Below are 60948 nucleotides of genomic sequence, written 5' to 3' on the forward strand. Positions count from 1 at the left end.
CCACGTGGTACAAACCGCAATGGCCAGCGTCAGACTCCCAGTCTGCACGCCCGCCCTTCTCCAGGTCAGAACACAGAAGAGGCAAGACAAAAATGTAAGTGGCTTGACAATACCATACATGGTTAGGAAAGGGGCTGAGAAGGGCAAAAGATGCTGGGAATGGTATGGACCTCCTCAGTAACTGCTGCTAGGGGTTCAACTGGTAGGATTAGCAATACCATGTGGGGAATTAGGAAGGAGACCTTTGTAATTTGTAAGACAAAGCAGAAGATTGGTATGTAGACAATAAAAGGAATGCAGTATGGAGCAGGCTTAATATTTTAAGGAATGCTGGCTCTTGGAGGCAGGGAAATGCAGGATGTTTTGTGAGGCTCCTCACAATTTCCCGGCATCTCCCCCTTTCTTTTTATCTAATGGCCATAGTATCAGGAATGCAGGGTGCTTTGTGAGGCAGGGAGTCTGATAAGACAGGGTAAACCTTTGGGGTTACTCCTGTCCCTCCTTGTTCAACCTCTTGGGAGAGAGAGAGAGACTGAAAGGATAGATGCATTCCTCAGGTCAAACCCTGCCAGGCTCTACCACATCCCCACAACCTCCCTACATCTCCCCCTTTCTTCCTATCCATTTGTCATATTTAAGTGGGTCAATGTCTGCAAAAGACTCCATTTCTGACAGAGGAATAGCAGTGTAGGGATGAACAGAAACCTACTGGCCATTAGATAAGAAGAAAGGGGAAGATGTCGGGAAATTGTGCAGATGTGGTTGAGTTTGGCAGGGCTCACAAAGCACCCTGCATTCCTGATACTATGGCCTATCTACATAATCATTGTTTTGCCTGAAAGATCCCCACCCATTCCATTCCTTTGATCTATCTTCTTTCTACCCTCAAGACACTCCCTGCCTCCAGGGTATTATTATTAATCCTACCAGTTGAACCCCTAGCAACAGTTACTGGGGAGGTCCATACCATTCCCGGCCCCTTTTGCCTTTCTCCACCCCTTTCCTAACCATGTATGGTATTGTCGAGCCACTTCTGTTTCTGTTTTGTCTCTTGCATGTCTCGACCTGGAGGAGGGCAGGCATGCAGACTGAGAGGCTGATGCTGGCCATTGCAGTTGGCGACACATGGCTTAACCAGCCCGGCATCAGACAACATAATAAAAGAAAAAGGTATACATGTCTATAAAAGGGAGACCCAGAATGGCTGAGTAACTCACCCATATGACAACAGAGATCATTTTAAATAATTTTTATGGGAGTCGGGCGGTAGCGCAGTGAGTTAAGCGCATGTGGTGCTAAGCGCAAGAACCGGCATAAGGATCCTGGTTCAAGCCCCCGGCTCCCCACCTGCAGGGGAGTCACTTCACAAGTGGTGAAGCAGGTCTATAGGTGTCTGTCTTTCTCTTCCCCCTCTGTCTTCCTTTCCTCTCTCCATTTCTCTCTGTCCCATCCAACAACAACAACATCAATAATAACTACAACAATAAGACAACAAGGTCAACAAAAGGAAATAAATAAATAAATAAGAAAAAATACAAAAAATAATTTTTATATAATTTTTATTTATAAAAAGGAAACACTGACAAAAATCATAGGATAAGAGGGGTACAACTCCACATAATTCCCACCACCAGAATTCTGCATCCCATCCCATCCCATCCCCTGATAACTTTCCTATTTTTTATCCCTCTGGGAGCATGGACCAAGGGACATTATGGAGTGCAGAATGTGGAAGGTCTGGCTTCTGTAATTGCTTCCCGGCTGAACATGGGTGTTGACAGGTCAATCCATATTCCCAGCCAGTCTTTCTCTTTCCCTTGTGGGGCGGGCTCTGGGGAAGCAGGGCTCCAGGACACATTGGTGGGGTCATCTCTCCAGGAAAGTCCAGTTGGCATTACGGTAGCATCTGGAACCTGGTGGCTGAAAGAAGAGTTAACATATAAAGCCAAACAAATTGTTGACTAATCATGAACCTAAAGGCTGGAATAGTGCAGATGTAGATTTGGGGATATCTGTTTTGTAGATACTTAGTAGGCCTATTTTAGTTATATTCCAAAGGGCCCATGATTATATTAATTTTTTTTTCTGAGCCTGACATCTGATATGCAGCTGGACCCAAGTTATTGTCTGGGAAGATAATGTCATGGCTGGAAAAAGAACCAGAAAGCTGGATCAGGGAAGAGAGTAGCTCCCAAATATGGGAAAGGTATATAAATATTGTTGACTGTAAACCCCATCGATTTGATCTGATCTGGGACCTATATTCAACTTAGGAACCTATGTGACTTCTGCATCCCTGTAGATCTGAGCTCACATTCTGTGGTCATAAGTAGGAACGTTCCAAGCTGCCCCAATTTCAGGATCCATCTTCCTTAGGTGGAAGATAAAGTATGTTGTCCAGCCTTCCTTCAAAGGATGGAACATTCTCTACCATTGTTGATCCATGCTAAGGGCAAGGTCATATGGGGGGCCCACAAAGGGGTCTATTGTGTTGTTCCTGATATTGATGAACAGTAACAGTGGAGAGAGGAATTTATTTGAGGTCTAGGCCCATCATGTCTGTTTGTGGTTCACTTCTTAACAATGTTCCAAAACCTAGATATGGACCAGGTCCCATGAGATAGGGCATATGTTCACATGTATTCATAAATTAGGGCAAAATATATACCTGAAAGCAAAAGTGCACAATAGTCTGCAGTGAATCAGTATATGCAGCAAGCAAGTAAAAAGACATCATAAAATTTATAATGAAATAGTGTTTACTTAGACTTAGACACCCTCCTCACCTACTTCCTATTACACTTCCCTCAGTCACTCCAAAGCTAACCTTATCAAAGTAAGTACTACAAAAGCTAAATAAGGGGAAGAAACTGGCATACTTTAACGATGACTCTTTAGTCACTCTCAGGTCACCCTATCAGCTGGGTCCCTAGCCGGGGAGTCATTTAAAATAGTTTACCTACAACAGAAATAACATTGCAGTGGAGAAAGGGAAGAAAACTTAAGGAGATTATCAAGGAAGGTACAGTAAACAAAGACATGAAGATATCAGCACTGCCTTCTTCCTTGAAAAGATAAGATTAGAAATTCCAAGAAGACACTGTTAAGGGAGAGGTTTTAAGGTAAATAAATGTGGGTTTTTGTTGGTGTTGTTTACAATTTTTTAATTTTTAATATTTATTTATACCCTTTTGTTGCCCTTGTTTTATTGTTGTAGTATTGTTGTTGTTGTTGATATCATTGTTGTTGGACAGGACACAAAGAAATGGAGACAGGAGGGGAAGACAGAAATGGGGAGAGAAAGATATACACCTGTAGACCTGCTTCACCACCTGTGAAGCAACTCCCTGGCAGGTGGGGAACCGGGGGGCTCAAACCGGTTTCCTTACACTGGTCCTTGTGCTTTGTTCCACTTCCGCTTAACCTGCTGCACTATCGCCCAATTCCCAATAAATGTTTTTTATTGCCAACCATTTTTAGATCCTTCCTATGAGATTAACTTTCTGCCAGACATTCTGGGGTGGCAGATTTTTGCTCCCTTATAATGAACTGTCACCTCTATCTAGAATACTGAATATACTATAGTGCTGTCACCTGACAGGTGCAAAGAATGCAGGTGTCAACTCAACAAGACAAACACAGACTTAAAGTGAAAGGATGGAAAACTATCATACAAGCCAATGGCCCACAAAAAAGGGCAGGAACAGCTATTCTCATATCTGACACGATATTTCCATTTCTCTCTGTCCTATCCAACAACGAATTGCGTCAACAACGGCAATAATAATAACCACAACGAAGCTACAACAAGGGCAACAAAAGGGGGGTAAAAATGGCCTCCAGGAGCGGTGGATTCATGGTGCAGGCACCGGACCCAGCAATAAGCCTGGAGGAGGAAAAAAAATTAAAAAAGCAAAAAAGAAAATGAAGACACAAGCTATCAAAATATTTGGGACACAGCTAAAGCAGTCCTAAGAGGGAAGTTCATAGCTATACAAGCACACATTCGGAAACAAGAAAAGGCACAAATAAACAGCCTGATTGCACATCTTAAAGACCTAGAAGAAGAACAACAAAGGAATCCTAAAGCAACCAGAAGGACAGAAATCACTAAAGTTAGGGCAGAAATAAATAACATTGAGAATAGGCAAACCATACAAAAGATCAACGAAAGTAAATGTTGGTTCTTCGAAAGAGTAAACAAAATCGACAAACCTTTAGCTAGACTCACAAAACAAAAAAGGGAGAAGACCCAAATAAATCGGATACTAAATGAAAGAGGAGATATCACAACAGACACCGCAGAAATTCAACATATCATGCGAGGCTTCTATGAACAACTATATGCCAACAAGCTAGAGAACCTGGAAGAAATGGACGATTTCCTAGATAACTAAGAACTTCCAAAACTAAGTAAAGAGGAAGTGGATAACATGAACAGGCCCATCACAGCTAATGAAATTGAAACAGTTATCAAAAATCTCCCCAAAAATAAAAGTCCTGGACCAGATGGTTTTACAAATGAATTCTACAAAACTTTCCAGGAAGAACTAATACCTCTACTTTTAAAAGTCTTCCAGAAGATTGAAGACACTGGAATACTCCCTGCCAGCTTCTATGAAGCCAACATCACCCTGATACCAAAAGCAGACAGGGACACAACCAAAAAAGAAAACTACAGACCAATATCTCTGATTAACATAGATGCGAAAATATTGAACAAAATTCTAGCCAACTGGATACAGCAGTATATCAAAAAGATTGTTCATCATGACCAAGTGGGGTTTATCCCAGACATGCAAGGTTGGTTTAATATACGTAAATCAATCAATGTGATCCACCACATCAACAAAAGCAAGACCAAAAACCACATGGTCATATCAATAGATGCAGAGAAAGCCTTTGACAAAATACAACATCCCTTTATGATCAAAACACTACAAAAATGGGAATAGATGGAAAATTCCTGAAGATAGTGGAGTCTATATATAGCAAACCTACAGCCAACATCATACCCAATGGTGAAAAACTGGAAGCATTTCCCCTCAGATCAGGTACTAGACAGGGCTGCCCACTATCACCATTACTATTCAGCATAGTGTTGGAAGTTCTTGCCATAGCAATTAGGCAGGAGCAAGGAATTAAAGGGATACAGATTGGAAGAGAAGTCAAACTCTCCTTATTTGCAGATTACATGATAGTATACGTGGAAAAACCTAAGGAATCCAGCAAGAAGCTTTTGGAAATCATCAGGCAATACAGTAAGGTGTCAGGCTAAAAAATTAACATTCAAAAGTCAGTGGCATTCCTCTATGCAAACACTAAGTTAGAAGAAATTGAAATCCAGAAATCAATTCCTTTTACTATAGCAACAAAAACAATAAAATATCTAGGAGTAAACCTAACCAAGGAAGTGAAAGATTTGTAAACTGAAAATTATGAGTCACTACTCAAAGAAATTGAAAAAGACACAAAGAAGTGGAAAGATATTCCATGTTCATGGGTTGGAAGAATTAACATCATCAAAATGAATATACTACCCAGAGCCATCTACAAATTTAATGCTATCCCCATCAAGATCCCAAGCACATTTTTTAGGAGAATAGAAAAAAATGCTACAAATGTTTATCTGGAACCAGAAAAGACCTAGAATTGCCAAAACAATCTTGAGAAAGAAGAACAGAACCGGAGGCATCACACTGCCAGATCTCAAACTGTATTATAGGGCCATTGTCATCAAAACTGCTTGGTACTGGAACATGAATAGACACACTGACCAGTGGAATAGAATTGAGAGCCCAGAAATGAGGCCCCACACCTATGGACATCTAATCTTTGACAAAGGTGCCCAGACTATTACATGGGGAAAGCAGAGTCTCTTCAACAAATGGTGTTGGAAACAATGGGTTGAAACATGCAGAAGAATGAAACTGAATCACTGTATTTCACCGAATACAAAAGTAAATTCCAAGTGGATCAAGGACTTGGATGTTAGACCACAAACTATCAAATACTTAGAGGAAAATATTGGCAGAACTCTTTTCTGCATAAATTTTAAAGACATTTTCAATGAAACGGATCCAATTACAAAGAAGACTGAGGCAAGTATAAACCTATGGGACTACATCAAATTAAAAAGCTTCTTCACAGCAAAAGAAACCACTACCCAAACCAAGAGACCCCTCACAGAATGGGAGAAGATCTTTACATGTCATACATCAGATAAGAGTTTAATAACCAACATATATAAAGAGCTTGCCAGACTCAACAACAAGACAACAAATAACCCCATCCAAAAATGGGGGGAGGACTTGGACAGAATATTCACCACAGAAGAGATCCAAAAGGCCGAGAAACACATGAAAAAATGCTCCAAGTCTCTGATTGTCAGAGAAATGCAAATCAAGACAACAATGAGATATCACTTCACTCCTGTGAGAATGTCACACATCAGAAAAGGTAACAGCAGCAAATGCTGGAGAGGGTGTGGGGTCAAAGGAACCCTCCTGCACTGCTGGTGGGAATGTCAATTGGTCCAACCTCTGTGGAGAACAGTCTGGAGAACTCTCAGAAGGCTAGAAATGGACCTACCCTGTGATCCTGCAATTCTTCTCCTGGGGATATATCCTAAGGAACTCAACACATCCATCCAAAAAGATCTGTGTACACATATGTTCTTGGCAGCACAATTTGTAATAGCCAAAACCTGGAAGCAACCCAGGTGTCCAACAACAGATGAGTGGCTGAGCAAGTTGTGGTATATATACATCATGGAATACTACTCAGCTGTAAAAAATGGTGACTTCACCGTTTTCAGCCGATCTTGGATGGACCTTGAAAAAATCGTGTTGAGTGAAATAAGTCAGAAACAGAAGGATGAATATGGGATGATCTCACTCTCAGGCAGAAGTTGAAAAACAAGATCAGAAAAGAAAACACAAGTGGAACCTGAAATGCAATTGGCATATTGCACCCAAGTAAAAGACTCTGGGGTGGGTGGGTGGGGAGAATACAGGTCCATGAAGGATGATAAATGACATAGTGGGGTTTGTATTGTTAAATGGGAAACTGGGGAATGTTATGCATGTACAAACTATTGTATTTACTGTTGAATGTAAAACATTAATTCCCCAATAAAGAAATAAATAAAAAAAAAAAGAATGCAGGTGTCCTGGTTGCCACAACAGAAGTTATTAGCTCTGTTCATGGGTCACTAAGTCGTAGGCTCCCTCTGGCATCATTGAGATCATCACAAGCTCCTGGAGCATAGAAAATAGTTCTACCTATTTAAAAACTAAAACAAGGGCTGGGGAGATAGTACAATAGTTCTGCAAAAAGACTTTCATGCCTGAGATACCAAAGTTCAATCTCCAGCACCATTCTAAACCAGAGTTGAACAGTGCTTTGGTTACATAAATAAAAATTCTTTATGCATAGTGTTGATATCCAGCAGAAAAAAATAGTGTTTTTCATTTTATGAAATAGATCATAGAGTGGAGAAAAGAGAAATGCAAAACTGTTTTTTAAATTGTTGATTCTAAGTTTAACTGAGGAATCAGAGGAGGAGAAAAACTCTCTAGGGCCCTGAATCAAAATTTTTGGCCACATCTGCCCCAGACTCATTCTAATCCAGCAATCTCATTCTACAGATCAGTGAATTTTTGAGACCCAGGATGAAGAAATGTTTTTCCTGAGGTAATACAGTTAGTGGGACAATGGAAATCAGTTCCTAATTTTGCAAAAGGTACTCTCGGCAATTAAAACTCCTCAGCTACAAAATCCCTGTCATTATTCCTGTTATTTCATTTCTTCCAAGATGAGCTATGGGAAGAATCAACAGAGGACCAGCTCTGTTTCTAAAATGTAATAACCATATCAGAAGAGTCTAGAATTAAAGGTTTGACCTTTGGTTCTGGGCAGTGGTGCATCTGGTAGATAGTGCATGCTACCAGGTGTGAGAACCCAGGTTCAAACCCCTAGCCTCTATCCACAGGGGGGATGTTTCATGAGTGATGGAGCAAGGTTACAGGTATCTCTTTATCTCTCTCCCCTTACTCTCTCCCTTTTATTATTCTCTGTAAAAAAATGTAAATAAAACAAGATCTCCATTAAGGAAATAAAATTAATAAAGTTTTGGCTTTCAGTGTCTTTGGCTGTCTGGACTTTCCCAGGGTGGGTTTTTGCCAGTGGAAAAGAATACAGGTGAAGCCTTAAGTAGTATTTAATTCCATTTTAAGCAAGTCTTTCAGTCTCAACCCTTACCTCAAGACGATGGGTAATAGCCTCAAGGTTATTTCCCACTACTCTCAGAAAGCCCTTCTCAAACTTTAAGGAGAAAGTAACATGCCTATAGAAAGGATGTGAGCAATAGACTCTCACTGAGTTTTTTATTTTATTTTTTCATTATGTATTTACTGCTAAAGCACTACTCAACTCTGACTTTTGCTGGTGCTGGAGATTGAACCTGGGAGCTCCAGGCATGAAAATGTGTGTGGGTGTGTGTGTGGGGGGGTGTAGTGTGGTGTGGTGTGTGTGTGTGTGTATGTGCACGTGTATATGGTGTGTGTGTGGTGTGTGTATGGTGTGTGTATATCTATTATGCTTTTTCCTTAGCCATCTTGCTGAGCATTAATTCCAAGATTGCCAGTTCCAGTGCCTACCAGGCTGTCTTTCCTGGTGTAGTTAATATAGGCTTTACCAAAATAGAGACCTGTTCATTTGCACTTCAGCAGAAGAGTGCTACCTCTAAATGGCGACAGGCCAAGATACAGGAGTACAGAGTCCTACTGTGGTTTCTCAGTGAGCTCTCTGTCAACTAGGTGAGGCAGTCAGTGAAAGAGGTACAGGGCTACTTAACATGGTGGCCTGGGATTGAGGAATTCATTTTAACAAAAGATAATAACTCTTTAAAATTTATTTATTTATTTATTTATTTGTTTATGATAGAGACAGAGAGGCAGAAAGAGAATGAAAGAGACCACAACCCTGATACTTCCTTCAATGTGGTGGGGACTAGGACTGAACCTGGGTCGCATGCATACTTGGCAAAGCAGTATAACTATCCAAGTGAGCTATTTCGACAGCCCCATAATACCTCTTTTGCACTCTGATTTGCAGAAGTTAAAGAAAACCCAGGATGATCCAGACCAGATGACTTGATGACCTAAAAAACTCACGCTCACCCTTGTGCTTGTCTTTGCCTTGGGGCAGAGCTTAATACCCAAATCCTCAGAAGGAAAGCCCATCAATGATCCAGAGGCCTTAACTTGATGGTCTGGTTCTTTCTACACCCAAACCTATTTCCTTCCTAGCTATCAAGATGTGTACAAGATGCATGTTCACAAAACCTTATATGAATATATTTTTTAAAATTGTATTTATTAGATAGAGCCAGATTGAAATCTAGAGGAAAGGAAGAGAGAGAGAGACAGAGAGAGAGAGAGACCTGTAGCACTACTTCACCACTCATGAAGCTTCTCCACTGCAGGTGAGGACCAGGGGCTTGAACTCGGATCCTTGTGCACTGTAATGTATGCAGTCAACCAAGTGTGCCACTACCTAGCCCCTAAATCCCTAAATATTCTTTTTTTAAAAAAGATTTATTTTATTGATTGCATATGACAAGAGTTTCAGGGGGCCAGGCGGTGGCACATCTGGTTAAGTGCACATATCACCAAGTACAAGGACCCGGTTTGTGCCCCAGTTTCCCACCTGCAGGGGATCAGCTTCACAAGCAGTGAAGCAGGCCTGCAGGTGTTTGTCTTTCTCTCTCCCTCGTTATCTTCCCACTCATCACAATTTATCTCTGTTCTGTCAAATAAAAATAGAAATAGAAGGGGGGATGGCTGTTGGCAGTGGTGGATTTATCCTGCAGGCACAGAATCCCAGCGGTAACCCAGGAGGAGAGAGAGAGATAGAGAGAGAGAGAGGGAAAGGGAGGGAGAGGGAAAGAGAGAGAGAGAGGATTCACATGAGACAGAGAGAGGAGAGAAAGAAGCCAGAGCACACACTGGTACATGCAATGTTAGGGATTGAACTAGGATCCTCAGGCATACATGCCCAACAACACTGAAGTAGTTGAGTCATTTCACCTGTAAGAATATTTGGTAAAGTAAAGAGAAGAAAGGTGGATTTGAGTAATAACTCCTGCCTTCAGGCGGGGTTTGGATGACAATCAACCTTTCCTCCTTTTTGCAAGAGCTGTTGTGTTGGTATTTGACTTCCTGTGGCACTAGGTAGGGAAGCTTTTGTTTGGCCTCACCAGTAAACAGATAATTTCACAGTTCAGTTCAAAATACAACAGGCATGATGCCACACTGTGGGTGTGGGACAGTGGATGAACCCAGCCCAAACCTCAGCAGTTCAGAGACAAACAGGAAAACAGTGGCAACACAGTGTCTAACTGCTGGGAAAGAGGTCTGTCCAGGGGGCTGGAGGGACTCTGAAGAGAGTCAGCTGAAGGCGCTGAGAAAATCCTAGGGAATCATTATTTGGTGGGATGCACTTTGCTTCCAGCTGACAAGTAAGATCAAGAGCAAGTCACCCATCTTAGCCTGAATCCAGGTTTGGTGAGATTGAGGCAAGGACACTGACAGGTTCTGTAGTCAGTAAGCAATAGCAAGACAGTATTTTAAAAAAATGCATCATTGGGCCAGTGAGATAGTTCACTTGGATAGTGCGCTGCTTTACCTTGTGCACGAGCCAGGTTCCAACCTAGCCTCCACTGCACTGAAGGAAGCTTTTACTTCCTCTTTCAATAAAATGTCAAAATAAAAGTACTTTATTAGGTGATTCTGTTGTAGCACAGTGTACAAACATCAGAGTGTACTTCCAAAGCCCAATGAGGTGTCACAGTCAAACTCTGTCACAACAGCTTTGGCATGAAGGAACAAAGCTCTGTTGTCATTCAAACTAGCAACTGGGGGTCAGAGTATCTTTCTTAAATCAACCTCTCTGTCCTCTAAAAGAATCAATATTTGTACAGGCAGAAATGGAGGCGGATAGAAAATCAGGAGCTGGATTTTAGTGCAAATGGGGAAGGGTCAAAGGCCTTCAGATCTTCTAGTCTCTTGGATTGTGGTTCCTTAAACTCCGCCCCCCAGAACTAAGCCTGTAGTTGGTCTTAACTATTCTTTATTATTTCAAAAGGGCAAGGCCAACAGGAACAGGGTGGCGATGTGAGTCCTTAAGGCTGTCTTTTTATTTGCCAAATTTAGTTTTAGTATATTAAATGCTAACAAAATACAGATAGTTAAGCTTAATCAGATTTAACAAGTTCAGATTACCTGGTCCCCTCAACACCCAAGACCTTATCAGTCTAACCCTTTTTTTTTTAAATTTTTTTTTATTAAAGAAAGGATTAATTAACAAAACCATAGGGTAGGAGGGGTACAACTCCACACAATTCCCACCGCCCAATCTCCATATCCCACCCCCTCCCCCGATAGCTTTCCCATTCTCTATCCCTCTGGGAGCATGGACCCAGGGTCATTGAGAGTTGCAGAAGGTAGAAGGTCTGGCTTCTGTAATTGCTTCCTCGCTGAACATGGGCGTTGACTGGTCGGTCCATACTCCCAGTCTGCCTCTCTCTTTCCCTAGTAGGATGGGTCTCTGGGGAAGCTGAGCTCCAGGACACATTGGTGGTGTCTTCAATCCAGGGAAGTCTGGCCGGCATCCTGATGACACCTGGAACCTGGTGATGCAAACTCTAGTGTACTTCTGCTTTCTTACTTTGGTGCCATACTCCAAACTCAGTCAATTTCTGCTTTGCGTTTCTACTTCTTTTTTTTTTTTTTTTACATGCATAACATTCCCCAGATTCCCATTTAGCAATACCACCCCACTATTTCATTCATCATTTTTCATGGACCTGTATTCTCCCCACCCACCCACCCACCCCAGAGTCTTTTACTTTGGTGTAATACTCCAATTCCATTTCAGGTTTGACTTGTGTTTTCTGTTCTAATCTTGTTTTTCAACTTCAGCCTGAGGGTGAGATCATCCCATATTCATCCTTCTGTTTCTGACTTATTTCACTCAACATGATTTTTTCAAGGTCCATCCAAGATCGGCTGAAAACGGTGAAGTCACCATTTTTTACAGCTGAGTAGTATTCCATTGTGTATATATACCACAACTTGCTCAGCCACTCATCTGTTGTTGGACACCTGGGTTGTTTCCAGGTTTTGGCTATTACAAATTGTGCTGCCAAGAACATATGTGTACACAGATCTTTTTGGATGGATGTGTTGGGTTCCTTAGGATATATCCCCAGGAGGGGAATTGCAGGGTCATAGGGTAGGTCCATTTCTAGCCTTCTGAGAGTTCTCCAGACTGTTCTCCACAGAGGTTGGACCAATTGACATTCCCACCAGCAGTGCAGGAGGGTTCCTTTGACCCCACACCCTCTCCAGCATTTGCTGCTGTTACCTTTTCTGATGTGTGACATTCTCACAGGAGTGAAGTGATATCTCATTGTTGTCTTGATTTGCATTTCTCTGACAATCAGAGACTTGGAGCATTTTTTCATGTGTTTCTCGGCCTTTTGGATCTCTTCTGTGGTGAATATTCTGTCCAAGTCCTCCCCCCATTTTTGGATGGGGTTATTTGTTGTCTTGTTGTTGAGTCTGGTAAGCTCTTTATATATGTTGGTTATTAAACTCTTATCTGATGTATGGCATGTAAAGATCTTCTCCCATTCTGTGAGGGGTCTCTTGATTTGGGTAGTGGTTTCTTTTGCTGTGAAGAAGCTTTTTAATTTGATGTAGTCCCATAGGTTTATACTTGCCTTAGTCTTCCTTGTAATTGGATTCGTTTCATTGAAAATGTCTTTAAAATTTATGCGGAAAAAAGTTCTTCCAATATTTTCATCTAAGTATCTGATAGTTTCTGGTCTAACATCCAAGTCCTTGATCCACTTGGAATTTACTTTTGTATTTGGTGAAATACAGTGATTCAGCTTCATTCTTCTGCATGTTTCAACCCATTGTTTCCAACACCATTTGTTGAAGAGACTCTGCTTCCCCCATATAATAGTCTGGGCCCCTTTGTCAAAGATTAGGTGTCCATAGGTGTGGGGCCTCATTTCTGGGCTCTCAATTCTATTCCACTGGTCAGTGTGTCTGTTCATGTTCCAGTACCAACCAGTTTTGATGACAATGGCCCTATAATATAGTTTGAGATCTGGCAGTGTGATGCCTCCGGTTCTGTTCTTTTTTCTCAAGATTATTTTGGCAATTCTAGGTCTTTTCTGGTTCCAGATAAACATTTGTAGCATTTTTTCTATTCTCCTAAAAAATGTGCTTGGGATCTTGATGGGGATAGCATTAAATTTGTAGATGGCTGTGGGTAATATATTCATTTTGATGATGTTAATTCTTCCAACCCATGAGCATGGAATATCTTTCCACTTCTTTGTGTCTTTTTCAATTTCTTTGAGTAGTGACTCATAATTTTCAGTATACAAGTCTTTCACTTCTTTGGTTAGGTTTATTCCTAGATATTTTATTGTTTTTGTTGCTATAGAAAAAGGAACTGATTTCTGGATTTCAATTTCTTCTAACTTAGTGTTTGCATAGAGGAATGCCACTGACTTTTGAATGTTAATTTTATAGCCTGACACATTACTGTATTGCCTGATGATTTCCAAAAGCTTCTTGCTAGATTCCTTAGGTTTTTACATGTATACTATCATGTCATCTGCAAATAAGGAGAGTTTGACTTCTTCTCTTCCAATCTGTATTCCTTTAATTCCTTACTCCTGCCTGATTGCTATGGCAAGAACTTCCAACACTATGTTGAATAATAATGGTGATAGTGGGCAGCCCTGTCTAGTACCTGATCTGAGGGGAAATGCTTCCAGTTTTTCACCATTGAGTATGATGTTGGCTGTAGGTTTGCTATATATAGACTCCACTATCTTCAGGAATTTTCCAATATTCCTATTTTTTGTAGTGTTTTGATCATAAAGGGATGTTGTATTTTGTCAAAGGCTTTCTCTGCATCTATTGATATGACCATGTGGTTTTTGGTCTTGCTTTTGTTGATGTGGTGGATCACATTGATTGATTTACGTATATTAAACCAACCTTGCATGCCTGGGATAAACCCCACTTGGTCATGATGAACAATCTTTTTGATATACTGCTGTATCCAGTTGGCTAGAATTTTGTTCAATATTTTCGCATCTATGTTCATTAGAGATATTGGTCTGTAGTTTTCTTTTTTGGTTGTGTCCCTGTCTGCTTTTGGTATCAGGGTGATGTTGGCTTCATAGAAGCTGGCAGGGAGTATTCCAGTGTCTTCAATCTTCTGGAAGACTTTTAAAAGTAGAGGTATTAGTTCTTCTTTGAAAGTTTTGTAGAATTCATTTGTAAAACCATCTGGTCCAGGACTTTTATTTTTGGGAAGATTTTTGATAACTGTTTCAATTTCATTAGCTGTGATGGGCCTGTTCATGTTATCCACTTCCTCTTTACTTAGTTTTGGAAGTTGGTAGGTATCTAGGAAATCATTCATTTCTTCCAGGTTCTCTAGCTTGGTGGCATATAGTTGTTCATAGAAGCCTCGCATGATATGTTGAATTTCTGCAGTGTCTGTTGTGATATCTCCTCTTTCATTTACTATCCGATTTATTTGGGTCTTCTCCCTTTTTTGTTTTGTGAGTCTGGTTAAAGGTTTGTCGATTTTGTTTACTCTTTCGAAGAACCAACATTTACTTTCATTGATCTTTTGTATGGTTTTCCTATTCTCAATGTTATTTATTTCTGCCCTAACTTTAGTAATTTCTGTCCTTCTGGTTGCTTTAGGGTTCCTTTGTTGTTCTTCTTCTAGGTCTTTAAGATGTGCAATCAGGCTGTTTATTTGTGCCTTTTCTTGTTTCCTAATGTGTGCTTGTATAGCTATGAACTTCCCTCTTAGGACTGCTTTAGCTGTGTCCCAAATATTTTGATAGCTTGTGTCTTCATTTTCATTGAACTCTCGAAACATTTTGATTTCTTCCTCGATTTCCTCTTTGACCCAGAAGTTGTTAAGAAGTGTACTGTTGAGCTTCCACATTTTGGGACTGTTACTAATCTTTTGTTGATTGTTAAGTGTTAGTTTAATTCCACTGTGGTCTGAGAAGATGCTTGGGATGATTTCAGTGCTCTTGAATAGGCTGATGCTGTCTTTGTGGCCTAACATATGGTCTATCCTTGAGAATGATCCATGTGGATTTGAGTAAAATGTGTATTCCAGTTTCTTGGGATGAATGACTCTGAAAATGTCCAATAGTTCTAGTTTATCTATCTCTTCATTTAGCTCCCTTATGTCTTTACTGATTTTCTTCCTGGATGATCTGTCAAGTTGAGAGAGTGGGGTGTTGAAGTCCCCTACTATGATTGTGTTACTGTTAATATATTGCTGTAGCTCTTTCAGTAGAAGTTTGATGTATTTAGATGGCTTCTCATTGGGTGCATAGATATTAATAATTGTTAAGTCCTCTTGATTGACTGATCCTCTGAGCATTAAGTAGTGTCCATTCCTATCTTTTTTAATCTTATCTATTTTAAAGTCTATCATGTCAGATATGAGAATAGCTGTTCCTGCCCTTTTTTGTGAGCCATTGGCTTGAATGATAGTTTTCCATCCTTTCACTTTAAGTCTGTGTTTGTCTTGTTGCGTTAGGTGAGTTTCCTGTAGACAACATATTGTTGGGTTGTGTTTTCTGATCCATCTTCCTACTCTGTGTCTTTTAATAGGTGAATTCAGGCCATTCACATTTATTGATATCAAAGATTGAAGATATTTTAACGCCATTCTTGTAGAGTTTTAGAGTGTTTTGATATATGTTCTATTTGTGGTGGTCTGGTTGTTTATAGGAAACCTTTCAGAACTTCTTTCAAGGCAGGCTTGGTGATGGTTGCTTCCTTCAACTGTTGCTTGTCTGAGAAGGTTTTGATGCTTCCATCTAGTCTGAATGTCAATCTAGCAGGATATAGTATTCTTGGCTGAAAGCCTTTCTCATTGAGCACTCGATAGATATCTTGCCATTCTCTTCTGGCCTGTAGTGTTTGTATGGAGAAGTCTGCTGCTAATCTTATGGGTTTTCCTTTGTAGGTGACTCTTTGTTTTTCTCTTGCAGCCTTGAGGATCCTTTCTTTATCCTTATTCCTTTCCAATCTAAGTATGACATGTCTTGGTGTCTTTAGGTCTGTGTTAATTCTGTTTGGGACCCTCTGGGCTTCTTGAATCTTTATGTCTTTGGTGTTGTCTAGACTAGAGAAATTTTCAGCTATTATGGCCTGGAGAACGCTTTCTTCCTCCCCTTCTCTTTCTTCCTCTGGTAAGCCAATAATGCATATATTGTTTCTTTTGAAGTCATCCCATAGGACTCTGTTGTTGTTTTCAGCATCTCTTAATCTCTTTTTGAGATCTCTTACTTTTTTTTTAGTTGTCTCTAATTCATCCTCAATCTTGCTAATTCTGTCTTCAGCCTCATTGATTCTATTCTCTCTGCCCTCTACTGCTTTCTGGAGTTCATCTATTTTGTTGCCCTTCTCTGATACTGTTTTAGCTTGTTCAGCTAGTTGCCTTCTTAGCTCAGCAATTTCAGCTTTCAGCTCTCTAATAACCATGAGATTATTAGAATTTTCTTCCATATTCTCATTTGTTGTTCCTGCAGTTCTGATTACAATTTTTTCAAATTCTTTACTCACTCCTGTTATTATTTCCTTAGCTAATGTTTGCATGTTGAACTCGTTGTTTTGTGCTTCGCCCTCTAGAGGACTTTTAGCTGGACTCTTGTCCTGGTTCGAGTCTCCATTATTTTTTCTTGTTGTTTTAACCATTTTATATAAGTTAACAGTTTTTTCAATCCTTGAGTTGGAGTTCAGTGGTGTAAAAGCCTTTTTTTTTTCCCCCTGTAGGCTATGGTAGCCTGAGGGATTTTAAACTATCAATAGGCTTCTTGGCTTAATCAATGACTCCTGACCAAGAGATAAAGCAGGGTGTGGCAGAGCTAATCCAGTGGTTATGCAAAGAGACTTTCACAGCCCTTCAACTATGCCACCGAGTTATAGGTCTTCTGAGTTTCCCGGTTAGATCTCTGTACCCTGGTGTCCCTCCCTGTTGCTGCTCCAGATTCTGAGGGTAGTAGCAATGGAGACTCAGAGTTGCACTTGGTGAGTCTCTGGGGAGTCCTTTCCTCCCTTCAGCTGTCCCCTTGTTGGTGGAGCAGACTGAAGGTGGTGTCTCCACTGACAAACTGTCGAACTGTTAGCAGTCACTTAATCTCTCCTTAGGCCCCTCTCTCCTCTCTGTCACCAGCCATGCGTGTTTGTACTCACGGGTGATTTACTGGGTTTCTGTGGTCATTCTAGTCCTGTCTTGTTTCGGTCCGGGTGGTCTCCTTTGGTATTCCTAGTTGATCCAGGAGAGGAGAGGAGAGGAGAGAAAGCGATCTGCTGCTCGTAGCTCCGCCTCCGGAAGTCGAATCAGTCTAACCCTTTTTTAAAAAATATTTATTTATTCTCTTTTGTTGCCCTTGTTTTATTGTTGTAGTTATTATTTATGTTGTTGGATAGGACAGAGAGAAATGGAGGAGTGGAAGACAGAGAGGGAGAGAGAAAGACAGATACCTGCAGACCCGCTTTCATCGCTTGTGAAGCGACCTGCCTCTTGCAGGTGGGGAGCCAGGGGCTCAAACTGAGATCCTTATGTCAGTCCTTGCATTTTGTGCCACCTGTGCTTAACCCACTGCGCTACCGCCCGACTCCCAGTCTAACCCTTCTGATGTCACAGCACAAGAAGGTACAAGGGTGGGTGTGAGGCTGTCCCAACTCATTATCAGGGACCAGAGAAATAGCACAGTTATTTATACAACAAACTATTTTCTTTTCTTTCTTTTTGCTCATCACTGGGTCTTCACTGCTCCAGGCCAACTTTCTCACATAGAAAAATAAGAAAACCAAAGTCTGAGAGAAGAATATCATATCACTGAAGCAATAGAGGTACTGGGCTGGAACCTGAGTCATGCCCATGACAAAGTAAGTGTAGTATTCAAGTGAGCTATGTTACCAACCCTGCAATAGACTTTCATCCCTAGGGCTTGCAGGTCCTGGGTTCAATCCCTGGCACCATCATAAATTAGAACTGAACAGTGCTCTTGTGAAAAAGAAAATAAAAACAATTCAATATCAAGTCACCAAGTGAGGTAGTCCTGTTCTTCAGAGGATATTGGGATGCAATTTCTTTCTTATGGTCGGGTAGGGGATTGAACCTGGGACCTCAGAGCCTCAGGCACAAGAATCTCATTGCATAACCATCATGTAATCTCCCTCCCAGCCCAGGGGGTACAATTTCAATTACAGAAACTTAGGTAGTATAGCTTGCTACACACTCTGGCTATATAATACAGTTTATTGTGACTACCTTATAACTGTATATCTGTGGCCATCTTAAGGGCCTAATCGCAGGCGTCTGTTTTAAGTATGACATTTCCTTTATTTTATTTTATTTTGATTACAAGTAATAGTAGATTATTAGATTTTGGGGCTAAAGAATATCATTGTACACCACACCAGCCACCAAAGATTGTTGCCCCCTACCTTCCCAACCATACCAAAGAGACAGTTTAATAAGGATGGCATTTTTTAAAAAAAATTATTTTAATGAGAGAGAGAGAGACAGAAAGAGACCAGAGCACTTTTCAGCTCTGGTTCAAAATGGTGCAGGATCAATGTTATAAAAGAATTTGTTTATTTATGAAAGGGAGAACAAGAGTGCCACTCTGGCATATACAGTGCTAAGAATTGAACTTGAGACCTCATGCATGCAAGTCCTTTGCTCTACCTGCTATGCCATCTTCCGAGTCACCATTGTGATAGAGATTTGTTAGACCTGCAGGGGTTGGGCAGTAACAGGGCGGGTTAAGCACACATGGCTCAAAGCAAAAGGACTGGAACAGGGATACCGGTTTGAGCTCCCAGCTCCCCACCTGTGGGGGAGGGGGGTCACTTTACAAGTAGTGAAGCAAGTCTACAAGTGTCTATCTTTCTTTCCCCCTCTCTGTCTTCCCCTACTCTCTCCATCTCTCTCTGTCCTATTCAACAACAGCGAAATCAATAACAACAATAATAATAACCACAAAACAATAAAACAACAAGGGCAACAAAAGGGGGAAAAGCACCCAGGAGCAGTGAATTCATGGTGCAGACACCAAGCCCCAGCAATAAACCTGGAAGCAAGAGAGAGAGAGAGAGAGATTGAGATTTGTTCGACTTGCTAGTGCTTCCTTTGATTTCACTTTCTCTTTTCTTTCTTTTTTTCTCCAGTTTTGATTTCTCCTTATCTAAAAGCCTTTCCCAGGAAGAATTCTGAACCCATTCATTCTGATAGTGAATAACTGGTAATAGCAGTGTCTCCTAGACTTGCCTGAGGACAAGAATGCCCTGATGTCATTATTAATTGTCCTGTTGGACATGTTTTTCTGTTGGTGTGAGATTGTGATTCAGAACTATAGTTATATGGTATTCCTTCCAGCTTATGGAAGAGAGCCCCCCCCAAACCCTTGAAGTTTTCTTTTCTATTTTTAATTGCCACTGGGGTTATTGCTGTGTCTCAGTGCCTGTGATATTTTTTTTTCTTTTCTATTTTTATTAGATAAGACAGAAAGAGATTGAGATGGGTGGGGACAGAGAGAAAGATACATGCAGACCTGCTTCACTGCTTCTGAAGCTTCACCCTTGCAGGTGGGAAGTGGGAGTCTTGAATCAGTGCCCTAGCACATGGTAACAGGTGTGTTCAACCCCATGTGCCATCAGCCCCTCACCCTTGGAATTTTCTTAAGTGAAATAGGGCATCCTGGTAGCCACAGCAAGCCCTAGAATTACATTTGAGTTTATGTTAATGTAGTTACTATAGGAAAGTCCCTAGATATGGCAACTGGGTGCCAGGGGAATCAAACACTTGATTGGATAGTTTAGTCTTACCACCACCACCACCACCACCACCACCACCACCACCACCACCTTCTCTCATCTCTGGAGAGGAACGAGGAGCTGGAGACTAAGTCAGTAGGAGGCAAGTTAGATAAGCCAGAAGGTAGTGTCCATCTCCATCCACTGCCATATCAATTCAAGACCAGAAGAATTTATTGAACACAAAAATGAGCACTCCTTTTTCTTAATATATATATATATATATATATATATATATATATATATATATATAGAGAGAGAGAGAGAGAGAGAGAGAGAGAGAGAGAGATGGAAAGAGAGAGAAAGATAGAAATTTGAGAGGGGAGGGGAAGATAGAGAGAGGAAAAGAGACAGAGAGACACCTGTAGCCCTGTTTTATCACCCAAGAAGCTTTCTCCCTGCAGATGGGGCTTGAACTCGGGTCCTAGAACACTGTAATGTGTGTGCTTAACCAGATGCCTGCTCCCCCCTAGAACTTCTTTAAGGTACAAATAGCAAGTGAGAACTGAAAGGAACCAACTGGAACCAAGATGGCTACTTAAATGCTCACTGCATGATCTTGAGCCTCATTGTACCATCTTTATAAAATTTCTATACTGGGGAGTTGGGCGGTAGCGCAGCGGCTTAAGCGCATGTGGCGTAAAACGCAAGGGCTGGTGGAAGGATCCCTGTTGGAGCCCCGGCTCCCCACCTGAAGGAGAGTTGCTTCACAGGAGGTGAAGCAGGTCTGCTGGTGTCTGTATTTCTCTCCTCCTCTCTGTCTTCCCCTCCTCTCTCCAGTTCTCTCTGTCCTATCCAACAACGATGACATCAGTAACAGCAACAGTAATGAGTACAACAAGAATGAAAAAAAAACAAGGGCAACAAAAAAGAAAAATAAATATAAAAAAATTTCTATACTGATTGGGATGGATTCCATTAAACACTTAAAGCCATGCCAGTTCTGATTTATCTCTATATAATTTATTAGATAGATACAGAGAGAATTGAGAGGTAAGGGAGAGACAGAGATGGAGACAGAGAGGCATTTGGCTAACTTAAGAGAGTTATAGTAACTCCTACAGTTTAATTGTGCTTCATTGAATTTCTTCACTTTGACATTCAGAGCACTGGGCAAAAATCACATCGCATCAACACCTGCCATTGGCCTTCACAATGCTTAAAAAAAAAAAAGAGAGAGAGAGAGAGAGAGAAGGAGAGAAAAGGAGACACCTGCAGCACTGCTTCACTCCTTGTGAAGCTTCCTCTCCCATGCAGGTGAGGACTGAGGGCTTTAACCCTGGTCCTTGCACATTGGTAACATGTGTGCTCTACCACCTGGTCCTTTTATGCCAGTATTAAAATAGACAAATATGGTCAGAAAAGAAGAGAGCCCCAGGCTGACTAAATAGCTTACCTGGATAGTACGATGATAGTGTGCTGCCTTGCCATAAATGTGAACCAGGTTCGAACCCAGTCCCCACCACAGTGGAAGAAGTTTTGGTACTGTGGGCTGTGGTTTCTCTCCAACTCCATCCCTCTCTGTTTCCCTCCCTATCTCTCATCCTTCTCCTCCGTGTCTTTTTAAATTATTTTTATTTATTTATATTATTAGATAGAGACAAAGAAAAATTGAGAGGGAAGGGGGAGATAGAGAGGGAAAGAGACAGAGAGACACCTGCAGTCCTCCTTTACTACTCATGATTTCCCCCTTCAGGTGGGAACCAGGGGCTTGAACCCTGGTCCTTGCCACTATAATGTGGGTGCTGAATCAGGTGCACCACCACTTGGTCCCTCTCCGTCTCTGTCTCTAGCTGAAAATGTCATACCAGCAAATATATATATATATATATATATATATATATATATATATATATATATATATATTGCTGGAGATGATTTTTTTTAAGAATAAGGAGGAGAAGGAGGAGGTGGAGGAGGAGGAGGAGAAAGGAACTGGCAGTCTATTGAGTGCACTGATTTCCCGAGTTCTGTGAGTTGCTCCAGCAAATTGTGAGGAGGGGGAGGGGTAGAGTCATGCGGAAAGGTAACAATCTGGATATAACCAGAGATAACCCTGGAGGGCAATTAAAAGAAAAGAAAGAAAGAAAAACAGGAAGAAAGAAAAGGAAAGAAAATTCCAAGGGTTTGGGGGCTCTATGCCATAAAATGGGAGGAATTATTGTTAATCACAGTCTCAAGCCAACAGAAAAGCCTGTCCAATTAGTAGGGGCACCAGGGCATTCAAGTCTGGAAGACACTGCTATTACCAGTTATTCACATATCAAAATGAATGAATTCAAAATCCTTCCTGAGAGGGTAGTTTGCAGCACTAAATCCTTAACATATGGGGCCTGATGTTCTCTTCAGGAAGTAGAGCTCAACGGGTAGGACATTGGGTTTTCATGCCTAAGTTTCCTGGTTTGATCCCTGGATCCACATAGACCAGCTTTAGTCTCCAGCACCACCATAAGCCAGAGGTAAGCAGTGCTCTGGTAATATATATATATATATATATATATATATATATATATATATATAACATATAATATAAAAAGTGTGTAGTAGTTAGGGAAAGAGAGAGGCAGGCTGGGAGTATGAATCGACCAGTCAACGCCCATGTTCAGCTAGGAAGCAATTACAGAAGCCAGACCTTCCACCTTCCAAACCCTATAATGACCCTGGGTCCATACTCCCAGAGGGATAAAGAATAGGAAAGCTCTCAGGGGAGTAGAGGGGATACGGACTTCTGGTGGTGGGAACTGTGTGGCACTGTACCCCTCTTATCTTATGGTTTAGTCAATGTTTCCTTTTTATAAAAAAAATGTCTAATAGTACCTGATGCTCTGATTTGCCTCTTTCTTTTTCTCTGCCTCATGTAAAGACCCCCCTTTCTCTCTCTCCCTCTATTTCTTTTTCTCTCCACGCCAGAGTAAAAATATTTATGAGAAAGAAGAGGAAAGAGAAAGAGAAAGAGAGAACCAGGGCACGACCCTGACACATGTGATGTAGACAATTAAACTCCAGATCTCATGCTTGGAACTCTAATGCATTACTCACTGTGCCAACTCCCTGGATGTAATATCAGGATTGAGTTGGATTTTTGGACACCCACTGTTGTAAGAGGCTTGATCAGTGGTGTTTAAAAGTCTGCACATGTGACTGGGGGTGGGGGTGGTAGTGGCACATTGGCTAAAGTGTTTAACTCTTGAGCTTGAGATCCTGAGTTCAGCCCCTGGCATCACATGTGCAAGAACGATGTTATGTTTGCATCTCTCTCTCTCTCTCTCTTTCTAGTAAGTAAATGAAAAATTTAAGGTACTTATTTATTTAGTTTAAATGAAATAAAGATACAGAGAGAGAGAGAGAGAGAGAGAGAGAGAGAGATAGGCCGAGAGAGACCAGAGCACCAATCAGCTCAGGTTTATGGTGCTAGTGAGGGTTGAACTTGGGAGCTCAGAGACTCAGTCCTGAAATTCATTTCCATAGCCATTATGCTGTCTCCCCAACCCAATAAATGTATCTTTTTAAAAATAAATAAAATTCCACGTTAGAATTATTGTAGAAAGATCTTAACTAAAACATTTTTTCCAAATATTTATTATCTTTATTTATTTATTAGACTGAGACAGTCATAAATGGAGAGGGAAGGGGGGATAGAAAGGGAGAGAAATAGAGAAACCTGCAGACCTGCTTCACCACTCTTGAAGCTTTCCCCCTGCAGGTGAGGACTGGGTGCTTGTACCTGAGTCCTTGTGTGTTGTAATATGTGTGCTTTGCCAGATGTGACACCACCTTGCCCCCTGAAACAAAATTTTAATAAAGGAACATTCTCTACTTATTTCATTTATTTTCTTGAGAGCTTGTTTGGAGGTTCTAGCAGGGGAGCGCAGCTACTCGTATACCCTCGACCGAAGACCGGTCCGTCTCTATTCGGGGAAGGCCGTCCTCTTCGACCGAGCGCGCAGCTTCGGGAGGGACGCACATGGAGCGGTGAGGGAGGAAGGGGACACCTGCCTAGCCAGCCAGATCAGCCGAATCAACCCTGGCGATCAATGGGGTGACAGATGTCGCAGCCAGATCGCCCTCACATCCTCATTTATTTTCTTAATGAACAAGAGAGAGCCAGGCACTACTACACATCTTTGATATATTGTGTGTGTGTGTGTGTGTGTGTGTGTGTGTGTGTGTATATTTTTTTTTTACCAGAGCACTGCTCAGCTCTGTCTTATGATGGTGGTGGGGATTAAAGCTGGGACCTGAGAGCCTCAGGCATGAAAGTCTTCGGCATAGCCATTATGCTATCTTCCCCCCCCCCCACACACACACTATTTATTTTGTCTTCCTTGATTTTATGCAGTGCTCGGGATTGAACTCCTGGCACCTTTTCCCCCCCTATTTGATAGGACAGATAGCAATTGACAGGGGGAAAGGAAGACAAAGAGGGAGAGAGAACAACACTTACAGACCTGCTTTGTCCTTTCCGATGGGGAGCAGAGGCTTGAACCTCAGCTGGACCTTGTCCATCCATGATAATGTGTGTGTCTAACTGGGTATGCCACTGAAACAAACAGGAGTCCAGAGGTAGGAAAGTATGTTTGCCTTTGGAAACTCAGGTGTTTTCCATGACACCATGGACTCGTTCTCCACTGGATTCCCATGTGAACTGTACCAGTTATACTTTTTCCAACCACTGCTACTACAAACCAGTCTGACCTGCATGGGAAGTACAACCTTTGGTCCTTTTGCAATGCTCTGCTGCCTAACCAGTTTTTGTTTGCAAAATTACCCATGGCAGAATCAAGAAAGGGATGTCCTAATGAAGGGAAGAAGAACACTACCCACAAGGGATGGTGGTCTGCGGAATGATGCCTTACTCAGGATCTTTGCAGGGCCTACATAGGGCTTCAGACACAGGGGAGCTGGGACACTTCATTGCATCTCATCCCACTGGTGGTATTGATGGCTGCTCTGCATCAGACAGGAAAGACCATGCTCTATGGGTCAGTTTTGGGGAATTCTTAGGTAGGAGAGAAAGATATATATATATATATATATATATATATATATATATATATATATATATATATATATATATATATCGTGATTACCTAAGCCAGGAAGAATTGCAAAACAAAATCACCAAAATTCTATGATGGTGGAGCAGGAATTAATATCTCTCATGGAAGACTCTATAAGATGTGCTTTTCTTTATTTGTTGGTTTTATTTTATTTGTGGTTGTGGGGTTAATGGTTTAAAGTATAGTCTTTAAGACAAAGGCACAGCCTCTCATCTCTCCTTGATTGGTGTCTAGGAGATACAGCAGGACAGCAATGTCTCTTTCTTTTTTTTTTTTTTTTGGAATGGGGGTAGGTATAGGGGAGGTTAATGAGTTCACCACTTTCGGTGGCCTTTTATTCTTCCTGATAGAGAAACAGAGACTAGATAAGGGTAAAAAGAGACACCTGCAGCACTGCTCCACCACTTGCGAAGCTTCTCCCCACTACAGGTAGGACCCCATCATTTGAACCTGGGTCCTCACCCACACTTGTTAATGTGTTCAGTTTATTGGATGTGCCACCACCTAGCTTCAGTTCTGGAAGTTAACTGGAGAAACTGACATTCCCACTGTGCCTTGAAAAATAGGTAGGTATTCCAAAGAGAGAAGGACATCTTCAACTGAGGGAATCTGTGAGGCCTCAGAAACTAGGGAGATCTACTTGCAGTTTATTTCTTGGGTAGCAGAGAGGAGGAAGAGAATCCACTGGCCCCCCTACAGTGGACAGGACACCTGTTGCTGCTGCACTTCACTCTTTCTTACTCAACATCATTAAGCTGTAATCTGGGGAGTCAGGCGGTAGCACAGCCATTAAGCGCAGGTGGCGCAAAGCACAAGGACTGGCCTGAGGATCCTGGTTTGAGACCCCGGCTCTCCACCTACAGGGGGGTTGCTTCACAGACGGTGAAGCAGGTCTGCAGGTGTCTGTCTTTCCCCCCCACCATCTTCCCCTCCTCTCTCCATTTCTCTCTGTCTTATCCAACAACAATGGCATCAACAACAATAATAACTACAATAATAAAACAACAAGGGCAACAAAAGGGAATAAATAAATAAATATAATTAAAAATTTAAAAAAGATGTAATCTTTTTTCATTCAGTAGTCAATGACCTTTTAAAATTGAGTGCCTATGTTACACACACACACACACACACACACACACACACACACGCACACACACATTACTCAGCAATCAAAAAGGATGAGGCTGTATCTATCATTTGCAACAAAATGAATGGCATTGGAGAATATGATGTAGAGTTAAATATATAAAGAGGTGAAAGACAACTAAACTGGTTTAAAATATAATTATTAAAATGTAGCCTGGGCTGGGAGTATGGATTGACCTGGCAATGCCCATGTTCAGCAGGGAAGCAATTACAGAAGCCAGACCTTCCACCTTCTGTACCCCACAATGACCTTGGTTCCATACTCCCAGAGGGATAAAGAATAGGAAAGCTATCAGGGTATGGGATGGGATACGGAGTTCTGGTGGTGGGAATTGTGTGGAGTTGTACCCCTCTTATCCTATGGTTCTTATCAGTGTTTCGTATTTATTTATTTATTTATTTATTTTCCCTTTTGTTGCCCTTGTTGTTTAACATTGTTGTGGTTATTGATGTCCTTGTTGTTGGATAGGACAGAGAGAGAAATGGAAAGAGGAAGGGAAGACAGAGAGGGAGAGAGAAAGACAGACACCTGAAGGTCTGCTTCACCAATTGTGAAGCGACTCTCCTGCAGGTGGGGAGCCAGGGGCTCGAACTGGGATCCTTACTCAGTCCTTGCGATTTGTGCCACATGCGCTTAACCCGCTGCGCCACCGCCTGACTCCCCAGTGTTTCCTTTTTATAAATAAAAATTATTTAGAAAATTTAAAAATGTAGCCTGGGAGGTGAGCTCGGTAGTGAGTGCAGAACTTGCCAGCCCAAAGTCTTGAGTGCAATCCCTGGCACAGCATATGTCAGATAAATGCTCTGGTTCACGTTCTCTATGTATTGGATAAATATTTTTGATAAATAATCTGAAGAAAACAAAACTTAAGGAGCTAAGCAGTGGCACAACTGAGTGCACATGTTGGTGTGTGCAAGGATCAGGGTTCAAGCCCTCGGACCTCACCTGCAAGGGGGAAGCTTCAGAAACAGTGAAGCAGTGAAGCCGTGCTGCAGGTCTCTCCCCATGTATTTTTCCCCTCCCCCTCAATTTCTGTTGGTTTCTATCTAACAAACAAACAAAACATCAAAAATAATATTTAATCTTTAACATTCTTTCTTAAAAGATACTCCAAGGAACTGACAGTGTGATTTTCTTTTCAACAGGAATCTTTTGGACAGCAAGAACTGGTTGAGTGGTCCCAGGGCTCAGTGTCTTCCAGGCATGAGCAGACTGTGGGATTCATGGATTGGACGCCCCAGAAAAGGAACACACAGGAGTTCCAAGAAGAGGGGCTAGGTACTGCTGAAACAGTGAATCATTTCAAGCAGAATCTTCTCACAGTTCTGCATGCATCTCAGGCCTGTCAATGGCTACACTTTGGGTCACTGCTTAAACAAAGGCAAAAATGGAGAGAATCCGAGCAGGAGGTTCCTGGAATGCAAAACATCACAGTGCCTCTTTAGTTCTGTAGACTGTACAGTCAACTAGCAAAGGACACTCACTGGGTGTGTATGGGATGGAGGAGAGTGAACAGGATGGAGTTGGGGTGACTGCTAAACAAGTGCAGAGATGGCCCTTTGTAACACCCTCCAGTCCCCTCAAGATGGGGGGTGGGGTAGGAGAAGAGGAGCGGATCAGTGTCTAGAAAGACCAAGACCAAGTTTAGAGCCCAGAGAAAGAAGCCACCCCATAGACCAGGTGGCAGTGTATAAGCCCCGCCCGACGACTGGAGGTCCCGCCCTCGACCCCGCCTCTCCGCCCGCGCCCCCCTCCCGCAGCTCATCCTCGAGGGCGGAGAGAGGTGGCATTTGAGTCCTCCGGTATCCCAGCAGGCAGTGCAGCTTGGAGCCGCTGACAAAGGACCCGAGGAGCAGTTGCGGCTGCTTTCCGCGGAGCTGGTGTTGCCGAGGTGAGAGTCCCCCACCGTCCCGTCACCCACTTCCTCTGACTTCGAGGGACCGTGGAAGTTCCGCGGCCGAGAGTCCCCGGTGGAGAGGACGCGCCGTCCCCTGCCCCAAGCCCGGCTGCGGGACTGACAGCCAGGGCTCCGCCGTGCCGGGCTGCTGGGGGGAGGCGAGAGCAGGCGGCTGGAGCCCGGTCCGCCCCAACCCGGGCTGTCAGTTGCCTCGCCAGCCCCCGAGCGCGTCCCCGGGCTCCGGCCGGCCCAGCTGGCGCGCGTTGGTGCTGGGGCGGAGGCAGCCGAGTCGGGGGATCCTCCGGGCTCCCGCCCAGCAGAGTTGAATTGCCTCGGGGATGCGACTCCTGGGATAACTCTTCAGCGGATGTTGCCGAGGGCTGGGGGAGGGAGATGGACTTGGCGTTCGAGGTGACAGCGTCCTCGCCCTTCCTCCAGCACAGCCCCCCCCCCCCCGCCCCCAACCCCGCAAGTGAACAACTGGAAGGAAGTAAGCAAGGCGGGAGCTAGGCGTCCCGGGAAAGCTGGAGGTAGATGAAAGCTGGGTGGAGAGGCGAGGAGGGAGGGAGGGAGAGGGAGAGGGAGAGGGAGAAGAGAGAGAGAGAAGAGAGAGAGAGGAGAGAGAGAGAGGAGAGGAAGAGAAGAGAAGAGAAGAGAAGAGAAGAGAAGAGAAGAGAAGAGAAGAGAAACCTCCTGGCTGGAATCACGCTGGAGGAGTAGGGACGTGGCCTGTGGCCTTCCCCCTTCCCGGACCTCCACCGACCCTAATGGTTGAACCAGCTGCTTGGCTGTAAACAGGCTCACATGACCGGTTTCGCACGGAGCCGGCCGGTGTTGGGAACCCGGGCATGGAGGCTGGGGACCCAATCAGGTGGAAGTTCCAGTCTTGGGACGAGCTGTTCCTGTTCCCTCCCTTGCCCTCCAGCCCTAATCAATGTACCTTGGCTTCCCCTTCGGGGTAAAGGGACTGACATTTGTCCTCTGGAAACCGCTGACAATTTCCCCCTTCCAAATCGGGAAGACCTCACGTCGGGGAAGCGAGAGTTCAAATGTTAAACGAAAACAGCCCGGAGTTTTGAGGAAAATGCAGAGGAAACGTGGGGGGGGGGGGGAAGAGTCCTTTGACTCTCCCCTGAAAAGCAGTTCTCTCTGTTCTGTTTGGAATGTATTGCGTTCATAATGCAAATTCCAGACAGAAGGGGGGAAATACTCCTCCCCCCAGACAGGGCACACATAAGAATTAATATTTTCTTCTTGACGAATACAGTTTATTGAACAGGTAGCAGAGATCAGGTTTTTAGATGGTACATATATTTGGTATAAGGCGGTGGGAAGCTTGGCAACCAGGAAGTGGGGCCAAATGTGCCTTTCAAGTTTTCACATGTACATTCCCAAGCACAGGACTTAAACTAGTTTCCAAAGCATTTGTAGAGCTTTCAAAATACAGACATTTACTTAAGCACTTTTCAAATAACATTTGGAAATGTGAAAAGCTTCAAATCTCAGCAGGAACTTCTGATACAGTCCCTTTACATGTAACATGCAATTACGTGTGGTGGACATATGAAGTTGCCCTTTTAAAGGCTAAGATAGGCAAAAGGCCAGTAGCTGAGAAGAATAATGCTTGTTTCTCTCCAACTCATGCAGATTTTATCTCCCAATTTTATTTCCTTTTTTTTTCTCATGGAACTTTTACGGTATACTCCAGTTTTTGAAAACATGCAATCCAAAAACTAAATTAAAAGCCACCCCATTCTCTTATAATCCCAAAAAGCACCTTTAATTTTTTTCCCCATCCTTTTTATTTCAAGGGGTGGGACTAGGGTGGAAGAGACACCACAGCACCAGAGCTTCCTTCTTCTGTGTCTTGGTGTGGGGGTCTGGATCCCAGGTTCCCTCAGGGCAAAACACATGCCTTACCTGGTGGGCTGCCTCCTGATTCTGAGGATTGGAACATGGTTTTTAAGACTGAGCAAACATTACTAAATTATGCTCTACAAAGACTATATAAGTTTGTATTCCCATCTAACAAAGTAGAGAATAAATCACTCTCTTATCTAAATCTGTTTAATATCTCTGACTAGTTTGTGTTTTTTTAGATTTTTGTACAGGACACTTAAGCCAGGACAACTCCCTAGAGATAGTGCATTGATAAAGGATAAGCAAAGGAAACAATTGCCTTAAGGGTCCCAGCAGACTCATCTAGATATCCTTCCTCTGGAATACTAGTTAAAACTCACCAAAGACTAACATTACTTTTCCTATGCTGTTCTTAAAAAGCTTGAAGATAGAAAATAGAAGAATCTGGGACCGGGTGGTGGTGCACCTGGTTGAACGCACATGATACAGTGTGCAAGGACCCAGGTTTGTCGAGTCCCTGGTCCCCACCTGTTAGGGGGAAAGCTTCACAAGTGGTGAAGCAGGGATGCAGGTGTCTCTCTGTCTCTTCCCCTCTCTATCACCCCCTTCCCTCTCAATTTCTGGCAGTCTCTATCCAATTAATAAATAAAGATAATTTAAAAAAATTAAAAAATAAAATAGAAGAATCTAATTTGTGTCTTTAAAGATAGAGGTAGGGGCTGGGTGGTGGTGCACCTGGTTGAGTGCACATGTTACAATTTTCAAGGACCCAGGTTCCATCCTCTGGTCCCCACCTGCAGGGGGAAAGCTTCACAAGTGGTGAAGCAGGGCTGCAGGTGTCTCTCTGTCTCTTTCCCTCTCTGTCACCCCCTTCCCTCTTGATTTCTACCTATCTCTATCTAATAAATAAAGACAATTTTAAAAATTAAAGATGGAGAGGGAGAGAGTGAATAAGACCACAGCACAGAAACTCCCTTCAGTGCAGTGGGGGCCAGGCTCGAACCTGGGTCATCGCACCCATGGCAGAGCAGCACACTAACCAAATGAGCTATTTTTCTGGCCCCAGAAAAATCAAAGGGTTTTTTTTTTTTTTTTTAAGTCTGTCTAAAAGTTAACAAAACAGCAGGTTGTCAGTGTTGCCCTGTATCTTCTTTGGCTAGCTGGCTACGTGTTGGAGAATCTTGGCCTACAATACATAAATGAACTGATTTACTCTGTGAGGCCCTCCATCTCTTCTACAGTTTGACTTTTTTGTCTCCTCCAGGATCCTTTGTAGAGCTCAAAAATCATAGAATACTGTGATTTTTCTTTGGGAACTATTTTTGGACAAAGGAAGTCAAATAAGCTGACCAACAAGTATCAGTTAAAAACATTCAGTACCAAGAGGTGTCTAGAGTTCTAGTAGAAATAGTAATCCTCCAGATATTTCTAGAGTTCTTATTAGGCAATTTGGCTGGGTAGGTTGATATGAAACCTCTCCCCCCACCTTCCTATCAGGAAGTTGAGGATTGCCTCATCTGAATCCTGACTCCCAAATTAGAAATAACAGTTCCACCTGACTTTCTTGATGTTGAGGGAATAGTACAAAATCTGACTCTTTCATCAGCTTCTTCCTGAATTAAGCAGAGTATGTGAGCTTTGGTGAAATAAAAACAAAAAGAAATCACTAGCAGGGTTCACCTTGACAGTACCTTAGTTAGATCACCTGAACCAATATCTTCCCCCCCCATCCATGTTTTCAGTATTTGAAATTAAAATTTTCCAGCAGACAGAAATGCTCAGCCTCAGGGATTCATTCTCACTAACTGGACACAAAAAGGATTTCCATGTTGGTAATGAATGCTGATTTATTAACTTATTGTGAAAGGCACAACTTTCCTCTTATGAGATTACATAGACCTTTTTTTTTTTTTTTTTTTTTAACCCTGCCAGGTTTTCCTTCCTGGGGCTTTGTGCCTGTCCCTGGTGCACTCTTTTATTATTTTATGTAGAGGTTGTGTGGGATAGAGGAGAGGCACCACAGCGCTGCTCCTTCGTTCATGAAGTTTATCCTTTACAGGTGCTCAAAGTTGTGGCTGATGGAGGAGGTGTGCTCCAACCCCAGTCCTCATACTTAATGAAGTGTGTGTGTGTTCTCCTGGGTTGAGCCATCTCCTGGCCCCAGAAATTGTTCTTGATATACGTCATACTGTTTTCACCTCTATTTTCTTTCTTTCTTTCTTTCTTTCTTTCTTTCTTTCTTTCTTTCTTTCCTCCTTCCTTTCTTTCTTTCCTTCTTTCTTTTATCTTTATTTGTTATCGGAGACATCCAGAAATTGAGAGGGAAAGGGGAGATAGGGAGAGACAGAGAGACACCCGCAGCCCTGCTTCACCACTTGTGAAGTATTCCCTGTGCAGGTGAGGACCAGGGGCTTGAATCCGGGTCCTTGTGCATTGTAATGTGAATTCAACCAGCTGTGCCACCATCCAGCTCCTGTTCTCCAGTTAATTGTAGATCAAAGTATATCTGTCGCACACAGACTTTTTTTTTTTTTTTTTGCCACCAGGGGAAAATGCCTGTACAATTCCACTACTCCTGGTGGACTTTTTTTTTTTTCTTAATATTTCGCTCCCTTCCTTCCTTCATGCCTTACTTTCTTCCTTATATTATTGGATAGAGTCATACAGAAACTGAAAGGAAGTGAGGAGAGAGAGGTCGAGAGTATGAGAGCAACCTACAGTAGAAATTGAGGAGAGGAAGAGGGAGAGAGAGAGGGAAACTGACTGACAGACAGACAGACCTGCAGTACTACTTCACCACTTGCTAAGCTTTCCCACTGTAGGTGGGGACCAGGGGCTTGAACCTGGATCCTTCAGCATTGTAACATATCTGGTCAACCAAATGTGCCACTGCCTGCCCCCTCCTAGCAGACTTTTATCTTTTCCTTTCAACTTCAGTAGAAAGAGATTATGATCAGAGATAGAGAGAGAGAATATCACTCCACCATACATGGAGTGTGTATGCTGCTTTCTGTGGTGCTTGTGAAGTGACCCCCCTTCAGGTGGGAAGCCGGGGGCTCACTGGACTCCTAATGCAGGTCCTTGCACTTTGCACAGTGTGTACTTAACCCACTGCGCTACCGCCCAGTCTCCTGGATTGACTTTTTAAAAAAAATTATTTATAAGAAGTTAACACTGACAAAACCATAGGATAAGAGGAATACAACTCCACACAGTTCCCACACCAAAACTCCGTATTCCATCCCCTCCCCTGATAGCTTTACTATTCTTTATCCCTCTGGGAGTATGGACCCAGGGGCATTATGGGGATGCAGAAGGTTGAAGGTCTGGCTTCTGTAATTGCTTCCCGGCTGAACATGGACATTGACAGGTCGATCCATACTCCCAGCCTTTCTCTTTCTTTCCCTAGTGGGGCGGGGTTCTGGGGAAGTGGGGCTCCAGGACACATTGGTGAGGTCTTCCGCCAGGGGAGTCTGGTTGGCATCATGGTAGCATCTGGAACCTGGTGACTGAAAAAAAAAGAGTTAGCACATAAAGCCAAACAAATTGTTGACTAGACTTTTTTAGATAGAGAGAAAGACACCACAGCACCGAAGCTTCCCCCAATGCAGTGGGTGTTGGGTTTAAACGTAACTTATGCATATGACGAAAGAAGCACACTAGACATGGACGCTAAAATATTTTCCCCAGCCCTATATAGCCTTCTTTTATCAAAGCTTTCAGTCATACCTTTGCTATGTGTATGTCCTAGTCACCTAATTGAACTCGGGCCACTTATAAAGCATGCCTCCTCTCCATTCCTACGGCCTGAGTCTAGGCCCTCATCATCTTTCCATACCACATCCAATACTTGTAAGTCCAGAGTCAGGTGCTGTGCTTTGTTAGCCAATGACAAGTGACTTGAGTGCCCTGCTTTTAATCCTCAGAGGCTTCCATTGACTGCAGTGGTTCTCCAAGTGGAGGATCTGTCCGTCTACCTGCATCATCTGGAGGACTTACTGAAACAGATGATGACTGAATCTCAATCCCAGAATTGGATTTGGTAGGCCAAGGGTGGGTCCCCGGAATTTGCATTTCTACCAGGTTCTCAAGTGAAGCAGGGTTATTGCTGCTACTGACTGAGTACCATATTTGGGGAAGTACTGTACCCACCCCCCGACCCACCCCCATTGGTCATGAGTCCTCAAACTTTGCTTATAAGATCTTTCACCATCTGCTTCCTGCTTACCTTTCTCAGTGTCTCTGTCTCTCTCACATGCAAGACCACAGCACTGCTCAACTCTGGCAAATGTTGGTGCTGGAGTCCAACCTGGGACCTCAGGGAACTCAAGTGTGAAGACCTATTGCATTACTGTCTGGTCCTAACTCCCTGATTCTGCAACCTTATCTCTTGCCACTCTCAGAGAAAAAGACACACACACACACACACACACACACACACACACACACACACACACACACACACACACACACACACACACACACACACACCACTGCTCAACTCTGTCTTATGGTGGTGCTGGGAATAGAATCTGGGAGCTCTGAGCCTCAAGCATGGAAATTGTCTGCATAACCATTATGTATTCTCCCCAAACCCATAAATGGTTGTTGAATGAATTTGTCAGCCTGAAAAGTCTGAGAGTGCTACATGTAGCAGCAGGTTTCAAGTACTGAATCAGTGCAGACTGTGCTCTAAGAATTACACATCTTGAAATAATTGACATGTTTGGGAAGCTGTAAACAGCAGATTGGTAATAACTAGTTTGTGAGAAATGCTGGTTGACACTATTAAATGATACCTTTTATTTCATTATTTTCTTTTTAGGATAGACAAAGAGAGTGAGGGAGACTACAGTGCCAAAGCTTTCTTCAGTGTGGTTGGGGCCAGGCATGAGCCAGGGTTTCATATATGGCAAAGCAGCACACTATCCGAGTGAGCCATTTTGCTGGCCCTAAAGGACACCTTTTAAAAAAAAAAAAAAAAAATCTTTCGGTGTGCAGTACTCAGCTGTTACGTGTTGAATATCTGATAGCCATACGACTACATGTTACTTCCAGTCATCAGGCCTGTTTGTTAGTGAAGCTATTTGATGATAGTGAAAACCCTAGAAAAATGGATTAAAACGAAAATGCCTATCATTGAGCAGTGAACTATTTAGAATACTAAGTGAGAGGCTGGAGAAATAGCATAATGGTTCTGAAAAAGACTTTCATGCCCGAGGCTCTGTGGTCCCAGGTTCAATCTCTAGTACCATTATAAGCAAGAGCTGAGCTGTGTTCTCTCTCTCTCTCTATCTTTTTCTTTTCTTTATTGGGGGATTAATGGTTTACAGTTGACAGCAAAACACAATAGTTTGTACATGCATGACATTTCCCAGTTTTCCAAATAACTATAAAACCCCCACTAGGTCCTCCTCTGCCATCATGTTCCAGGACCTGAACCCTTCCCCCCACTCCAGTGTCTTTTCCTTTGGTGCAATACACCAAACCCAGTCCAAGTTCTGCTTAATGTTTCCCCTTCTGATCTTGTTTTTCAACTTCTGCCAGTGAGTGAGATCATCCCATATTCATCCTTCTCTTTCTGACTTATCTCACTTAATATGATTTCACTTCACATCCAAGATGGAGTGAAAAAGGTGAAATCACTATTTTAAATAGCTGAGTAGTATTCCATTGTGTATATATACCACAGCTTACTTAGCAACTCATCTGTTGTTGGACACCTGGGTTGCTTCCAGGTATTGGCTACTACAAATTGTGCTGCTATGAACATAGGTATACACAGATCTTTTTGGATGGGTGTGTTGAATTCCTTAGGATATATCCCCAGGAGAGGAATTACAGGGTCATAGGATAGGTTCGTTTCTAGCCTTCTGATGGTTTTCCAGACTGCTGTCCACAGGAGTTTGTATCTTTCTCTCTATAATCTTAAAATAAATAAAGAGATAATTAAAATAAATAAAAGGATAGGAAGCTATCATATTGGTTATGCATAAAGCTTTTGATGCCTGAGGCACCAAAGGTACTGGGTTCAATCCCCAGCACTATCCCATTAGCTAGAGCTGAGCAGTGCTCTGGTAAAAATAAATAAATAAATAAATAAATAAATAAATAAATGCATAATAAAGTCTCTAAAATAAGTAAATATTTAAAAAAACACACTAAGTGAGCATTATAACACTGTAACCATGAAAGCCCTAGTACTGGACAAGGAAGAGAGATGAGTTTATGAAATGGGAAGGACAGAGAGGGCTTCATTCTACTGAGAATATAGCATAAGGTCTTATAGCTCATGACTAGTTAGTGTCTTGTTGGCTGTTTGTCTCTTGTAAGGACTGCAGCTAATATGGAGGGAAAGAGGCTGTTCTTGTGCCAGATAAAAGGGAGTTGGCCTGCAGGCAGAGTGGGAGTGTGTGTGGAGGGGCTGCTAATCAGAGGAAACACAAGTACCAGGGACAAGCAGTGCTTATGTAGCGGGGCCACGAGTTTCTGGGCAAGTCCGGGCTTCAGATCAACCCTGTTTTCCAACCTTGAACTACTTTTTATTTTTGCTTTGAGAGTCTAGCACTGCTTTTTTTTTTTTTTTTTTTTCTCCCCCACCAGGGTTATTGCTGGGGCTTGGTGCTGATACTACAAATCTACCACTCCCAACAGACATAATTTTCCTTTTTCTCTTTCAATTTTAATGTGATAGAACAGAGAGAAGATGAGCTGGGGTGGGCAAGATAGAAAAGTGGTGGTGCAACTGGTTAGGCACTCAAATTACAGTGCTCAAAGACCCAGGTTTGAGCCCCTGGTCTCTACCTGCAGGGAGAAAGCTTCAAAGCTTCAGGAGTAGTGAAGCAGGGCTGCAGGTGTTTCTCTGTCTCTCTCCCTCTTTATCTTCCCCTCCCCTCAATTTCCTCTGCTTCTATCCATGAAAAAAGAAAGGACTGGGTTTGGTGTCTTGCACCAAAGTAAAAGACTCTGGGGTGGGTGGGGAGAGTTCAGGTCCTGGAACATGATGGCAGAGGGGGACGTAGAAGGGATTGAATTGTTATGTGAAAAAGTGAGAGGTATTACACATATACAAACGACTGTAGTTTGCTGTTGACTGTAACCATTAACCCCCCCCCCATAGATAAAAAAAAAAGTTAAAAGAAAGAAAAAAGGGAGAAAGATAGATCTGCTTCACCACACATGAAGAGTTCTCCCTGCAGGTGGGGAGCAGGGCCTGGAACCTGGGTCCTTGAACATGATAAGGTGAGCGCTAAACTGGGTGGGCCACTGCCCAGCTGACTGCTCTCCCTCATTTTACATGGTACCACATATTGAACTCAGTACCTCATTCATGTAAAAGTATGTGCTCTACCCACTAAGTTATTTTCCTGGCCCCAGAAATCTACTTGTAGTTTCTATGCTGTTTAATAGTCGCCCCCAATTTTTTTTTTTTGTCTCCAGGGTTATTGCTGAGGCTCAATGCCTGCACCATGAATCCACTGCTCCTTGAGGTCACCTTCCCCCTTTTTTGTTGCCCTTGCTGTTGTAGCCTTGTTGTGGTTATTGTTGTTGTTGATGTCGTTCATTGCTGGATAGGATAGAGAGAAACGGAGAGTGCAGGGGAAGACAGAGTTGAGGGAGAGTAAGACAGACACCTGTAGACCTTTGACAGGAAAAGGTATTGAGGTGCCACTTTTTTATTGCATAGTCTTCTTTTTCTTTCCTCTTTTCAATTCAAAATGAGGAGGGGTCCCATTTCCCTGGACTGCTGAAGGCAAGTATGTATGAAGATCTGACTTTGCTGGGTTTTTTTTTTTTTCTTTTTCTTTTTGGAAGAGCAGTTTTTCAAACCGGTCACAAGGTGGTGTACATACATAAGGTTCTTTTCCCATTTTCATTCTTTTTTTAAAAAAATATTTATTTTATTTATTTATTCCCTTTTGTTGCCCTTGTTGTTTTATTGTTGTAGTTATTATTGTTGTTGTCGTTGTTGGATAGGACAGAGGGAAATGGAGAGAGGAGGGGAAGACAGAGAGGAGGAGAGAAAGACAGACACCTGCAGACCTCCTTCACTGCCTGTGAAGTGACTCCCCTGCAGGTGGGGAGCCAGGGTTCGAACCGGGATCCTTATGCCGGTCCTTGTGCTTTGCGCCACCTGCGCTTAACCCGCTGCGCTACAGCCCGACTCCCTCCATTTTCATTCTTTTCCGTGTCTCTGGTACAGGAAAAAGAAACAGTTTCTTGGCATCTAGGGACTCTCTTCCTTGGAAGCTTGGGGCAGTTTGGAGCCCAGAGGGTAAGAGGGGAATGGGAGGGGGAAGAGGAAGAGGAAGGAGAGGGCAGGGGCAGCTGGTCTCTATTCTCCTCTTACCCCAGCCCATGGCAAGAAGCCACCTGCGACTTACTGTTCCCCTGATTAGGATCTTTTGCCTGTCTTTTCTGGACAAAGTGTTCAGCTGTTGGGAGATAAATGTTGCTAGATGGAGCGAACAGTCATTAGTAGACAATTTTTATGTTGCCTGATAATCTCAGTATCTGCTGAGTGCCTAACCCTCAATTTGGGTCTATGAGGGTTGCAAAAAACAGACACACAAAATTAAAACATACCAACATGGGTGGGGAAGATAGCATAATGGTTATGCAAACAGACTCTCATGCCTGAAGCTCCAAAGTCCTAGGTTCAATCCCCCACACCACCATAAACCAGAGTTGAGCAGTGCCCTGGTGTTTCTCTCTGTGTCTCTTACTGTCTGCAGCTCTCTCAAAAATAAATAAAAAAAAAAACATACCAACAGAAGATCATATGACATTATGACTGAAGCCAAAATCAACACAATGCAAATATCAAAATATTTTATCTTTATAGTGAGTCCACTACAAAATAATGTATTAAAAGTGGTGACACCCAGGCTGATCAGAGCAGTAGAAAGTCATCAGCAGGGGGGAATTGGAACTAAGCTTTGAAGAGTGAGTGAGATCTTGGTGTCCAGAGAGGGAGGATCCAGTAAGCCTTGGTTATTAGTGCCCTAATGAAGAGTTACTGACCGCTGTGGCTTACTCTTTCATAATTGAGAGGCTAAAACAGCTTGTGCAACTTGGTAAGTGCAATTCTCTCTCAATTTTTCTCTATGAAACTAGAAAGGAATCATACAGACCAACACTAGAACTTTGGATCCTCCTTTCTTCTGGAAACTAGGACCTTTCTAGAGTCAACAGCAGTCAGAATCAGGGAGGTGAGACTTCTGAACTGAGCCACAGAAGAGATGCTTACATAGAGAAGTATGAACCTAGAGACCAGTCTTCTGCCCCCACAGCCTGTGCCAGTGGGATCAATAGTCATCCTAGACCTGCTTTCCTTACTGGTAAAGTGGGAAGGATTGGAAATTACCATTCTTGCATGTGCTTACCATTTGGAATGCAGCCTCCTAAACCAATTTGCTGTAAGATGTTACCAGCTTAGTATAACACACACACACACACACACACACACACACACACACACACACACACCCTAGTTTTTATACTTTATCATATTGTAATAAGGACTGGAGCAAAGAGAAAGTGTTTTGACACTAGAAAACCATCAATTAAAGGCAGGTGTTATTTTTGATGATAACTGTTGACAGTATCTGTAATCTTACTCTGATGATCTGGTGTAAATTCTTCCCCAGTTTATACTGGTCAGAGTTTAGAAGGCAGTTTCTTGTATCTTAGTCAAGATAAGTGCTTGGTGGGATCTGGAATATAAAAAGAAATAAGCTGTTGAAAAAAATGTGGTTAAATACCTATTTTAAAAATTAATTAATTTACCACTGCTTAGCTCTGGTTTATGGTGGTACTGGGGATTGAACCTCCAGGCATGAAAGTTTGTTGCATAGACTACTTTGCTATTTCCCAGCCTAGGCACATCTTTAAAAAACAATTTGTTTTTAATTATTTGTTTATTTTTTAGCCAGAGCACTGCCCAATTCCAGTTTATAGTGGTGCTGGGGATCGAACCTGAGATTTTTGGTGCCTCTGGCATTAGCCATTTTCTGCATAACCATCATGCTATCTCCCTAGCCCTTATTTAGTTATTCTATTAGCATGAGGGAGAGAAAAAAAAACAACCCAGCAACACCAGAACATCACTTTAGTATACGTGCTGCCAGGGATCAAACTTGGGACTTAATGCATGTAATTCTGACACTTTGACCACTGTACCACCTACTGGGCTGTGATTTGCTATCTCTAATGATGAAAAGGGGAAAAAGCTATTTAGTATTCATGGTGACGTGTGTTAATTGATGGGAAACATGTTCAGCTTGTAAAGATAAAACTTCCTATTGAAACGATTAAGGGTTTCTACTCAGTTTTTTCTCCTCTTCCTCCTCCTTCTCCTCCTTTGTACTAGGAAGCACTCTGTTCAGCCCTGACTTCTGCTGAGACTAGGGTTTGAACTTGGAACCTTCGGTGCCACAGACACGAAGGCATAACCATGATGCCATCTCCCCTATACTAAACCATTTTTCAAAGCTAACAAAAATGTCTGACCTATGTTGTCTAACATCTTAAAGTTAAAAGAGTTCATCACATTCTATGTGACTACTTTTGGCTTTGGAGTCAGATTTATAAGCCATCTCCTACTTCTTTATAACAAAAGGGTTTCTATTTGCCTAAATTTGCAAGTTAGCCTAAATCTTTATGTTTTTTTTACATTATGATTTCTGTCATATGTAAAATGGTTTAAATGATTTTCACTATTACTAGAGGATCATAAATTAGAAAACATCATTAGCAAAGATGTTCCACATTGTTTCTTTAAATTTTTGTTTATTATCTTAATTTATTAATTGGATAGAGACCGTGAGAAATTGAGAGGGAAGGGAATGATAGGGAGAGAGAGAGAGGGACACCTGCAACAATACCACTTGCAAAGCTTTCCCCCTGCAGGTGGGCACCAGGGGCTCAAACCTGGGTCCTTGTGCTTTGTAGCATGTGTACTCAACCAGGTGCGCCACCACCCAGCCCTTCCATATAGTTTCTATACTCCTGTTTTTTCCTTCTTTTCTAATATCTTTCTGTGTCTTTCTTGTGTTTCAAAATTGGCACTTTTTTCAGATTACACCCTGCCAGAGTTGTTGAATTAGACAGCTTAAAAATTTTGTATAGTGGGCGGAGGGTAGATAGCATAATGGTTATGCAAACAGACTCTCATGCCTGATGCTCCAAAGTCCCAGGTTCAATCCCCTGCACCACCATAAGCCAGAGCTGAACAGTGCTCTGGTTAAAAAATTAAAAAAAAAACTTTGTATGGTTATTCTTAGGTTAATGTATGGTTAATTTAAAAAATAACAAAGGATAGCCAAAGAGACTTTCCCTCCTGCCTTTCTCCCTAGTGTCTTGTTACTCCAGCACTAGACCTGGCTTTCCTGAAGGAATTCTATCCATGTGCAAGAAATAGGTTTATGCATTCTTTCAGCTTCCTTTTTTCCCAGGCAAGTGGATCGAAGAGCTTGTGCATTGGATTTTGGCAGGTATAGTGGATATGCTGGTTCATGGCCCCCACCCCACCGGCAATGTAGGAGCATGCCTGAGGACTGGCAAGATCACATGCCTGGAAGGGTGTCTGCTTTGCCACTTGTGCAACTCTAGGTTTGAGCAGAGCCCCGCTACACTGGGAGACACATTGGTTCTGTGGTGTCTTCTTTCCTCTCTAGCTGAAAAAAGAAGTGTCAAACCATGGTGAACACACACACACACACACACACACACACACACACACACACACACACACACACACACACACACACACACTTTGTCCCCACCATGTACTAGCAAACATTTTGCTTTTTGCCAGTTGGAAGGTTAACAGATGCACTTTAATACAGCTATAGTTTGTCCTTCTCTTAAGAGGTTATACATCCTTTTTCCAAGTTTAAGAGAGAATTGTCTATATCTATAAGATATTACAATTACACTCATTTTAATATTGTGTTGTCTTTTTCTTATTGATTTGTAGGCCTTGTATTATATGGAAATTAGATGTTTCTGACGATGAATCAAGCATGTCCTTTTGACTTTGCTTATAAAGTTTTTCTGAGACAGAGTGCATGTTTTAGCTGCTAGGAATTGAACTAATTCTTATTATGTATGTGAGGCATGAGGTCAGCCATTGAACCATATCTCTGACTTGGCTTAATAATTTGTGGTCATGTAAAATTTAATGTAGTTTTTATGTAGTTGATTTTTTTCAGCAGCCACGTCAGAGTGTGTGTGTGTGTGTGTGTGTGTGTGTGTGTGTGTGTGTGTGTGTGTAGAGGGAGAGACACCACAGCATTGCTTCACCATCTGTGGTACTTCCCTTGGGTGTCATAGTGCTCCCATGTGATGTTGGGGCTTGAACCAAGTTTTTCATGTATAGTTAAGTCCATGCCTCCCTAGATGAGTTATCTCTTAGCTCCCTGTGTAGTTGGATTTGTTGATACTTTTTGGCTTCTGGTTGTTAGGAAGCCTAAGAAAATTAAATAATATAAACCTCATCATCTTTAGCGATCATACTTTCGCATTTAAAACTTCAATCCATTTGGTTATATTTAGATTTCTTTTAAGGAGTGAGGGATAAATTCAACTATGTTTTTCTTAGAATGGAGCTCTGGTTTTACTAACATTTATTGACTCTGTATCTTCTACATTCTAGAGACAACCACTTTTCATAAATTCAGTTCTCATCCTCAAAGAATTTTTAAATGATTGGTGAATGTTATTGTGTTATTGTGATAGACAGGACCTACAATACTTCATCATTGGATGATGCTTCATCCAATGTACTAAGGACTGAGTTTGAACCTGGGTCGCACATAAAGCAGAGTACTATCTAAGTGACCTATTTATTTAGCCAGCCTGGTGAATATTATTTAGTGCCGCCAAATTTGGATGTTCTGTTCCTAATAGCTCACTTTCCAAAGAAAGCAATTGTAGAGCTTATTTTCTATTAAAAATTTACATACCAAATTTGTGAGAGCACGTACTCAAAGAGATGTGTACAGCTCTTAGCAAAAGAGAAAAAATCAGAGCAAATGAAAACTCTTGAGTTACTTATTTAATCCAATATTTTTAGAGTAATCTTAGTTTTTTTGTTTGTTTTTTACTGAAATGTCGAGTTGGGTATAGTGGTAAGAATACGAACTTGGAGGCAGACAGCCTGCTGACTTTTTTTTGTCTCAGTCTGCTCTCTGCCTAATTTGATAGTAACACCAATAACAAGCTCTTGGAACATTGCCTGACCCATAGTAAGTGCTAAAAGCTTTACTTGTATTAATGCATTCAGTATACATAGTTAATAAACAGTCTGTAACCTGTCGTGAATTATACAGATGTCAAATATTATTGCTAATAGGTCCTTTCAGCTTCAGAAAGCAAACAAACGAACTAACACTGTTACGAGTTATATATCTGGACTGAGGATAGGCTACCCCAGCGTGTGCCAAAGTGGCATGCTGATTATTTTAAATTGGAAGAAATGGAGAGAAGATCCAAGACCAATGTTTTGTCTAATTATCTATCTCTCTAAAAATAGGAAATAAATCTTCTCTGTGGAGGTCTTGGAGGTGAGAGACAGCCATATCACCTGAGACTGGTTCGTTAGCAAGGTCTGCCTGCTTTCATCTCTGTAAATAAATAAACCTCCCAAGTGCTTCTCTGTAACTTTCAGTTTCTTTTGATCTGTCTGTTTCTTCCCAAAATATATTAACTGCTTTCTAAAGGCTTTAGGACTTCAGTGGAATAAGCAGCTGAATGGGCCCATGTGTGCATGCCATAAAGTTTGCCTTTTCTCTTGAGTCTATGTGTTAGGCCAGCCAAAAGAAGCAAAGAACTAGGGAACTGATGAGATCAAACATAAACAAACCCTTGGTCTCCCACTGCAGATTTGCCTTACCAAGGTGGGGGAGGGGAGGGACCCAAAGTTCTGTTGGGTGGAGGGAAGCTGCCACCTTGGTGGCAGGTTAAATGTTCTAACACATGGAAGAGGTGTGAAATGTACTCCTAAAATGTAAGCAAGTTTTGTCAAATAGCATTGCCTCAATTAAAAGAAAACATCAAAGGGGGAGTCACCCTGCTCCCAGTGCCCCCTTCATAAGGAGAGGGTGCAGGGGCAGTGCTGGGCTAGCTTCACGGGCAGGAGACAGACGACCATGGCTGAGTGGTACGCAGATCAGTCTTTATTCATGCGGAACGCAGCACAGTCTAAGCCAAGCTAAACTAAACTAAAAACTATATTTAATCACAATCCTGTCCTTATATATACTGGCCAAGTAGGGTGGAAACAGGATGTGACGTAGAGAGGGTGGAGCAAAAAGTTACTGGTGCAAATCAGGGTGTAATCAGATATCAGAGACATGTACAGACATGTCTCTGATATCTGATTACTGTAAAAAATGGCGACTAATCCCTAGCACTGCAAAAACGGTATCATCTGTTTTCCATCTACACCATGCCTCGGCCTCACGTGAGCTTAATGTGCAGCTTGGCGATACGAGAATCCGGCATGAAGCCCAGCCAGTCTATCTTGGCGTTACTCTCGATCGCACTCTGTCATTTCACAGACATCTCATAAAAACTGCAGCAAAGGTGGGCGCGAGGAATAACATCATTGCAAGACTGGCCAGCTCCTCATGGGGCGCGAGCGCTTCCACATTACCATCATCATCTCTGGCATTATGCTATTCCACTGCAGAATACTGTACCCCAGGATGGTTCCGTAGACCCCATGTCCACTTGGTCGATTCTAAATTATATTCCTCCATGAGGATCATTTCTGGAACCATCCGTTCCACCCCGGTTCCATGGCTGCCAGTTCTTAGCAACATCGCCCCGCCAGATATTCGTTGGGATGCGGCATCATCTAAGTTCATTTCCCACGTCTACACTCGACCAGACCTGCCAGTATACGCGGATATCTTCGCCCACCCTGTCCAACGCTTGACGTCTCGTCACCCAATCTGGTCCCCTACTCCTACACTGAACTTCTCTGTTCCAGTCTCTTGGAAACAGAGCTGGCAGTCAGCTGAGGTAAAGAACAAACACCTCATCACAGACCCCTGCAAGCGTCAACCCGGCTTTGACCTGGAACGTTATGATTGGGTCCTCCTCAATCGCTATCGAACAGGCCATGGCCGGTGCGCCGCTATGTTCCATCGCTGGGGAGCCAGAGACGACCCGAACTGCCCCTGAGGCTCCAGACAGACTATGACCCACATAGTCAACGACTGCCACCTCTCCAGATTCAAAGGAGGTCTCGAAACTTTACATCAGGCTCAACCTGATGCTGTTGACTGGCTACGGAAGAAGGGCAAACGCTAGAAGAAGAAGAAGGGTGTACTATGAGAGGGAGCGGAGCAAAAACACATCATGAACCAGTGGGGATTAAACCAATGCCCTGCAGGCAGGGCGGTGCTTAGTTAACAGTAGTTATGTAAATAGAATACAGTGTTAAGCAGGGGGATTAAACCAATGAAACAGAAGGGGATTTAGAAGCATACCAACAGGGCAGAGTAAGACTAAGAGCTTGAATTGGGGTGGAGGAAGACAAAGGTTGGTGGCAGGAGTAGTGTGCACACACCTAGCACAGAAAGATGAGAACCTGTATCCATGTGACAGCAATTGTCTTGTAAATCATGATTTCTCAAGCGAAACAAAACAGAAAAAGAAGGAAAGCAGGATAATGTGGGGCCGCCAGGGAATTAGTTGCTGCCTTCTTCCCAAGTTCCCTGCCTTTGCTTATCTGTGAGGGTCCCTAGTTCAAAACACCCTTCCTACCTGTTTCACCCAATGCAGTTGTGTATACCCCTCTTTTTTTCTTAAGGTTTATTTAGTTTTTATTAATGAAGGGGAGGGGACAAAAGAGACCCAGAGACAAGTGATGCCAGGGGTTGAACTCAGGACCTCATGCTTGAGAGTCCCAACATTTCCTCCAGTGTGTCTGTCATCTTCTTAGCTGCTGTACCCTTCTTTTCAATAAGGATCACCTCATGTCGTCTCCTGGCCTTTCAGTCATACAGCCTGCTAATTCCTGAGCACCTTGCAGATATAATAATATGCATTAGAATAGAGGTAGCTTACATATTTTGTCTCATCAGTTAGACTTGAGTTTCTGGAAGCCTGTGCATTATTCATCTTTGTATCTCTGCTTAGCTCCTGGCACAGTTCCTGGCTTGTAATGGGCTTTCAGCTGAAAGAAAAGAATAAAATTTGCATACATGATTATCTCGTATCTTATTTGATGCGAGTTGGAAAGGCATCCATCAGAATCAGCACTTGAACCCTATAGCAGTAAAACCAAGCAGTTCAGTCCTTATATTTCCCTTTGTGTGTATGAGAACGCAAATGCGAAGTATTGACAGTTTTATGGCCTATTTTTATAGTGTGATGATCTACAAGGTGAAAATCAGGCATCATCAATGATTGTATGTTTTCACTTTTTACATTTTATTTTTAAAAGCCACACTCAGGGTGCTAGCTAAATAAGAGTGTTGTTGATTAAAATGAGATGAGGCAATAAATACAGAAATATCACACTTATCAGACGGCCAGACTTCTGCCAGCTACAACTCTCTGGAAGATATTCAAGAACCCCAGAAGGAATCCAAAAAGGTCTCTCAAGTTAAAAGAAAATAGCTTTGTGCATTTTGAAGTAGGAGATGAAGCTTGTTACCATTTCAAATGCTAGAACCTTTTTCTAGAATTTTCTAGAAAACACTAAGGGCTTCTTAGCAAGTCTGGACATTTGGCTTCCGTTTAAGACATTTTTACTTGCGTTGAGTTACAGTAGAAAAAAGATGAAAAGAATTCTGCATGTGCTTCCAGGAGGTAGTAACTTTTGTAACCCATTGTTAAATACAAAATTGATTTTCATGGTTTTTCCAAAAACAATTTATGGGGACATAACTTTGGTAGATATTTTTCAGTCTTTCCTTTTGTTTATTTATTTGTTTATATATTTTACTTTTTTTTTTGGTTCTGGGAAATCAAACTCAGAGCCCCATATATGCAGAACATCTGCTCAAGCACTAATCTATATCCAGGACTATATATATATAAATATATATATATATATATATATATATATATATATATTAGTTTTCAAGAATTTTAATAGGCTCATTTTATAATCAGTTGTACGAAAAGCTAATCTACTTTACCTTTAAAGTGAGATTTTTGAAAGTGATACTCCTTTTGCTCCTTGAAAGGGAATACTTCATTTGAGGTAGAAAGTCTTATTTATGTATTTTGTAATATTTTATTTATTTCAATGACAAAGATACAGAGGGAAGGATAGAGATGAAGAGAAAAAAGGATACCAGAACACTGCTCAGCTGTGGCTTATGCTGGTCCCGGGGATTGAACATGGGGCCTTGGAGCCTCAGGCATGGAAGTCTTTTGCGTGATCACTATGCTGTCTCTTAGACCTATAAAGTCTTTATCCATATGTTTATATAATTTAATATAGATGGAAATCTTGAATGTGAAAGAGCATGTGTAAGTTTCTTTGCATAGCGTGGTAAAAACTACATAAGCAAGCCAAGGGGAAAAGTCAAAAGGCCTGCTGAAATAATTTGGGGACCTTTTTTAAAATGCATGTTAAATATGGCTTTTGGGGAGGGAGGCTAGCTAACAAAAACAAGTATCATTCACTTTTCTTTCTCTCTTTCTAGATTGCCAAAATGCTACGGAGTTTTTAAGTGACTTTTAAGAAAAGTCCAAAATAGACTTCAAACTGTAAAAAACAGAAGCTGCAGCAAGGGGGGATTCAGTGCCAATGCATCAACAAAAAAGACAGCCAGAGTTAGTGGAAGGAAATCTTCCTGTTTTTGTGTTTCCCACGGAATTAATATTTTATGCAGATGACCAGTCAACACATAAACAAGTGTTAACACTGTATAATCCCTATGAATTTGCCTTAAAGTTCAAAGGTGAGTCTCCTAGGTGTCTCTCTCCCCATCTCCCTCCCCCTCTCCCTCTCTCTCTCTCTCTCATTAAAATGGGGATTTTAATTATTTCCTACTAATTTTTTACTTGTAGAAATTAAATTAAAAAAAAAATCACTAATGGTCATTGTGACTTTTTTTTTTCCAGTTCTGTGTACTACTCCAAATAAGTATGTTGTCGTTGATGCTGCAGGTGCAGTAAAGCCTCAGTGTTGTGTGGATATGTAAGTCAAAATCACTTCCTGGTAACAGGTTTTAAGTATGCTAATATTGATGTGTTTAATGTGAAAAAACATCTTTCATATATTTTTAATTATCTTTATTTGTTGGATGGAGACAGCCAGAAATTGAGAGGGATTGGGGTGATAGGGAGAGAGACAGAGAGACACCTGCAACACTGCTTTACCACTTATGAAGCTTTCCCTCTGCAGGTGGGGTCTGGGGGCTTGATCCTGATTCCTTGCACATTGTAACATGTGTGCTCAACCAGATGCACCACCACCTGGCTCTGAAAAAAATATCTTTCAAAAACTGTTCTTATATAGGCATTTATTATAGTTTAAATAAACTTTTGCTGTAAGTCTATCCAAGTCTCCCCACCCACCCATGAATTTGTTTCTTTCTTTCATGAGAAGGTTGAGGACAGGGCAGAATCTCAATCTGGTATATATGGCCACTATCCAACCCAGGGTTTCATGCAGACAAAGTTTTAAAGACATTCGTAAGAAAGTCTAAACAGATAACTACCAGTAACCACCAGATAGTTACTTATTGTCTCATTACAGTGAAGCTGATGAATATGTTAATACTTCCATGAACAGTTTCTCATTGTACTTTTCAATCATAGTAGGGATATTTGTGAAAGTTTTAACATTCTTCTTTCAATTTCTTTAGCTAGATGGGAAATTTTGCTTTCTTGGGAATATCATATTAATATAGTAACATTTGTTAAACAAATAATACTATACTGTAAGAACAATGGAAACATAAACTTATCTGAAATGATTCAGTCAATAAGCCTAGAAGTTAATCTATACAACCAGGAAGCAAGTGTGTGGCTACTCATCTGTAAAAGTTTATCTGCACTCTTCCAGATAATTTGGTCAAAGAGTGTTAGATAAATGATTGTTTGTTCAAGTTGTTAATATTTAATTTTCACTTTAGAACTAGTGGTGACCAGATGGATCCATTGACCAGTAAATTTCAAGCTACCAAGTAAACTGTATTTGTTTAAATCTTTCATAGCAAAGAGAAAAGCAAACGCCATTTCTTTTCGCTGTTTTAATCATTTCAAAGCTATACAAATGATGTGTCTTTAAGAATGTGTTTTTTGCACATTTCTTTAGATTGTCTTTTGGCACAGAATACGGAAGGACTAGTCCGAAGAAATGTGACCTCTTGCTAAATAAATATATTACCTTTGACCCAATTGTTATGTGTGATCTATTGAGAACAGCGTAAAATGGCATTGCAATTAACTAATAAAAATTCCAGAAAAACAGATGTTGTTAGCCTTCTGTTGCATTGGTCATACTAGAGTATTCATTTAATTGTGTACTTTTATCTGGGTCCATAAACTTCAGTTTTGAAGCCTAAGGTGAGATTTGATTCCTGAACAATTAACGAGTGGGAGTAAGAATTCCTGAGACTTATGTGGGGAAAAATCATATATCTTATATAGAAAATATTGCTGTGGGGAACTGGGCAGTGGTACACCTGGTTGAGCACACATGTTACAATGCGCAAGGATCTAGGTTCAAGTTCCTGGTCCCCCTATCTGCAGGGAGGAAGCTTTGTGAGTGGTGAAGCAGTTGCAAGTTGTCTCTCTTCATCTCTGTCACCCCTTCTCTCTCGGTATCTGACTGTTTATATCCAATAAAGATAATAAATATTTTTTTTGTAAAAAAGACTATAAAAATGTGTCACTGGGGGCTGGGTGGAGGCACACCTGGTCGAACACACCTTACAGTACACAAGGACCCAGGCGCAAGCCCCCGTCCTCCCCCCCCCCCCCCGTTCCCACCTGTAGGGGGAAGGCTTTGCCAGTAGTAAAGCAGCACTGCAGGTGTCTTGTCTTTCCATCTCTCTGTCTCCCTTAACCTTTCGATTCCTGGCTGTCTCTATCCAATAAATATTAGAAAGAGGAAGGAGAAGAAGGAAGGAAGGAAGGAAGGAAGGAAGGAAGGAAGGAAGGGAGGGAGGGAGGGAGGGAGGAGGAAGGAAGGAAGGAGGAGACGGGTGGTAGTGTAGTGGGTTAAGCACAGATGGCGCAAAGCGCAAGGACCAGTGTAAGGATCCTGGTTCAAGCCCCAGGCTTCCCACCTGCAGGGGGTCGCTTCATGGGCAGTGAAGCAGGTCTGCAGGTGTCTGTCTTTCTCTCCTCTCTGGATTTCTCTCTGTCCTGTCTGACAACGATGACATCAGTAACAACGACAATAATAACTACAGCAAACAAACAAAAAAACTAAACAAGGGCAGCAAAAGGGAATAAATAAATATTGAAAGAAAGAAAGAAAGAAAGAAAGAAAAAAAGGAAGGAAGGAAGGAAGAGGAAAGAAGGAAAGAAAGTATCACGGCACATAGATATTCTGGGGAAAAATGCCATTGCTGAAAGGGATTTTCTGTACTAATCTGTTACTTAAAACTTTTAGTGACTGTTTCAGAATCTATGCTTCACTAAATATTTTACATATCACCCATTTCTTTTTGGTGTTATACTGTGTGTGTCTGTGGTTTTTTTAAAGCATTATTAACATGCTTTTGTGTTTGAGTGTTTGGTCATGGTCAGTTAATGATGTTTTACTGTATGCAGTCTCTTGCTGAATTCTGTTGGGCAGGCCCCCAGAAATCTAAAAAGCCTTTGTTTTTTTTTTTTTTTTTTTTGTATGTTTGCTTGTTTCACATTTTCAGTGTGGTTCGTCATAGAGATGTTCGAGCCTGTCACTATGGTGTAATAGACAAATTCCGTCTCCAAGTTTCTGAGCAAAGCCAGAGGAAGGCTTTGGGAAGGAAAGAAGTTGTGGCCACTCTTCTCCCATCTGCAAAAGAAGAACAAAAGGAAGAAGAGGAGAAAAGAATAAAGGAACATTTAGCCGAAAGTTTATTTCTTGAGCAGTCATTTCAACCAGGTAGTTTGTTAATGCTTGGAGTCTTCCATGTTTCTAACTTTCAGATAATCAGATGTAAGGATAATCACTAGAGAAAGAACCCTGCTGCTTTGAAAGTGGACCTGGAGATAGAAGACTTAAAGTCCAGCAAGAGGCCAAGAGCTGAGCTTGGGAATAATCTACCTCTCCCTGTAGGAGACAGTAAGGAGAGGGCAAATGTTGCCAACACCTTTACAATTATGTATATATAACCTGAGAGTGTAGACACCGTACTTTTTGATACTAGTACAATTTAGCAATTATATACTTTTGTTTCTGTGACTTTCCTATATCCTTTCTCATTTAATTAGTTTGAAGAAGGAGAGAGATTGTGTTTGGCAATAGGCCAAGCTTGGTGCACTGTTCATATTATTTTGAAAAAAAAATCTCATTAAAGTTGAAGTTAATTAAACTAAGTAGATTATAATATCCCCTGTGGGCTATTAATTGAATCCCTCTCCATTCCTCATTTCCTTCCAGCTTAGATATTCAGAAGTGTTATGATATATTCTTTCAACATTGACACTACCCTCACATTCAACTCTTTGGACGCCATTCCCCCTCCCTCTTAACTTCTCATTATCTCCCTACAACCCCATTATAACAGGAAGAAGATAAAAAATTTCCCGAGAAAAACATGGAAACTTTGTGATAGTGATATATGAATGTGATAGCAGCTGCCCTTGAAAGTGCAACATTAAATGTGAGGGATTAGAATAAATCTTGTCATTACATTAATTCATACATCCATATCAGTTTGTTCATCTTAGAATGTTTATTTCAGAAAGACATGGAGTAATGCAGTTTTTGATTTACTATAGCCAGAAGTGCTCAGCCACATAGGAAGCAGGACCAGATTTTCCAGTGATAACCAAGACTGAGGACTAGGTAGTCGCTAGTAGATTGTTTCCTTCTTGGCAACTGTCAGTAACTGACAAGACCAGCTCTCCATCTTTTGAAGTTGAATAACTCTGTTAAATGTCACTTTGGTATCTGATTAATATTGTTAGGTTGACTTGGAAATACTTATGAAATATAAGATTCCCCCTTTAAAATGCCTCCTCTGGCAAAAGAAAGACCGTCTAATGGGTATTTGATTTCTTGATGTTAAATCCATAATTGAAAGTGGCTACTGGAGTTGATTTTTTTTGTATTAACAGACAGATTTACTAGCTGAGAATACTAAGGGTTAAACTTTTGGTTATATATCTTTTCCCTTTTATTATTAAAGTTATTCGAAATCAGGTAAAAAAAATCATCCTAAAAGGCAATGAATATAAAAGGAACATTTTAAATTTTGTTTTTATAATGAACCTTTGGTATCTGCAGTATATCAGATAAAATAGGTGGCTGGATGTGATGGGGGTATTGACACAACATGTGGTTTTGAAAGCAAACAGCTCTCCACCCAGGCTGGATGAGCCGAGCCATCCATGTCAGGACGCTTAATGACAGAAGGGAGGCACATTAGTGTTCTGACTCACTATTATGTCCTGATGTACTCACCACAATGCCAGGCGGTGTATGTGCCTGGGCTACAGTAGGAAGGCTGAATTTCTCATCTGGTGGGGTCTGTTGGTTTGGGTTTTGCCACTCTATAGAGCAAAGGGTGAGATTTTTAGTACTCAGTCATGGCCAGTATGTCTATATGTGGGTAATCATCTCAGTAGTCCTAAGAATATGACAAGACAATTGAGTAAAGTTTTCTCATTTAGTCAGATATAATGGTGACATATTTATGTGACAAAGGGTTCTTTTTAACCTCTCCTGTTTACTAACAGTGACTTGTGTGTGGCTTCCAATATGTAGAATTCTAAGGTTTTTCATTAAGTTTCTCAGCAAAAAATGTTGAATTACATCCAGATGATTTTCTGGGAGGTTCTGAAATACCATTTTTGCATTTCATTAGCCTAGAAAATGCTTATCAAATACAGTGCAAGTAAAGCAGTGTTGTGTGAGGCTCTTTGAACTCACTGGCAAAACAATTGAAGGCTATATTATGAAAGATTTGGATTTTAAAATATACTGAGAAGCAGTAGGAATGAGAAGTTTCATCTCAAGTTTATTGTCCAAAAGCATATAGCAAGACCAAATTCAAAAGAGAAAAGAGTACTTATAATCCTACAAATCTGGCAAATCTGTTTGTATTCCTTGTTACTTTCCAGACCTTGTTTATGTGTATGAATACAATCTTATATTGATATATTTTCCACTTAAGAGAAACCAACAGAGCATACTTTTGCAAAATACCAAAGCACAGGTTCTTAAAAAAATGATTTCAAAAGGTCCAGCTGAATCTTAGTGGGTTTGCCTTAAGTACATCACTAAGGAACTGCTGTGTCTTTGCAGTGTTTGAGTTCGTGCCCTCTGGCTTAAGGAAATTACATTCTTTATTATTGTTTATTTTTGAAAATTATTAATTGAAAATGAACTAAAAGTCCTTCAATTGGGGATTGATTAAATTATGAATACAAGATGGGGTACCAGATGAATAGCATGTATAACATCGTCTTTAAAACAATTATTTTTTCATATTTATATGAATAATTATAAAACCTGAAAGGATCTATACTACGTTGTTAACCAACTGTTATCTCTAGGAGTCTGGAGTTATATAGATATTTTTGTTTTCTATATCACTATAAAAGTTTTTGCATCGGTTCTGTAGTACTAGCAAAAGAAGCTGTTTCTATTTTGGAAAATTTTAAGCATTTATGCAAATGTTTTTGGAATTCTGTAAATACAGTAGATTCCTTGAAAATACATTCACTGTGAACTTGTAATACACGTATAATTATAGATAAATGTTTTCCTTGAAAACTCATTTTTGTAACAAATATAACTATAAAGATACTTCATTTGGTAACTAAGACTTGCTTTTAGCTGTCTATGCAGTGGTTTGATCTCAAGGAATATTGATCAAATTTGAATTTGTTTTCACCTATCTGACTTTGATGAGGCACAATTAACTCCACATAACAGTGAAGGTATCAATAATTTAGAAAAGCTGCCTTTAATAATAATAAAATGAACTGCGCTACTATAATAAAACACAAAGATTGTGTTGCTGTTGGCTATTCCTTTTAATGAAAGACAGGGTAGTGAGAAAAGTCATATGACAGAAAATGTTGTCACTGGGCTTCTTCAAAATATAGGTAAGAAGAATATACACATGTAGCCAAAACTCTAGGCTAGCAGGCCCAGTAATGAATGTTTTTCAAATCATACTCAGTTAAGAACACTGCATAGAAAGTCTGCCATCTTCACAAAATTTCAAGCGCACAGTACAGTGTTAACTCCAGGCACAGTGCTGTCTAGCAGATCTCTAGACCTTATTCATCTTGCTTAATTGAGAATCTATGCCCATCGATTAGCAGCTCCCATTCCTCCTCTTACCCCTATCCCTGGCGACCACCATCGTGCTTGGAGTCTATGAGTTTAACTAGTTTCGATCTCTCATCTCAGTAGATAAATATGTCCTATCTGTCTTTCTGTAACTGGTATATTTCTTTCTGCATATTATTTCCCAGATACTGTTTCTTCTGCTTGTTTTTTTCTTTGTTGCCAGATGAGGGTGGAGCACAGAGCAGGACTTTTGATAAGCAGCTACTTTTGTTTCTTTTCTTTTTCTTCTTCTTTTTTTTTTTTAACCAGAGCACTACTCAGCTCTGGTTTATGGTGGTACAGGAGACTGAACCTGAGACTTCGGAGCCTCAGGCATGAGAGTCTCTGCATAACCATTATGCTATGTACCCCTGCCCAGGCAGCTACTTTTGAACACTCCTAGTACTTTATTGATTCCTTCACATTTTCAAAAATGGTGGCAGGATGTAGATGGCTGTTGTTCTTAGGGTCCTTCGTGTCCGGAGCCCTCCCTCCAGGGCAGTGGGCTCCAAAGTTGGAGTACGCAAAGCAATCCACTGGGATACAGGAAGGAAAAAAAAAAAAGAAAGCTTACTTTTTAGATTTGCCTGCTTGAATACTTTCTCATTATGGTGGGAGAGGGGAGGTTGGTGCCCTCCTCCCCACACACACACGTTCTATTAGGAACTTGGTACCTCACAATGTCATCTCAGTGCCCTATCCTATAATGGCTCAGAGCAGTGAGGTGTGATGGGCTACCAGAAGCCCCTTTGGGATGGGAATCATGGAGGAAGTGTCACTAGGAACTAGAGAAAACCAGACTTCCAGTGAATGGTGGGTAGCCTGTGATGGACATTTTCATTGTTCTTAGAAGCAAGCTCATGGGTGTTTGTTTTTTTTTCCAGAAAGCAGAGCTGTTTCTTCTGGACCTAGTTTGCTAACTGTCTTTCTGGGAGTGGTGTGCATTGCAGCTCTGATGCTCCCTACGCTGGGGGATGTGGAATCGCTGGTGCCTCTCTACCTCCACTTAAGTGTGAATCAAAAATTAGTGGCTGCTTATATTCTAGGTAAGTGTTTTCAAGATGTACGTGGGTTGTATGTATAGGTAATTTTGATGGCTTGGAGGTGGCAGTCTTATGTGGATGGAGGTGTGGTATACTTTTTTAAAAAATATATTTCCTCTTGTTGGCCTTATTTTTTATCGTTGTTGTAATTATTGTTGTTGTTATTGATGTCGTTGTCATTAGATAGGATAGAGAAATGGAGAGAGGAGGGGAAGACGGGGGAGGGGGAGAAAGACACTTGCAGACCTGCTTCACTGCCTGTGAAGCGACTCCCCTGCAGGTGGGGAGCCGGGGACTTGAACCTGGATCCTTACGCTGGTCCTTGCACTTTGCGCCACCTGCACTTAACCTGCTGCGCTACCGCCCGACTCCCAATTTTTTTTTTTTTAAGAATGCACATGTGGGGGCCTGGTGGTGGCACACCTGGTTAAGCACACATGTTGCCATGTTGAAGGACCTGGGTTTGAGCCCCTGCTTCTCACCTGCAGCAGGGATACTTCATGAGCAGTGAAGTAGGTCTGCAGGTCTCTGTCTCTTTCCCTCCCTGTAGCCCCTCTCCCCTTTCAATTTTTATGTCCTATCAAATAAAAATAGAAAAAAAAAGGGGGGGCTAGGAATGGTCACTAGGAGCAGTGGATTCATAATGCCGGCACCAAGCTCTAGCGATAACCCTGGAGGCAAAACAAGAAAAAAAAAAGTAATATTGCTTCAAAAGTACGTTGAGATACGGTATTTTGAGATTCAATTTTTTTTCTTTTTTGTTTTTATTTAAGAAAGGAGACATTAACAAAACCATAGGATAAGAGGGGTACAGTTTCACACAATTCCCACCACCCGATCTCCATATCCCATAGCTTTCCCATTCTCTATCCCTCTGGGAGCATGGACCCAGGGTCATTGTGGGATGCAGAAGGTGGAAGGTCTGGCTTCTGTAATTGCTTCCCCGCTGAACATGGGCGTTGACTGGTTGATCCATACTCCCAGCCTGCCTCTCTCTTTCCCTAGTGGGATGGGTCTCTGGGGAAACAGAGCTCCAGGACACATTGGTGGGGTCATCTGTCCAGGGAAGCCTGGTTGGCATCCTGATGGCATCCAGTGATTGAATTATTTGGCTTCTATTTAGCTTATTTATATAGTATCTAATACTGTACTTATTCAGTCATTTTCCTTTTGCTGGTCTTTAGTGGCATCGAATGTATATATATAGCATTTTTTTTGGTATATCTGGGGCCTCATGCATGCATATTTTTATTGCTCCTGGGTTGTTGGTGGTGGTGGTGGTTGAGGTGTGTGTGTGTGTGTGTGTGTGTGCGCGCGCGTGCGTGTGCGTGTGCGTGCGTGTGTGTGTGTGTGTGTGTGTGTGTGTGTTTTACCAGAGCCCTGCTCAGCTCTGGTTTATAGTGGGGCTGGGAATTGAACCTGGAACCCTAGGTGCCTCAAGCATGAACGTCTTTTTGCCTAACCATTCTGCTATCTCCCCAGCCAAATGTACATAGAGTGTAAAATGCATATGTTCTGTGAAATAGCATTCTTTTTTCAGGTGACACCAGGGAATGAACACACAGCCTTGCATGTGTAGTAGCCTAAGCAGCTTCCCAGTCTCATTTTTATTCTTTAGAGAAACAAGAGAGAAGAAAGATAATCCTAAAAGAGCTCCAACATCCATAGAGCTCCCTTGTTCTGTTTATGGTGCTCCCATGTGGTGCTCGGGTTGTAGCCCAGGCTTTCATGCATGGTAGTTATATGTGCTTTGTTGGGTGAGCTGTCTCCTAGTTCCCGAGACACAGTTTTTCTAGGAATTGCTTTTAGGGAACCACTTAGAGTGCATGTAGCGATAAGGTTGAACAATGCGGCCTTGTTTCATTTTGTGAACCTTTCTCTTGAAACCAGCTCCCTTGTTTCCTGTTAAAGCATTCTTTCAGTCACCCTGGATTGAAATCTTATAGTTAATTACTGTAACCAAGCGAACAACTATTCGATACCTACCATGTATCAAAGGCCAAGGCTCTAGTAATGAAGGGTTTTCTTCACATTCTCAGTTGGATTCCATGGTACTCTCTCTTTGTCACTTTTAAAAACTGCTGTTTTCTAAACTGTTTGCCTCTTTTCTATGCCCCTTCTCTTTCTGTTCCTCTTCCACTCTTTCCCCCTCAAAACTATTTATTACATTGCCATCAGGTTGACTATGTATGTATGTATATGGATATATATATATATATATATATATATGATTTATTGTGTTATTTATTTCATGACACAGAGATGAGAGAGACAGAGACAGACATCCAGAGCAGCACTCTGACATTTGAGGTGCTGGAAATTGAACCTGGGACCTCACACTTGGGATTTCAAAGCTCTACCCCTGTACCACCTCCCAAGTTGCCTACTTTGATCATATTATGACTGTTTCCTAATGAGAAACCACTGAACGTTCTCCAGAGTCTATAGAATGAACTGTAACACCATAGATTGGTATTTAAGACTCCCCACACTCTGAGAGCTTGCTGAGCTAATGTGATGTAGCTTCTCCCGTACATAAATCCTTGACTTGAGCTGATTAGATTTTTTTTTTTTTTTTTGCCTGCAGGGTTATCACTGGGGCTTGGTGCCTGTACTATGAATCCACTGTTCCCAGTGACCTTTTTTTTCCATTCTGTATTGGATAGGACAGAGAGAAATTTAGAGGGAAAGGGAGACAGGGAGGAAGAGACAAAGATAGACACCTGCAGACCTGCTTCACCTCTTGTGAAGCAACCTCCCTACAGGTAGGGAGCCGGGGGTTTGATTAGGTCTTTTGTTAACCACCAAAAAGCTATTCTAGGTCCTGATCCTCCAAGCCTGATTTCACTTGAAATACCTGTCCATCGCATTGTTCTATATGTTTCCTGCCTGACTTTGGGGCTTATTTCTGCTTTACCTGCTATGGTATCTTTTCTGAGGACCCCATCCCTATTCACTCATTCTCCTTCTCTATACTTGGTCATTCATTTTTTAAACTGCTTATTTAGAACTGATGCTTTTCTCTTATTGCATTTTGATGGTTGTATATATGGAGTCTCTTTAAGAGTGACAAGCCAACCAGGAATACCATACTTCTGTCTTTTTGTGACCCTAGGATACAAATAGGCCCACAGTGTTTTTGTTGATGAAGTCGCCAGGCTGTACTGACACTTTGAAATGGCATGTCTGCTATTATTATAGCTGATGTGACTGGTGAAAGTGGGAGGTATATTTGGTGCTTAAAAAAAATTAGCTGAGGCCAGACATTAGTGATTAAATTAAATCTACCCAGTGACTGCCCATTGCTGTAAATTGGATTTCTTCTGTATAAGATCAACTAAATTCAAATTGACTTTGAATTCTTGGTAGAGTGTATGCGTATGTGCTATATTTTATTTGCTCATTGAGGGCAAGACAATTGATAATGGAATGGAAGATTTCATAAAATGCCTGTTTATGACTGTTTTCCTTTTTTTTCCCTCTTAGGTCTTATCACAATGGCTATACTTAGAACATGAGCAAAGAATTCAATTGACTTCTGAAGTAAATTGATCTTGAAAATATGAATGTGGACTGCCTTTTATCTCTATTTCACTCCATCAACATGCTACAAACTATTGAATGATTTAAATTGCAAATGCATAATATATATTTTAAATTACTTTATAATTTTATTCAAAGGAGTGCAACATATTGTTACAGACAGCAAGGATACTTCCAGGTGACACCTAGGAAATTATTTAAAGTTCTTTTTTATATCTAAAGCTATCATGCAACTCTGATTAAAACATGTTATTTTCTCATCTTTTTTTTTCCTAATTTACTTTGATTGCTAAGGCCATGTACCCTTTCAAAGTTAAAGACCTTAAAGAGCAAACTGACCAGCCTAAAATTAAATCTATTTCCCAACTGCCATCAATGTTCTATATGAATCATACCTTATCTTCTATCGTAATCAGTTACCATGGTGTTTCTAAAATGAGTTTCACAGTTAGTGTGGAGAGTGTAAAAAGAACATTGAATAATGAGGGTTTCTGTTAGTTCCAGGGGCTCAGAGGAAACATATTCATTTCTCCTGGTGAACTGCAATATAAGCTGAGCTGTAGTCTGGACACCTAGCATAGAATTCTGGACGACCTCTGTTTGGTCCAAAACTACAAAAGGAGACAAGTATTTGTTTAGTTGCTTCACTCTGACCTTCCCTCTGAATAACATCTAATGTTAACAGGAGGGGGAGAAATCACTTTGATCTTTCTTCCCTGCTCCATGCTTGAATGAAAATGATTTAGCACAGATGCTAGTTTATATAGGGTGATTGCTCACCTTTAAACTCGAAGCCAAGTATGGGAAATCCTTGATATCTGTGTCTATTTTATATCAGTATCGCTGAGACATTTTTTAAGTTTGTATTTATTATTAAAACAACTTTACCAAAAAAAAAAGTCCCTGAAGCACAATTCTACATTTCTTTATAGCCTCTTCTGATCTCTAACATATATATGCAGTTTTAACTGTTTTGTCACAGTTACTGATCTTTTGTCTTGGGATTTTTATCTGAGATCACAATGCATTAAGAGTCTCTTGAAAAATCGTCTTTCAGTTTTCTTACAAGAAAGAACTTATGCACTGCTACTGTAGCATTCTCAAGGAATATACATCAGCATAAAACATACGCTTGAAGCTGGTCTTTGTAGGAAACAATACTTTGCTTCTAAAATAAAAGCTTTTATGTATACTCTTTCATAGAAAATCCTCATTGCTTAATGATTTGGGAAGCATAAATCATTAAATGAATTTTGTCTGTACATTGTGTAATGACTGAAAAGCACATAAATGTAATCTATTTTGAACTTTGTAAACACACTTATGTTTGGAGGTTATCTTTGTTTATCTATATCAAGTGTGTGTGTGTGTGTGTGTGTATGTTTGTATGTGTGTGTGTGTGAGAGAGAGAGGGAGAAAGAACACATTGTAATGAATAGAAATAACTAATAATAAAAGAAAATAGAGGGGTTTCACTTTGATTTACACATTTTATTTGGGCTACCACTGAAGAACTCAAAAGTTTTAGTCTTATTTCCTAAAGCTGTTAAATAATTCCTATTAAATAAGGAAAAGTAAGTGAAGTGAGTCAAAATGTCTCCTGCTATTTAATATGTTCCAGGTAGTGCACCCAGGACCTTGTGTGTATGTGTGTGCGCAGGAGGACAGAATACCTCAGTTCCAGGGATCTCATTACTGCCCCCCATTTTTAAGTTAGAGGAAAGAGGGAGAGACAGGAGAGAAGCCACAACCTCACCACCTGCAGATTCCCCCCAGTGTCATCTGTGATGTTCTCATGTGGTGCGAGGGATGGCTCCCAGGGCTTCGTGCATGGTAAGGTACATATCCCACTGGTTAAGAGAGAACCACAGCATCACTCTGGCACATGGGATACTGGAGATCCAACTCAGACCCTCATACTTGAGAATTCAACACTTTATCCACTGTGCCACCTCCTGGGTC

General features: G+C 41.5%; 1 protein-coding gene across 10 annotated transcripts; it reads left to right on the top strand.

Annotated features, from left to right (window-relative positions):
• The first annotated feature begins 27905 nt into the window (after positions 1 to 27905).
• Positions 27906 to 60306, top strand: MOSPD1 (motile sperm domain containing 1). Of its 10 annotated transcripts, none has more exons than XM_060182718.1 (8): positions 27929 to 28059; positions 33852 to 33967; positions 40298 to 40373; positions 47598 to 47855; positions 48019 to 48094; positions 50781 to 50998; positions 55285 to 55446; positions 58930 to 60306. In XM_060182718.1, exons 4-8 carry the CDS (start codon positions 47702 to 47704, stop codon positions 58959 to 58961), a joined length of 642 nt encoding a protein of 213 aa, XP_060038701.1. In that variant the 5' UTR covers positions 27929 to 28059; positions 33852 to 33967; positions 40298 to 40373; positions 47598 to 47701; the 3' UTR covers positions 58962 to 60306. The 10 variants fall into 10 exon arrangements, with proteins under 10 accessions (XP_007517063.1, XP_060038701.1, XP_060038700.1 ...); XM_060182715.1 differs by lacking the exon at positions 40298 to 40373 and adding an exon at positions 30346 to 30429 and having other exon boundaries at positions 27952 to 28059; XM_060182716.1 differs by lacking the exon at positions 27929 to 28059 and adding an exon at positions 30167 to 30429.
• The last annotated feature ends 642 nt before the right edge of the window (positions 60307 to 60948 follow it).

The sequence above is a fragment of the Erinaceus europaeus genome, chromosome X (assembly GCF_950295315.1).
Source record: "Erinaceus europaeus chromosome X, mEriEur2.1, whole genome shotgun sequence".
NCBI lineage: Eukaryota > Metazoa > Chordata > Mammalia > Eulipotyphla > Erinaceidae > Erinaceus > Erinaceus europaeus.

Excerpts from the sequence above, each read along its gene's own strand:
- MOSPD1 (XM_007517001.3), top strand. The coding sequence starts at position 47,702 with ATGCATCAACAAAAAAGACAGCCAGAGTTAGTGGAAGGAAATCTTCCT. Across the intron at positions 47,856-48,018 it reads ATTTGCCTTAAAGTTCAAAG|TTCTGTGTACTACTCCAAAT; the intron begins GTGAGTCTCCTA and ends TTTTTTTTCCAG. Across the intron at positions 50,999-55,284 it reads TGAGCAGTCATTTCAACCAG|AAAGCAGAGCTGTTTCTTCT; the intron begins GTAGTTTGTTAA and ends TTTTTTTTCCAG.